The sequence below is a fragment of the Pinus tabuliformis genome, chromosome J, assembly GCF_031772625.1.
Source record: "Pinus tabuliformis cultivar Carrire ecotype Pingquan chromosome J, CPIR1, whole genome shotgun sequence".
Lineage (NCBI taxonomy): Eukaryota > Viridiplantae > Streptophyta > Pinopsida > Pinales > Pinaceae > Pinus > Pinus tabuliformis.
In genome coordinates this window covers 1,319,447,918-1,319,520,006 of record NC_142295.1, presented here as the reverse complement: position 1 = coordinate 1,319,520,006, position 72,089 = coordinate 1,319,447,918, and the positions used below count along the sequence as shown (strand labels likewise).

General features: G+C 37.9%; 1 protein-coding gene across 1 annotated transcript; it reads right to left on the bottom strand.

Moving 5' to 3' along the window:
- Positions 1 to 30,804: 30,804 nt before the first annotated feature.
- LOC149232122 (eukaryotic translation initiation factor-like protein) lies at positions 30,805 to 69,673 on the bottom strand. Its single transcript, XM_089379360.1, has 6 exons — positions 69,418 to 69,673; positions 67,419 to 69,147; positions 67,089 to 67,318; positions 32,196 to 32,232; positions 32,000 to 32,067; positions 30,805 to 31,821 (listed from the first exon to the last, which is right to left on the bottom strand). Exons 1-6 carry the CDS (start codon positions 69,519 to 69,521, stop codon positions 31,191 to 31,193), a joined length of 2,799 nt encoding a protein of 932 aa, XP_089235486.1. The 5' UTR covers positions 69,522 to 69,673; the 3' UTR covers positions 30,805 to 31,190.
- Positions 69,674 to 72,089: the final 2,416 nt, after the last annotated feature.

Sequence of the window (72,089 nt, the reverse complement as noted above, 5' to 3'; positions counted from 1 at the left end):
CGACTTTCTATTTAGAATTTTTGGTTTCAAGAAGTTGTTTTAATCATGTTATTAGGTGTCGTAGAACTTTAGGATGATGTAGTTATGCACTATTGTGGAAATGAATGCTTTGATGATGTATCAAGTTAAGATTTGTAGTAGGTAATTAGTTCCTATTTTTCAACAAAGTAGGTGAAAATTCGATATATCTAGCTGATGATTAGTTTTACTTTGAAAATTTTGACCCTGCTAGGTGGAAGTCGAATATTTTGATGTATACAACATGTAAATATCATAGTGCAAAGGGTTGGTCTCTGTGTGAAGAGAGAGAGACTTGTTTTTGTGCATTTTGAATATTTTCAGTGAATAACAGAAGGCTGAAGGACTTGTTACATGAATTCTCATGTTAGTTTACAAAAGATTTTTCGGCGAAGATCACATGAAATATCATATGTCGACGCGTTTCGAACCAACCAGTGTGGTTCATCTTCAGGACAAGTTGAAGAAACAAATCCAGCTTAGCATGTTAAATAGACTGAGCAGAGCCTCCAACGGCTAACTTGACCAACAGCTAATTTTGACTATTGGACCGGGATCAAAACTTTTTTAATAATATAAGGGAGATAAGTTATATAGGTGACCAATCCCTTAATAAATAAAAATATATAAATAAAAATAATTTAAATTAGTGATAATAGTTAGTTAAAAGGTATTAATAAATAATTAAAAATTATAGGTTAATTAGTATTTAAAAGGAAATTAGTTGTAAAGGACCTCTCCTATATGAATAAATTATATGTGTACACAAGTTAGTTAAAAAATAAATAAATAAATGTTAAAAAGTAAATACATAAATAAGAAAGAGATGGATAAAAATAAAAATAAATAAATAAATAAAATAAAAATAAAAATAAATGAATAAATAATAAAAATAACGAGAATAATATAAGTCAAAAAAATAAAAATAAATAAATAAAATTATATATATATATATATATATATATATAAATATATAAAATAAATAAATAAAAAGAGATAAAAAAAATAAATAAATATAAATATAAATAAATAAATAAATAGATAAGAATAAATAAAACTAGAAACTAACATTAAGCTAACCTAAATAATAATAATAATAATAATAATCTAATAAAATAAATAAATAAATAATAATAATTAGTTAAAAACGGTTATTTAAAAAAATAAAAGGAGGAAGGGGGTGGAAAAAATGACTAGGAAGAGAGTGTTGGGACCCAACACCTACTGATTTTCCAGCCATCTTCTCTATTGAGATTGCTCGGCCTCTTTTCAATCTCAAGCGCTTCCCTAAATTTCCGATGATGGAAGTGCGAAACCTTAGCAATAACACTAGCCTCCTCAATACAAAGGTATTATCCAAACCTTTAGGCAGACTTCCAAAAAGAAGCAGAGATATTTAAGACCCTTCGCACAAACCTTAAGAGGGAAGAGGAGTACTATAGATTAAAATCTAGAAATAATTGGATGAATGTTGGGGATAGGAACACAATTTTTTTCCATAAACAAGCCAAGTTCAGGGAATCAAAAGACAATATAACTTAGATCAGATTAATCATGGGGGGGGGGAGGGGGGGGGAACTATCAAGAATTTTGAAGAGATTAAGAGAGCAGCGACAAATCATTATAAAAACCTTCTCATTGTCCTTGATCCTCACCCTCGCCTTCCTCCCACGCACGACCAATGAAATTTTAAGCAGAAGGATCAAATGTTTCTCCCGCTCTCCCATTAACTTTCCATCTCCTATGCTGGAACACCAACCTTTGAAACAAATTCTATGCCATGGGGGTTGGGCTCTTACACTATGAGACCTCCCAAAGCCAAGTGTAGTACAATCATGAAGGACGCAGACATGTTGATGTAGCGAGCTGAGATAACCATTGCCACGAGGCACAAGGACATGCTGGGCCAAGCAAAGGTCGATGCGATAGGGGCCAAGAAGTGGGAGGCTGACAGAAAAGGAGAAGGGATCCATAACGAAATGGAGAGAAGGAGGAACAATAAGGATGGGAGGGTTAATGGGATCAGATGGATAAGGGTGACGAGGGTTAGGGAGAAGAGGGGAGGGGAAGGAAGGGAAAAGTGGGGGGAATAGGGAGAGAATGAATCGAAGGGAGGGTAAGGAAATATAATTTGTGACTAACCTTTAAATATCCAATTTGTTATTCCTTTCTAACCTCTTGGATGAGCCAAGAATTCCATCCTCATACCAATAATTGAAACCCATGACTAATATTAGGGAATGCATATCGTTTCCTTTGCCTCATTCACTATACTTATTTTTGCATTCACCTGACAAGCCAAGTTTTCTTGTTTATTTGCTTCTTGGTTATTCCCTCTTAGGATATGAAAAAATGACACAAAATCAAAGAAGGGAATCATCCCTTGGGATCTCTTAATAATTTGATTTAGGTTCATGTTTTTTGTTGATGAATTATAATTCATATGCTTTATGATCAACATTGAGTCTCCTAAGACCTGGATCTTTTTGATGCCCTTTTTTGTGCCAAGGATAGACCGAGAAACAAACCATAAGCTTCAGCTTGATTGTTTGTCTTCCTACCTAGGCCCCAAGCATATCTGTCTTTGATGTTTCCTTCGAGATTAATGAGAATCCCTCCCCCTCCTGCCACCCCAGGATTACATTTTGATGCTCCATCAAATTGGAGGGTCCATTGATTCGAGGATCTTATCCATTCCACCAGCCCCTCAGAAGACAGTCTTAGAATCCACTAGGCCTAAGAGGGGTTTCCTTTAGTCGAGTGCTGAGTAGCAAGGGTGTCAACCCATGGCGTCATCCAAGTGGATTCAATCTCATCTAGGGAGGGGTCCTATTATTTAATTCGACAGAAGGATGTGTTTTTTTTAATATTACTTTGTTCCTCGTTAGCCAAATTTTCCAACATACATAATTAGGAAGAGCAGAACAAATATCTTTGAAATTACTTTTGACCTAAAGGGATCCCAAATAGAATTTGGGCCAAGAGCTGAAAAACATCAGGAGGTCAGATGATGATGTAGTCCTACAGTATAAAAGGTCGAGGACCACTGACCAAACTTCCTTATCCACCTGACAGTGGAGAAAGAGATAGGGAATAGATTCCTCCGAAGATTCACATAGCAGACATCTTGAGGGACCAATATGTCCCTGCTTCTGAAGGTTCTTTGTTGTGAGAATTTTTTTATCCAATAGCAACCAGCAAAAAAGGTTGACCCTTGGAATAACATTCGTTTTCTAGATTTTATTCTGAATGGAGGATTTAGGTATTACATAGGAATTAAAGAGCAAGTGTGAATACCCTTCTTTGACAGTATAGATGGAATTTTTCCATCCCCATTTATCTGCAACCGTGAGAGCTATGGGGGCACAACCTCTTAATGTCTTTATTATTTTATCTCTTTGATGGAGTAGGGCCTCAGAGATGTTGTCTATCTTCCATCCCTTCCATCCTCCTTGCTGATCCAAATCTGATATATGGTCCAAATTTTCCACCCCTCCTTGACTCAAGAAAGATCTTAGATCTTCCAAGGAAATATCTGAACCCAGGGGTTGAAGGCCCAGGATTGAATCTGTGACAATTTTGATGGAGGCGTCATTCCCCATAAATTTGCTTAAATTTTTATTGATGGTGCCCATGGAGGAATTGATCAACTTCCAGATGGGGGAGCCCAAGCCTGGGGCCTCTCTTCCCTCTCATTCATTTTTCTAAATTAAATACTTGGCCCTGATCACCTGAGTCCACCATTGATTCAGATTCATGATCATATTCCAATACAATTTTGCTCCCATTGTCAGATTTGCTAACCCTGGGTCCCTTATTCCCAATCCACCATGTTGTTTTGGGGCTCTAACTGTTTTCCAATTTACCAAATGATACTTCTTGGTTTATGTTCTTCCTCCCTCACATAGAAATTTCCTTATATACATCCCCATTTTATGTAAAACACACTTAGGGGCTTGCAGGGCAGAAAACTAATACAAGGGGATTACCGACAGGACTGACTTCACTAGAATTTCCCTACCCACATGATTGAGCCATATCCCTCCCCAATTTACTATTTTTGTTTTCATTTTATCTTGCACTTTTTGCTAAGCATTTGGAGCAGCTCTTCTTAGGAATATAGGAACCCCTAAATAATTAAAATCTTTCCAATCTTTGACTGCTTTAAACCCCATAATTTCTTTGATTTTCTTCTCTTTTTGAATGGATATATTCCAGCTATAGATGTGGCTCTTACTATCATTAGTGGCTCCCCCTGACGCATTGAGGAATCTGTCTAAGGTTCTTTTGAAGCACTGAGAAATTATTATCGAGGCTTCGCCTATCAAAATTGTATCATCCATGAACTGCCCGTGAATTATACTTCTGATACCTTCTTTATACCTTATGCTCGGAAGGTTGACAATTACTCTTTCATGTTCCAATTTCCTGCTTAGGGAATCCACCATGATGATGTATAAGAAGGGGGAGAGGGGACATCCTTGACAAAGGCCCCTCGAAGATTTAAATAAGCCTATCACCCGGCGATTAACTAATGGAGAAATCCATGGGGAATCAATACATAGGTTGATCCATCTAATGAATGTATCATCTAGCCCCATTTTCTTGAGGACTTTTATCATGAACTCATGCCTAACTCAATCAAAAGCGTTTTCCATGTCTAGCTTTATGATCATCCCTTCATCACCCCTGTGCTAGATCGAATCAAGTGCTTCTTGGATAAGGATAATATTGTCAAATATTTTCCTATCTGGTACAAACCCCCCTGATTATTAGATATCAAAGGATGCAAGAGAGGTTTAAGTCGTGAGGCCAACAGCTTCGAGAAGATTTTGTATGAGACATTACCGAGGGATATTGGATGAAATCTAAAGAAGGAGGAGGGGTTCGATTCTTTGGGGATCAGAGCCAGGAAGGAAGAGTTTATGCCACCCCCCATGGTGAAGCATTTGAAAGAATAACCCACCAATATACATAGGTCCTTCTTTATAACTTCCCAAAAGGATTGATAGAATCTAGCTGAGAATCCATCCGGACCGGGAGCCTTAACAGGGGGGAGGAAAAGTCAATCCTCCTAATTTCCTCAACCACAAGGGGGGATATCAGAGTTCTATTTATTTCCTTTGACACCATCATTGGGATACATTCTAGGAAGAATTCTTCACTGTCTAGATCCCTTGTAGGGTCTCTTGTATAAATATTTTCATAATGATTTGTCGCTGCTCTCTTAATCTCTTCAAAATTCTTGATAGTTCCCCCCCCCCCCCCCTCCACGATTAATCTGATCTGAGTTATATTGTATTTTGATTCCCTGAACTTGGCTTGTTTATGGAAAAAAATTGTGTTCCTATCCCCAACCTTCAGCCAATTATTTCTAGATTTTAATCTATAGTACTCCTCTTCCCTCTTAAGGTTTGTGCAAAGGGTCTTAAATATCTCTGCTTCTTTTTGGAAGTCTGTTATTATCCATGTGACCTTTAGGCCCCTGAATACCATTCGTATGTCCCTCAAATCAGTGAAGGATCCTATCGATCCTAAAGATATGAAAGGTGTGTATATGATCCCCTGTTCCTGTGGGACCCCCTATATTGGGGGGACTAGTCGCTCCATTAATCAAAGGATTAGTGAGCATGCAGCGGACCTTAAGCATAGGCGAACTAAGTCTTCCGCTTTAGCTGAGCATGCTGAGAAAACCAATCATCATGTTTGTATTGAGGAGGCTAGTGTTATTGCTAAGGTTTCGCACTTCCATCATCGAAAATTTAGGGAAGCGCTTGAGATTGAAAAGAGGCCGAGAAATCTCAATAAAGAAGATGGCTGGAAAATTAGAAGGTGTTGGGTCCCAGCACTCTCTTCCTAGTCATTTTTTCCACCCCCTTCCTCCTTTTTTTTTTTTTAATAACCGTTTTTAAATAATTATTATTTATTTATTTATTTATTTATTTATTTTATTAGATATTATTATTATTATTATTATTTTTTATTTTTTATTTTTTATTATTATTATTATTTTTTAGGTTAGCTTAATGTTAGTTTCTAGTTTTATTTATTCTTATCTATTTTTTATTTTTATTTTTTTTTATCTCTTTTCATTTATTTATTTATTTTATTTTATTTTATTATATATATATATATATATATATATATATATATATATATATTTATTATTTATTTATTTATTTTTTATTTTTTTTTTTATTATTATTATTATTTATTCATTTATTTTATTTTTTTATTTTTATTTTTATTTTATTTTTTATTTATTTTTTAACTAACTTGTATACACATAATTTATTCATATAGGAGAGGTCCTTTATAACTAATTTCCTTTTAAATACTAATTAACCTATAATTTTTAATTATTTATTAATACCTTTTAACTAACTATTATCACTAATTTAAATTATTTTTATTTATATATTTTTATTTATTAAGGGATTGGTCACCTATATAACTTATCTCCCTTATATTATTAAAAAAGTTTTGATCCCGGTCCAATAGTCAAAATTAGTTGTTGGTCAAGTTAGCCGTTGGAGGCTCTGCTCAGTCTATTTAACATGCTAAGCTGGATCTGTTTCTTCAACTTGTCTTGACGATGAACCACACTGGTTGGTTCGAAACGCGTCGACAAATGATATTTCATGTGATCTTCGCCAAAAAAATCTTTTATAAACTTGATATGGATCATAGAAGCCTCAGCTCTACAAATGAATCTATCTTGTTGCTAAAAATGTTTGTTTTGTGTGATAACCTAGGTCTACATGTCTACCTTATAATTAAAAGTTTTTCAATCATCCCCATAAGTCCAATTTTAAAAACAAGACCTATTTCATGCCCATGATGCTACAAAAGAGGGAAAAGGTTTGTGTTGCTAAAGCTTGACCCATATTGTCTTTTAGCACTTTCTTGCCTCTTTGAACTGCCTACAATTCGGGTATACCACACAATCTTCCTAATTTTATCATGTTTTTCATCGCAAGTGGTGGGTTTAAGTGTCACATTTTGGGGATGAGAGAGGAGAAATCAAGAATAAGGAAATTCCATATTGAATTCTACACAGTTGAAGTGTCACATTTAATCCATCCTTCACACACGAAATGTTTATCATTCACGAGACTTCTATTGTACATAACAAAATTCAGGCCTCATTCCAGTGTGTGGTTATGTTGGAATGGATTTTACAAATAGCACACCTACGCTGTGATTGCTGAAATAAAGCAATCTTTACACAAATCTATGGGAAGTGTTACTTCTCATTTTGCATGAGGTTTCACTTGTGATTTGGATTACGAACACTCTTAAGGCAAGTTTACAAGTTGATTGAGCTTTGGATGTAAGTTAACTTGATGATTTTGATGCCTTGGTTGATAGTTTGATGATGACTTAATGGTGTTTTTCTTGGTATATGTGCTTATCACAAAGAAAACATTGCATCTGGTCATGTAATGTTGTAGCTTTCATTTTTGTTGGATGATTATTTAACTCACTTGTTGGAGGGCCCTAATACTTTTGAGTTAGTTTGGTAGTGCATCAACATCTTCATTTTGTTTGCATCATAATGGCATAGAGCACTTGACACCTCCCCTTGCTTTCTGTTTTGGGGTGATTTGACCTTGTTTAGCATTGTTGGAGCCTTTATCCTTGGTGTTAAAATGTCCTTGCTTGTGTGGAGACATTGTGCACTTATATAGTGTCTTGGTACCATGAATTATTATTCATTGTAGAGTGCTAATATTGTGGACATATGTGGAGAGGATTTTAGCATTTCCAATTAATAGTTTGACCACACTTTGACCCAGTTGAATGCTTAGTACTTGAATACCATAACTTATGTGAGGGATTTTGAGACTTGGATTTATGTTGAGGTGGATTGTTATTATAGGTGGAGCAATTTCCTTCTTCATGATGACTTGGCACATATGTGGAGGCATACACACATCTAACTCACTTTTGTAGAAATTCCTTGTAGGTTCAAACTACTAATTCTAATATGCTAAAATAATTGACTTGAATTTACTCTACTCATCAGATGGAACAATAATTAATCGATGAAATCACTAAGCATACAAGAGAAGGAATTCAATCAACACATTACCCAATGATTTCCTAGGGAAAACCACAGCTAAAAACCCCTGATATATGTATATTGCATTAGTCAAAGAATCCGGATGAATACAATATGCTTTGCTCAACCTGCACAAGTATTTTCTATCCTCTGCCTGACTGGCTGCCTTTGGCCAATACTTAGCCAAATTTCCAAGCCTCTAAGCTCCTAATTCCTTGCTCGCACAAGCTCCACACATAAACTTCTGCTTCCTATTGTTTGGTCTCACCAACTCGTGGTCACCAAAACAATAAATAAAATTGTGCCTTCATTCTTCCTTTTAAACGAAATTCGAATGGTTAAAATTAGTGTTTTCTAATTAAGGAATGATTTATTTTAGGCCTTCTTATGATTGCATGTATCGTCTGTTTAATTTAGATGATTTTTTACAATTGATAGTACATTGTCCATGAACTCCAATCTCAACTGGGTCTTTCTTTGATCTGAGATTCATGAGTTAATTTTGAGTGAATCTTTAGTTTACTAGTTGATCATCGCAGGCAGCACCCCATTGTTTGACAGGTAACGCCCCACTACTGCTAATTTTCCAAGCCTCCAAGATCCTAATTCCTTGCTCTCACAGGCTCCATGCACAAACTTGTGCTTCCTATTGTTTGGTATCACCAACTCGTGCTCACCAAAACAATGAATAAACTTGTGCCTCCATTCGTCCTTTTAAAGGCAATTCAAATGGTTAAAATTAGTGAGTTTTCTAATTAAGGAATGATTTATTTTAGGCCTTCTTCAGATTTCATGCACCATCTGTTTAATTTAGATGATTTTACAATTGATAGTACATTGTCCCTAAAATCCAATCTCAATTGGATCTTTCTCTAATCTAACGTGCATGAGTTAATTATGAGTGAATCTTCAATTTACTGGTTGATCACTGCAGGCAGCACCCCATTGTTAAACAGGAAACATCCCACTACTGCCAAATTTCCAAGCCTCCAAGCTCCTAATTCCTTTCGCTCACAAGCTCCGTGCGCAAACTTGTGCTTCATATTATTTGGTCTCACCAACTCGTGTTCACCAAAACATTGAATAAACTTGTGCCTTCATTCCTCCTTTTAAAGGCAATTCAAATGGTTAAAATTAGTGAGTTTTCTAATTAAGGAATGATTTATTTTAGACCTTCTTCTGATTACATGCACCATCTGTTTAATTTAGATGATTTTACAATTGATAGTACATTGTCCCTAAACTCCAATCTCAACTGGGTCTTTCTCCGATCTTAGATGCATGAGTTAATTATGAGTGAATCTTCAATTTTCTAGTTGATCACTATAGGCAGCACCTCACTGTTCGACAAGCAGCACCCCACTACTGCAGGTTGCACCCCACTACTGGACCTCCCACTAATTCCTCCATCAGTTGGAATTAGTTTAACTGACTTTAACTCAGTTACTCTGCATTAAATAATTACAACTCAAAATAAACTCAACTAGCGCTCCTAATTGTAGAAGACACTCTACATGACTCTATTTAGACCCTCAACTTGAATTAATTGAGCCAACTAAGTCAAACTAACTTAGTTAACTATTACAAATTGTCATGAGATGTGAAATTACAATTTTATTCCCAATTTAATTCAAGGAAAAAAATAAATTAGTATTTTTCTTGATGTTATTTTTAACATTTCTTGTTATTTTCAACAACTTTTGCTTAAGGGTGTTTCCCTTCTTAATGAATCGGTTGATCACTTGGATGAATTTTCATATGGTTGATGATGATACATGGCTTGCTTGAGATATTCTTCCATGGATCTAGTATTTTGCACATATATTAAGTTTGCATAAAGTGCTCCCTTTCTTCTTGATAATTTATTACATGTTTTCAGAGGTGTTTCGGAGTAACCCCCTATTCATGGGTCTAATTGATTGTACAATTGTAAAGTGTTGTTACACTTTGGAGCTTGAGCTTGGAGGACTTATTCCACACTTTTCCATCTCTTATAGCTTGTTTAGACCCTTTCTCCTGATTATGAGGAGGAAATCTAGTTGAGGAGGTTAATTTGCACACATTTCCATCATATTATTGGTGAGAGTACCCACTTATGGTAGTACACTACACACTCTTCCATGATTTATTAATGAGATGTTTCACTTGGAGATCTCACATTTTCTATCTTTGGATTGTTGGCATATTTTAGGCCCTATCTTAAAGATAAAACTTTGAGGAGGTTGCTTGCACCCTTTTAAATGCCAATGATGAGGATTTTTTCACATTGGAGTAGATCTAGGAGGTTCCAAACCCTAGACTTAGAGTTTCATTGCATATTTCGAGGAGCTTATTATGGGAGCACCACAAGTGCATACTTTGGGAGGCTAGACATTGGAGTATGCACTATATTGGTGACATCTTCCCTTCATGGAGCATTCTTTATTGGATATTTTTACATGTGGCTTGACCGCCATTATTTTAGGTATTTTGTGATAAAATTGAAGGATATTGTTTCTTTACCCCTCCCTAAGATAGATCTAGGGTTTTTGCAGTAGATATTATAGTTTTATTGTATATGTAGAAGGAGCTTAAAACTATATAACTATTTTCTCTCTTCGTTATTTCCCATGGTTTGACTTTTGAGGAGTTCCCTTCCTTGGAGCTTAATGGATATATATTTTTCCCATGGTTTGAATTTGGAGGAGTTCCCTTCATTAGAGCTTAATGGATATATCTTTCTTGGGACACAAGTTTAATGATTTTCTCCTATCAAAGTGTGAGTTTCTTTATTAATTATTGTTTATGAATTAAAGTAGATATTACTAGAACTTGCTTTGTAGGACAAAAAGAGGGGAATTTTCACCCCATTGGAAGGGTTTTATGTGAGGAGTATCTACCTCCTGAATCCTTTGTTGTCTTTTATGTGGTAATATTCTCTTGCATTTAACATATTCTTGAGTGGTTGTGAGAGTAACACTTTATTGTGAGAGTATAGGTTGATTATGTGACAATGGTAACCATCCTAGTACTTCCCTCTTAGGTTGCACCTTATGGATTATGGATTATATCATTAAGTGTTGGTTATGGAGGTAACAAGAAGTATCCCTAATATTTAAGTTAGTGTACTGCAGATGTTGAATGAGAAGATTCAAGCTTACCATTTCCAATAATAATCATTGTTGGATTCCTATAGATATCATTTATGTATAATAACTTTATAACAACCCTAGGGAACAAAGTAAAACTATGAAGAAATACTTGCAAATTCAAGTCATGTTTTTTTAAATGATACACTAACTACAAAAAAAAGCTACAAAATAACCATAAAACCAATGAACATTTTAAATATTAAGTAATCTCCAAATCAATTTAGCATAACATTTAGGTCATAGTTTCTCGTGGCATGTACTACTTCCCATTTACTTCTTATAATGTTTTTATAAACAATATTTTATACAAAAATAAATGGCATGTGAATTTCTTTGGCAAAGAATAATAATACTAAACAACGATTCCTTTACTTGGAATTCAAAATTTACTTCTACACAAAACATAGAAATTACATTAAAATGAAGCCTAGTGTTACCCTACACATTATCATCTAACAAACAACAAAATCATTTACAATGAGAATGAAATTCTCTAGTAGACATTTTGTAAGGCATTGCTCAACTTTCAAAGTTTCAGAATAAGGAGTGCTTTGATTTTGGAAAGACATTTCTTCGTAGTTATAATTCATGTAAAAAGAAATCATTTTAAAAAATATCCCAACCACAGAAGTATCAAATATGGCAATTTATAATATTCCAATTTAGCAATCTTTTAGTAAAAGTAGCAAGAATACATTTTGTCGAGATTGTATTTTCATCTATTTTAGCATATGCATATTTCTAAGCCAAAATGTTGCAATATATCAAAAGAAATAAGACAAAGGGAATATTTGATCCAATAGGAATTCCATTATGCAAAACTGTTTTTTTTCACACCATGAAGTTGGTTCCAAAAACTTTATAAACAAATAATAAAACCTATTACTCCTAAAATCTACACTTCAAAATATAATTCCAATCATTAGGTACATATCCTGGGGCAACTTGCTAACATTACCTATTGTCACCTCAATTATTGTTCTCCTCACTTCATATTAGCTTTGTTGCAACACAAGGGGGGCTCCTTTAGATTCAATCACTATTATGTCCATTAATATAGATTTGAAAATTCAGAATAGTGACTTAGATTGTTTAAGATTGTGCAATGTAAATTTAGTGAAATTGAAGAGGTCAAGTGCCTTATCCTTATGGGCTATCGAGTTGGACCAGAGAGATGACAAATAAGCCTTGAATGCGTTGGACACCTAATCTATTAGGGTTGGTGTGGAGGAATTCCAATAGTCAGAGAAGTCCAAGAGACCTCTTGGAATATGAAACCAAGGACTAGGACAAATGTATTTATATGTACACCTTGCGACTAATATGTAATCATACGAGAAGCCCATGGGGTTTTGGATTGACGGTGAATGGGTGCACTGTTAAGGCACTCCTTGTGATAGGTCACTATTTCAAATCCCCCGTGGGTGCTTACCTACCAAAAAAAAAGAAATTTATCCCCCAATCGGGGTGACAGAGTGGGTAATCAAAATAATTATAGATTTCAGAGGCCAGGAGGCGAAAGAATTGCCTACCACTACCCACACGATTATACCGCAGGGCGTGGTGGAGTCTCGCATGTCTACAGCGATGTCAGAAGGGAGAAGTGGCGTTTGGTATGTAGGTAAGAGGAGAGGTGGTAAGGACAACTGCGTAAGATGGATGGGATGGCAAGTAGGTAAGGCAGAGTATGAGAGGGAGCGTAGAGAAGGGAGGATGGCTAGATTGCAGGGTAGCAGGAGAACGAGAGCGGAGGACCAGCCATACTCGCATTCAGCAAGTAGGCATAGCAACCACGGGTACGTTAACTATTTTCTTTCTGTAATTCGTGAAGGAAAGTCCAGTATGCCGGGTGGGGGAAGGAATTTGTGCCAGGTTGGGAAGGAAATACCACGGGGAGAGGTTATGCTGTGCAGAAAGAGCAAAAGAAGTGAGGAAGAGTGGCCTTGTAGCTTTGCGTCGATGCTGGCCAGGCTTGAGGGCATAGAAGCTAATAGGGAGTGGCGCATTTTGCTCAGGGCTAAGGCTAGTGAGGCTAGAGAGGATTTTATCCAGGTGGAATGGAGGACTGAGGGTCCAGAGAAGTTCCTCAGGCTGAATTTCTGGGTAGATAGGGGGAGTTATGGCAGTAAAGAAGAGCAAGCCTAGGAGGGGAAGTTGGGCAGGAAGCTAAGCAAGGAATGGGTGACATGCAGAGGAGGTAGCGCTGCAAGGGGAGGGAGTAGCGTTGGTAAGTAGGGCAGGGGAGGGAGGAGAGTCCCAGTGTGAAGCTCCCTTCATTTTCTCTACTGGGGTCGCACAGGGAATGGGTTAGCCTGAGGGACCTCAATGCGGGAGGAAGGGACAGTGGAGGAGAGACAGAGACTATGGGTCTGACCGAGAGGCAGGTCGAGGTGAGCAGGGAGAAGGTGAAAACCACCCCTGGTTCACTTGAATGCCTGGGAGCAACGGAGTGTAGGCAGAGGGGAGGCAGTGACGGAGAACAGAAACCCCACGAGGCAATTGGCATTTGGATGGGTAATGGTTGTTTTATCCTGACATTGAATTGTGATCACTGTGAACAGGTAGCAGACACCGGCGACATGGTGCGTCCAGCTAGAGGAAGAGGTCACGGAGGACGAGGAAAATCTAGTCCTTGTTCAAAGGACATGGGAACCTCGGAACAGAGGAAAGGAAGAAGACCCATGGACGAGACTGTCAGGGAGGCAACAAAAGCATATAAGGAAGGAACGGATGCAGGGATCCAAAAAATTATAGAAGAAATGGAGGAAAGAATTATGGAAGAGGACTCCGAGGACGAAATGGAGGAATGGAAAGACCACATTCCAGATCCTGGGAACACCAGAGGGAGACTATCCCAATTCAAACAGACCTTGCATCTGTACTGGCTCATGAAAAGACTGGTAGGAAAAGCAATGGAACAAGTGTCCATGGGGATGGCTCTGATCATCAGAGACATGCCAGACTATAAAAAGGACCTGCAAACTATCCAGTTCCAGCTCTGCAAGCAGGACATAAGATTGGACCGTATACAGCGACACATTCCATGTATTATTGAAATGACACCAGCACCTGGAGATTCAGCTGAAGATCCAGCGACAGTTGAGTCAAAACCGGAAGACCTCAAAGAATAGTTGAGCACAATGACCTCAGGTTTTTGTTTTTTAGCGGCTAGCTTTCTTTTACATGCATGCTTATGGGATCTAAGACTATAGACTGGTTTTTAAATAGTTATGTATATATCACTTGGGTAGAAAGACTGATAACTTATCATTTTTTGATGGCTTACAATATGCATAGGTGGCCAACAGACTTGGTTTCCCAATGGGAAAGTTGAGGCCACCTATTAACTATATGTGGTTTTAGTTTGATTTTATATAAATAGAAAAAGAGGCTCTACTTAAGCTTACAAAAAAAAATATGTAATCATACGAGTTTATCCAAATAGTTAATCACACAATCTTATCTAATATGTTAATATCTAAATACAAAATCCACAAGGTCTGGGAAGGTAGAATTTATGAAGTTAGATCCAACAAACAACCCAAAAAATAAAAGAGAGTCAATCTAGGATGCCAAGCACCTTTCTTACTTTGATCCCGAGAAACGTCTTTCTCCCCAACCATATTTGGCTTAGTGCAGTCTAACTCTTCTATGTTTTGGACTTTTTTTTGTTGGGATCTTACAATAAAATTTTCGATGAAATCATGGTTTCATGTTGTTTAAAATGTGTTTTGAAAGCATAAATGGATTCAACAACTTGAAAACCCATATGGAACTTGGATTATACAAATTTCATAGCCCAAACTTGTGATACGAACAATCCCTGTCGGATTTTGGGAAAAATGACTAGAAAATATTATTGAAAAGGGGCCAGAACATAGAAGATTTAGACTAGGCTTTCACCCCACATTGTCTTCCTTCCATCCCCATGGTTGTCTGACAGAGAACCCTAGACTCAATCAACTGACATAAGATCTTGGGCACGTGGACAATGAGTCAATGCAATGTAGCAGGGTAGTGATAAGGCGTGGTAGTCTATATTTAATACAGTTACCTTACCCATCTATTCGAAACATGGAAGCTGTCAAGCCAGGAAGTAACTCCATAAGGCAGAAATAATTTGACTGTCTTATTCCATCAGGTAGGTCCTCATTATATACATGAAGGAGAGATTGTTCAGTTCGTCTCCCAATGACTGTTCATATTTCCTATTTATCTATTTACAATAATTCACCCAATCACAAGGATTAGGTGTCAACATTCCCCCCCTTAATCTGAAGGGATGTTGGTGAGTCCAAGCATCATTCTGAATCGTTCAAGCTTTTCCCTTCTAAGCGCTTTGGTGAAGATGTCTGCAATTTGCTCATTTGTGGAACAATGACGGAGATGGATTGTTTTGGCCTCAACATGATGTCGAATCAGATGATATTTAGTATTGATGTGCTTCATTCGATCATGGAACTTTGGGTTCTTGGCCAACTTTATTGCAGAGGTATTGTCAATCATGAGTGGAGTTGATTGTACTTGTTTTACCTGCAAATCTTCAAGAATTTTCCTGAGCCACACAATTTCTTTTGTTGCTTCCGCTGCTGCCACGTATTCTACTTCTGTTGTGGAATCTGCTGGAACTGATTGTTTGCGTGATCTCCAGGAGACAACTCTTAATCCAAGACTCATAGCATATCATGAAGTTGATACCCCAGTTTCTTTGTCTCCATCGAAGTCTGAATCAAAGTATCCAATCAAACTGAAGTCATCCTCCTGTGTATACTTGATTCCAAAGTCTTGAGTTCTCTTCAAGTACCTTAGAACTCTTTTTGCAGTAGACCAATGTCCCTCACAAGGCTTTTGCATAAACCTGGAGAGGATTCCAATAGCAAACGAAATGTCTGGTCTAATAGTAGTTAGGTAGTTGAGACTTCCTACAAGCTGTCTATACTTTGTTACATCCTCAAATTCTTTTCCTTCAATAGATGTGAGCTTTAAGTTTTGTTACATTGGAGTAGCAAGAGGATTGCACTCTGTCATGCCAAACCTGTTCAACAGATCTCCAATGTATTTCTTTTGAGAAAGAAATATGGACTTTGGATGTTGGGTTACTTCAATGCCAAGATAGTAATGAACATAGCCCAAATCAGTCATTTGAAAACTTTTCCCCAATCCCTTCTTTATGGATGCAATGTAGCTTTCATTGTTCCCTGTCATCAAAAGATCATCTACATATACCACAAGATATACAACTGTTTTGCCAACTTTCTTGACAAATAAAGTTGCATCATCAAGATCAAAATGTTTGAAATTGAGTTTCAGAAGATGCTCAGTTAGTTTTTCATACCAAACTCGCGGTGCTTGTTTAAGGCCATACAAGGACTTCACAAGTTTGCATACTTTATGTTCATGTCCTTTCACAGCAAATCCTTCAGGCTGGGACATAAAAACATTCTCTTTCAGATCTCCATTCAAGAAAGCAGTTTTTACATCCATTTGATGGACTTTCCAACCGTTCTGAGCTGCTAGTGCAAAGAGTGTCCGGATGGTAGCCCATTTTGCTATGGGGGCAAAAGTCTCCTCATAATCGACCCCTTCCTTCTGTGCAAAACCTTTTGCCACAAGCCTAGCTTTGTGCTTGTCAAATGAACCATCAGCTTTATATTTGTTCTTGTAGACACACTTGCAGCCAATTGGTTTGGTTCCAAATGGAGGATAAACCAGCTTCCAAGTGTCGTTCTTTATGAGGGCATCATACTCCTTTTGCATCGCTTCTTTCCATTCATCATGAGAAGCAAATTCTTTGAAGGAAGTTGGTTCAAAATCTGTAGACAATTTCAATTCACAATCATAAGAAACATCCATATCAACAGGTGAATTAGAGTCATCTACATCACCTCCATTTTTCCGTTTGAATTTCTGGTTCCTGTCTTTCCAACTTCATCAAGATGAACACTTTCAAGTGTCTTTGTCAACCACTTTGGGGGACCTTTCTCAGATGGTCCAGGCTGCTCCGTTGATTGAGTTGGGACTGAATCAAGATTGAGTCTCCCAATTCTATCAATTACATCACTTAAAGCATCATCTGTTGTTGGAGTTTCATGTGGGGGAGAGTGTTCTTCAGAAGAAGATTCCACATGTTGATCTAGTATAGGAATCCCCCTTCAAGATGTGGAATCTGATTATCAAATTCTTGAAATGATTTTGCTTTTGCGAATCTATCCAAGCGATCAAGTTGCCGCTCAACAACATTGTCAGTTTTGGATGATTCAAGGAAAATTACATTTCTAAATACAACAAACTTCTTATTTACTTCATCATAGAGACTGTATGCTTTGGAGGTGTTTGAATATCCCAGAAATATACACTTACGACTTCTAGCACCAAGTTTGTTTCTATGTACCTTTGGTATCAAGGCATAACAGGTGGAACCAAAGACCTTGAGATGCTTTACCGAAGGAACATGTCCATACCACATTTCATAAGGAGTCTTGTTTCTAATAGCATTAGATGGACATCTATTCTTTATATATGCAGCACATAGAACAGCATCAGCCCAAAACATTATCTTTACATTCTTGAAAAAGAGCATGGATCGTACCATATTTAAGATTGTCCTATTCATTCTTTCAGCTACACCATTCTGTTGGGGATTATAAGGCACAGTTGTTTGATGTTTGATCCCATGTTGGCGAAGATAGTTTTCAAATTCATTTGATGTGTATTCTTTTCCATTATCAGTGCGAATAGACCCAATATGAGATTGTGCATCATTTTCAATCCATTTATGAAAATTCTTGAATGTTTGAAAAGCATCAGATTTGTTCTTCAATAAATAAACCCAACACATTCTGGTGTAGTCATCAATAAATGTCATGATATATTTATTTCCATTTGCAGAAGGAACAGGCATTGGACCACATAAATCTGAATGAATGAGTTCAAGTTTTCTATGTGCTCTTGAATGTGAATCATGAAAAGACTGTTTGCTATGCTTTCCTAGAATGCAAGCATCGCATTGCTTAAGTTTCCTAGGAATTGTAAGCAAACCAACAACACCATTTTTCTTCAACAAGCGGAGACTGTCATAATTCAAATGTCCAAATCTAGCATGCCATAATAAACTTGATGGAAGTGTACCTTCTTCATGATGAGAATTGTATGAGAAATGTTGTGCATGAGCAGAGGTTCCTTGTAGCTTGATAAGCCTTTCTTCTTCTATTCCCCTCATGACAAGTGAATGGTCAGATGCTTTTCTTACCTCAAGCTTGCCATCAAACATATGAATGGAGTGACCTTGCTGGCGGATGTGGACCAAGGACAGCAAGTTTCTTTTGAGTTGTGGGAGATATAGAACATAATGCAGAAGAAAGTCTGGAAGACCAGGCAGTTTAAGCCTGATTGTGCCAAGCCCTGATGGCTTATTTTTTATTGATCTACAAAGTATACTGCTCCATCAACATTGTCAGTGAAATATTAAAAAAAATCTTCTCTATGAGTCATGTGGCAGGTTGCTCCTGAATGAAGCAACCAATCATTTTTCCAAGAAGCAAGTGAAGCATTAAATAAATCTTCATTTACTCCAGTGTTACATTGTGCCACAACATAGTGAGCGGATTCAGGTGCTTTACCTTTGTCTGTATCATCAGTTTTACCTTTTTGTTGGTTTCTTTTCTGCTCAATTTTGTCCCATGGTAGCTTGCATGTAGAGGCATCATGTGATCCATTTCTTTTGCAGCGTATGCAGTGAAAATCTGCCTTTTCTCCTTGAGAATGTCTGCCCCCCCTGCCTCTGAAATATCTTCCTCTTCCTCTTCGACCACCTCTTCCTCTTGTAGAATCTTGAGCAGGATGCTTTTCTTTATGAGCAAGGCACACAACCTCTTCATAAGATTCAGGGCTTGTCTTCTTTCCAAAAGCTTTCTCTCTTTCAGCAAACTTTTTCACAAGAGAGTCAAAGGTTATATCTTTGAGATTTCCATTTGCTTGCAATGACTCAAGATAATTGAAGTAGGATAAAGTGCCTTAAGAAAAGCAATAAGAGGAATATCCAATTCAACCTTAGTGGATTTGATATCATGCATTATAGACTTTACTTCAGATGCAAGAGCAAGAGGATCATTATTTTGCAGTTCAAGAGTAAAGAGTTTAATCATGAGTTGAACAACTTCAAGTGCAGAATGTGAGTCATAGAGTTCTTTCAGCTTTTGTAAGGTTTCAAAGGCAGTTGAATATGACGAAATATGGTGACTCACCTCTTCATTTACAGATGCAGCGATTAATGCATAAGCTTTGATGTTCTTGTTTTCCCAAATGACGAGCTCTTTGTCTGAGGTAGGTTGTACTGGTTCATTGTCTCCTTCTCCAACACACACTCCTTTCCACAACTCATTGAAAATGAGGGTGTGTTTTATCATCCGGAACCATTCGGGATAGTTCTCCTTGCCAGTGAGAACTATTCCCACCATGGATATGATTGAATGCATTTTGTAAAAAAATATTTTTGCTGATAGAAAAATACTTCTGCCAATATACAGTAAAATTGTACTCAAAAGGGCATTCTCAAAAAATTTCAAATCCACCATGTGACCCATATAAATCCATCATTATATAAATCCATCTCATATAAACCTCATATAAACTTCATATAAATCCACCATATAAATGTATATTGCATACGTCCCCTTTATATAAAAAACTCAATTACCATACGTCCCTTTGTATATGTAATCTTTTCACCATTTAAAAATGCCATTCGGTCTTCATAAAATGGATTACAAAAAACATTATTTAACGGCTTCCTCGAGTTCGTTACACTTGCAGATTCTACCTTGAAAATCAAATGTGTGCCAAGAAATTACCAAAGAACATGCAGCTATTGTAAGGTCCAGCAACGCCCTCCATGCTTTTGAGTCGATTCTGCTCAGAATTTCTAGACAAAAACTTGTTCCAAAGCATTCCACGGATGCTTCATCTCTCAGGCAACGCCAATTTGTAATTATCATATATTGTGTCACAACTCTATCATTAAACTTATTTTCAAATAGACAGAGATATCAACAAAGATCAATGGCCGGCACACAAAAAATAATGGTCAAATCCCAAATCCAGCGAAAACCCACAGATAAATTAATCGTATGCAAAACACATCATGTACCAACCAATCGAATAGCGCACGTTAAATGAATGAGAGATTAAACTGTAGGATACTTTTAGCCACAGCCACAAGTTGAACACGGTCGGGCGGACAAAACAAATCCACTCGACGAATCGAACATAGCTTGTATCAGTGTTCTTTTAACGGTTGCCTTATGCTCGCCAGGATCGATATTGACGGTGTGCACAGCATCGATGTTCCGCAGAACTCTCTTGACAATTCCCAGTCAAATTGGGAGGAATCACAGAATACGAAGATTTCAACCGTCCTACAATCCAGTCAAGATGCATAAAGAAGACAATGAACAACAATGGCGTTCAAACGCAAGTGTGAAAACTGTAGCGAGAATAACTGTGGAGAGGACGCTTTCTGAGCAAAACACTGTGGATTGACAACGCTAAAATTACTATGTCAGGACAGCGCCTTTTTTTTATGAAACCATGTCAGAACAGCAAACATTTATGGACAGTGGCCTTATGGCAGACAGAGAGCGCAGGTAAAGGAATATGGCAGACAGAGGAGTTACAAGGAGCATAATGTAGGAATTTACAGGGTAAGTTCCTCAGACAGAACACCAAAGGACACCGCTCACAAACAGATCACAGATCAATACACCAGTATTTTGACGTGGTTAAAACCCTCAAAGAGGGAAACAGTCCACAGCCTGAGCCAACGCGGCCACTTCAGGCAATTTATTAATAAAAGAATGAAAATTTACATATGCTTCTCTCATAGACGGATTACCCTACAAATGACCCTCCATGCTCTTTAAATAGAAATCATGGACCAATCGGGTGTTAAGCCAAGGATCAAGTGTTGGTAATACCGAGGAGAGAATGAACCGTCGGATCACTACATATCGTGACCATCGGATTGTAAGTTACAAAATGTACATAGTAAAGAAACACACTTTACCTAACTCTATACTAGACCAAGTTGTACTTAACTATTTCATATGTGTCGGAATATCCTAACATCCCCCCTTAAGAACAACTTGGGATAGGATTGAAGGATTTACAAATATGACACAATAGGAGAAGGAAGGAGGCACTAGAGCCTATCCCCCCTTAGTGACAACTTCCTGAACTCCAACCATAAATCGAAGTTTAGTGAACTTCTCCTCTGTGAGAGGCTTTGTAAAGATGTCTGCAACTTGATCATCTATTGAACAATATTGCACTTCAAGAACATGGTCGTGAATGAGCTTTCTAATGAAATGCATGTGTAGTTCAATGTGTTTGTTGCGCTGATGTTGGACTGGATCTTTGCATAGCTGAATGGCACTTTGATTATCACACCAAAGTGTAGTCGGATGCTGCTGCTGAAAGCCAAACTCTGACAGGATCTGACGAAGCCACAAGGCTTCCTTACTAGCTTCTACGGCACCACGATATTCTGCTTCTGCTGAAGAAAGAGAAATGGCACCTTGTTTCTTGCAAGCCCATGTAATAGGTCCTGAACCAAGAGTGAACACATAACCTGCAGTAGACTTCTGATCATCAGGGTCACCAGCCCAATTGGAATCAGTGAAACCAACCAATAGAGGAGATGCTTCGGCACTGTAATGAATCCCAAACTGAACTGTACCTCGAACATAACGAAGTATTCTTTTAGCTGCTTTCCAATGACTTTCACGTGGGTTTTGCATAAACCGAGCAACAAGGCCAACAGCAAAGGAAAGGTCAGGACAAGTATGGGTTAGATACAAAAGTTTTCCTACAAGTTGACGGTATAAGGTAGCATCAACTTCAGGAGAAGTACAAGTGACTGAAAGTTTGACTCCAGACTGAAAGGGAGAAGGGGCTGGCTTACAGTCTTCCATGTGAAAGTGGCGTAGAATATCACAGGCATACTTGGGCTGAGAAAGGGAAATACCTTCCTTGGATTGCAAGACTTGAAGACCGAGAAAATAATGTAAGTGTCCTAAGTCTGTCATTTCAAACTTCCTTTTAAGGCTAGACTTCACATGGTTTATAAGGTTGGGATCACTACCAGTCAGGATAAGATCATCAACATAAAGAACAAGAATGATAAGAGACTTGCCCACTTTCTTGGTGTAGACAGTATTGTCAGAATGACACCTAGAGAAGCCAGATTCTAAAAGAAAGTTATCCATTTTGGCATACCAAGCTCGAGGAGCTTGCTTGAGACCATAAAGGGATTTCTTAAGCCGACATACAAGGCTGGAGTCTGTTTGTATAAAGCTAATAGGTTGTTCCATATAGATTTCTTCATGCAAGTCCCCATGCAAGAAGGCGGATTTAACATCCATCTGATGGACTTCCCATTTGAAAGAGGCAGCAAGGGAAAGAACAAGGCGGATAGAGTTCATTTTTGCAACAGGGGAGAAGGTTTCAGTATAGTCAATGCCTTCAACTTGTGAAAAACCCTTAGCAACAAGACGAGCTTTATGTTTATCAACTTTCCCATCTAGTCCATACTTGGTTCTGTAAACCCATTTGCATCTAACAAGTTTTCGTCCCTTTGGTAGAGGAACAAGATCCCATGTATCATTTGCCAATAATGAATGATATTCTTTATTCATAGCTGCTTCCCAATCTGGATGGCCTGAAGCTTCTGCAAAGGTGTCAGGATCATAATTCACTGAAGCTTGAGCCAGTAAAGAAGAGGCTCTCTCGAACTGAGAATGTGTACGTCGCTGATCTGTAGGATCACCGGCAAGATCACCTGTTGCATCCCGAGTAGCACGGACCCATTTTGGAAGTTGAGGAGTTGAAGGAGGATCCTGAGAAGGTGGGGGAGGATTTTCATCCTCGCTTTCATCATCTGAAGAAGAAATATTTTCAAAAGTAGAAGAGATAGGGAGAGGTGGCACATCCGTCGAACTAGGCTCGCAGGCCGATATATTTTCGTCAAACTTTACATCTCTTCTAATGATAACATTTTTGGACTTAAGTGGAATAAGTCTATATCCTTTGACATCTTCAGAATATCCAACAAAAATACATTTTTCACTCTTTGGTTCTAAAGCTTTATGTTTCTCATCTGGAATATGGGCCCATGCTTCACTTCCAAAAACACGAAAGTGACTTACATCTGGTTTGTTTGAGCTCCATGCTTCTTCTGGAGTGATATTCTTTAAAACCTTAGTAGGAGTGCGATTTATTATGTAATTTTCACAGTTAATTGCTTCTGCCCAATAATTAAGACTAAGTCCTTTAGATTGAAGCATACAATTAGCCATTTCCTTTAAGGTGTGATTCTTCCTTTCAGCTACACCATTTTGTTGTGGAGTATATGGAACAGTATGTTGCATTTGAATTCCATTCTCAGTGCAAAAGTTGATGAATGTGTTTTTAACATATTCTCCACCATTATCAGATCTTAGCTTAAGAATTTGATGTCCAGATTGTTTTTCAACAAAGGCCTTAAAGGCCAAGAACATGTTAAATACTTCACTCTTGAGTTTTAAGAAGTATACCCAAGTGCGTCTGGAGAAATCATCAATGAAAGTTAAGAAATACTTGTAGCCAGAGAATGAAGCAACTGGAAGTAGACCACATAAATCACTATGCACGAGCTGTAAAGGGGCTGAGGCGTGCCAAGAGGCACGTTTTTCAAAACTGTCCCGATGATGTTTTCCGAGTACACATCCGGAACAAACACCATCTCTGCAAGATACCATTGGAAGACCTGTCACCATATTTTCTTTACATAGATTCTGAAGAGAGCGATAGTTTTAGTGACCAAATCGCTCATGCCAAAGTTTGCTCACTTCATCATTATGAGCAACAAATATTGAGGGAAGATTTGATGACCCAAAGTTGTGAAACTTATATAACCTTGTAGAATCATCAGCAATGTCAGTAGCTAAAATCTGTCTAGGATCTCTTAGGTCCTTAATTACAACATCGTGCAGTGAAAATTCAACGATTTTACCTTCACCTGAATGGGTTATCTGATATACAGATAGAAGGTTGCAGGATAAGGTTGGAACACATAATACATCATTAAACTGACCATTGTCTAGATGAACAATTCCAGTCCCTACAACGCTAAGAGATCTATCATCACCAACATATATATTTTTGGTGTTACAATCATTTAAAGAAGAAAACATGGCTTTGTTTTTGGCCACGTGATAAGAAGCTCCAGAATCAATGAGCCACTCATGAGAATGAGAAGAAAAAGATACATTTAGTGCATAGCTAGACCGAGATGCTTGACAACCACATGCAGAAAGTGCCATTCCTGAGATGAAGTTGAAGTTGAAGATTGCTCCAAATGGATGTTATGCTTCTTCATTGCTGCTTCCAAGGCTTCCATCTTCTTAAAGCATTTGGATTCTAAGTAGCCATCTCGATTACAAAAGTTGTAATGTCTATCAGCCTTCTTCCCTTTGTTTTTATTTGTCTTATCATTTTGTTGAAATGATTTTTCATTTTGAGGCTAAAATTGCTTAGGACCCTTGTTTGGTTTAGGACCATTCTTTTTAAGATACAACTTCTTAGGATTCTTTGGATTTGGTTGCTGTTGGGCGGCTAATTCTTTCTTAGAAGAGTTTCCAAGATGAAGAAGACCAAGGTGTAAGAGTTTTTCTTGTTCTCTTATTAAAGAATCACAAAAGGAATCAAAGGAAGGGGACTTGTAGGTTTGTCCTTGAGAAATGAAGGCTTCTCTTGTAGAATGGAAGGTGGAAACAAACACAGAATAGGTTGGTCCCAACTTAGTAAGAATGGAGTAGATAAGACTACTATCTTCTTTCTTAACCTTAACACCTTCCAAGAGAAGTCTAAGGGTCTTGAACTTGGACAAAAAATCTTCAATGCAAGAAAAATTATTGGGGTCCAATGTAAGCAATTCATTTTCAAGTTAATGGGCTTTAAGTTCATTTTTAATTCCAAAGGCTTTAGTAATTTGTTGCAGTGTTTCATCAGGAGTATCAAGTTCTGCAATATGGAATCTAAGATCTGGAGAAATAGACATCCCTATCAACCCACGTGCTTGGTCTTGCCTATTTTCCCATTTAGCTGCCTTATCTTCATCTTTCGGTTTGGTCTCTTGGCATGACTTGGCATAGACTTTCCATTTTTAACAGAAACTGAAGCTGTAGATGCTGAAACTAAGTGTACCAATGGAAAGATCTCGAAAAATTAGGTGTTTCAAAAAAACGGTTCTGAAAACGGCTTCCGGATAAAGAAGTTATGGCTTTTTGAAAAAAAATTGACGAAGTCGCCGACGAAGTGCGGGAATGTGCGGAAATGAAAAAATCCACCCCCACAAAATGGAGACTTGAATCCAAGACCTCTACTCTCGTAAATTAACTTTGCACCAAGTGAGCTATACAAAAAGTTTGAGAGAGAGAGGGGGGTTGATGCTTTGGGTTGCGTGCTTGCTTTGAGAAAGCTCTTTTTCCCTACAAAACAAAAAACACAAAACCCAACACGGACATACAAAAAAAACGAACCTTGTGGCTCGAAGTTAGCTTTAGCCGGAAACTAAATATTTTCGAAAATGAACCTTGTGGCTCGAAGTTAAGCTGGAAACTAAATATTTTCCTCAATGTTTCTGATTTTCCGAGATCACACTAAGGCGCAGCGAAAAAGAGCATACGCATGAGAAAAATCCTTCCTTTCTGTTTCTGATTTGCCCAGATCGCACAGAGTCGCAGGGAAAAGAGCATACGCAGAAATGAAAGGTATAGATCCGGTAATAAAAAAGCTAAATAAACCGAAACCGAAATAAACAGAGAGAAAATAACTGTAAACTGCAAATAAACACTGTATACCTCTAGATCTTAAAAATGACGCAGCTAGGGCTACCGGAAACCTTTTCACGTGAAACGAAAGGGGTTCCTCACTGGAACAGATGCTCCCAACACAACAGAGCAGTCCTCTCGGCCCGAAAGCAGTCAGAAATAGTAGATCTAAGAAACGGCAGTCGAATGCAGTTCTATCGGCTTCAGATTTGGATCACCAACGGACGCGGCCCTCAAATAGCTCTGATACCATGTAGGAATTTACAGGGTAAGTTCCTCAAACAGAACACCAAAGGACACCGCTCACAAACAGATCATAGATCAATACACCAGTATTTTGATGTGGTTAAAACCCTCAAAGAGGGAAACAGTCCACGGTCTGAGCCAACGCGGCCACTTCAGGCAATTTATTAATAAAAGAATGAAAATTTACATATGCTTCTCTCATAGACGGATTACCCTACAAATGAGCCTCTTATGTGTTAGGATATTCCTATGTGTCGGAATATCCTAACACATAAGAGCTAAAAAAGGAGTTGGCTCTGATACCATGTCAGGCCAGGCAGTAACTCCATAAGGCAGAAATAATTTGACTGTCTTATTCCATCAGGTAGGTCCTCATTATATACATGAGGAAGAGACTGTTCAGTTCGTCTCCCGATGACTGTTCATATTTCCTATTTATCTATTTACAATAATTCACCCAATCACAAGGATTAGGTGTCAACAGAAGCACTTAACGACATAACAAAACCATGTGGAAATTATCTCAGTACGACTAAACCATAAACAATATGTATGATTATATTAGACTCTAACACTAATTTACAAAGTAGAGTGGCCTACCCTCCTGTCTCGATAATTCACAAAGATATATATTCTGTTAACTACAATTACGTGAAATTTTTAACACCTTCAAAATAAATTACTAAGAGGTTTCCTATGTAAAGATGATTGCTTACTAGGCTTGAGGTGTAAGGACTCTTCGTGCTAGGTCGTAGATCTAACATTTAGCTTAATCCAAGGAGCTCTTGGTCAAATATGCCAGATAATAGATACAATTTGGTTGACATGTTAAGGCATTGACTCTATTTGAACTTTTAGCTCATCAAACCTCCCTCCAACAATAGCCCTAAGTTCCACAAAATAGGAAAGATTGCCTTCTTCTCTTTTTCCATCAATGATATCCTTATAGACATCCAACAACTTGCCCAACTACATCCACCACTTATATCTTGGTAATGAGATATGTGCATGGTATCGAATATGCCTACCATGTGGACCAACAACCCCTAGCTACTAGATCTTTTGCTAATGACTTCTCCTCCCTCTCCTGCCTCAGTTGCTCTCTCGTTTGTTCTTTCCTTTCTAGCATGAGTGTATTTAATAATTGTCCAAAGGGGAGGGCACATGATTGTTTTTTGTACATGAAAGTTTGGAATTGCCCAAAGTCTTTCTTGACATCAAAAGTGTAATGCATGCAGATATTTCTAAAATTATCATTGATTGCAATATTGGGCCATGTCTAGTTTAGTTTATTAATGAACATTTCATTATCTTATTTAAAGGCCAAATACAATTTCTTAGTTTTATTATACACTATCTTACCTTTCATTCATTTCATTTTATTATAGTGCTCAAAATGTTTTAATAATAATGTGAAAATCCCTATGATGGTTGAAATTAACAAAGGCCACTTAGTTTTGTCCTTATTCAAGGATTAATTTTAAATTTAAAATAAACAAATACACGACCAATCTTATTTCTCAAATCTCCATACCAAATTACGTTGAGATTACAATGTGAAAGAATTAAGGAGAAACAATGTTTTAAAGCTTTTTAAACATTGAAAGAACCATTGAAAAATGTTCTCATTGGAGATATGGACGTTAAGATTTATGGTATTTTCCAAGTCTTTTGAAGAAGAAACTACTCTTCTTAAAGGTAAACGATTGCCAATTTTTTCATAGTGAAAATATTTGTGAACTATCAATTCAACTAGTATGACTGGTGCTTTGGTTCAATGTGAGACGCACCGAGTGTTGATAACAGCAAAAGCCGATCAGGAATGGATGCCTTCGAATCAAGATTAATACAAACTTTCTGCCCTACGCAACAATTATTATTTAAAAAAAACAACGATGTGACCAATCTTTTGTCTCAAATTTTCATAAGAAATTGCATTGGAATCACAAAGTTGAAATACCGAAAGGAGAAACATGGTTTTAGAGGTTTCTAAACGTTTGCCACGAAAAGTCTTTTTAAGCTATATTGCCATTACAGGGATAGAATATTGTATATAAGCAAGATTGTCGGGGGTAAACGATGGCGCTTTCTCCATGACGAAAAAATTTGGGAAGTGAGCCATTCAACCAACGTGTTCAGATTCCTCAATGTCTGTCCATGTCCATCCGATCAAGGTTGTCATAATCGGGGCCGTAACACCACAGATTTCACCAAGTAATTAAAACAAATGCTGTTTTGAATCATGTGTAGAAGCTGGGTAGGCAGCGAGGTGTCTCATTTTTACCTCAACCAGGCAGTAACACCATAGGTTTCACCAAGTAATTAAAACAAATACAGTATACAGTATTGCACTATTGAATCATGTGCAGAAGCTCTGTTGGCAGCAACCAGGCAGTAACACCATAGGTTTCACCAAGTAATTAAAACAAATACAGTATACAGTATTGAATCATGTGCAGAAGCTCTGTTGGCAGCAATGTCTCAAATTTGGCAGCAAGGTATAAATTTGAGGGGCATTCTTACCTATCAAATAATTTTTTAAGACATTTTTTTAAATTCCCTTTGACAAGATGTTTTATTTTTATTTTTATCTTTTCACACGATGTTCGATTTTTATTTTTATCTATCATTTAAATTAAATATGATGTATTTTTGTTATTTTTTGTTGTAAATATGAAAATATTTTTTTGTTAATATAAACATTTTGTTTTGTCTTAGTATTTTTTTAAATTCTAGCTTAATCATAAAATACACTTTAACAAAGCAATAAATATATATATATATATATATATATATATTCCTTATTTATAGAGAGCAAAATTACATTTTGTAAATATACATATACATTTAAAAAATTTAAAAAGTGTGTTCATACAAGATCTACCCAGTGTGTTCATAACTTCATACAAGATCTGCTCATGCCGTGGCCACAAAAATAACCAGGTCTCCCACGAGAAGAGAGACATTATGCATCCAACATTGTTGATATTTTGAAAGGACATAACGCATGTAACTTTCACCCCAATATAGGATTCATTTTGGATGATGCATTATGCTTCCAACATTATTGTTAAAAGAAAATTCAATTATGGTTAAGAGAGAATTTATTTGAATAAACAAAAGGTGAAGAATAATAATTATCTCATTGCAAGTCTAAACATAATTAATTATAATTCCGTCATGTATATCTAAAAGACACTTCATTCCTGTTAATAATTTCAAAGATATACCAATTAAATATTATTTTGTTACATAATCTACTAGAATTCAGTGTCATTAACAGATTAGGTACCACTACAAGTAAATGCATGAGTGAGATCTATTTTGACTTTGACCCTAGAAGAACTTTTACTGTTTATATCGAAAAAAAACTGTAAATCCACAATCAAAGAAAATTTATCTAACAAATCCAGTGATGCAAAATGTCCTCAAGTAAACTCTAAGATATGTGATAGAAGTGTCATTCAAATTATCATGGAAAATTTAATCTAACAAATCTAGTGATTCAAAATGTAAGTAAACGACTATTAAATGTATGTCATTATTGGTGTGCCAAAAGATAATCTTGGGCTCTTTGGTTGAAAAGCTCAAACAAAAACACCAGTCTGTACACCACCATTAGCGCATTGTTAAGTAAAACGTCAGTCCACCATTAATGTTTTGTCAAGTAAAATGCTATGAGAAAAAATGCCTCAAAAGGTAAAAAGAATGTAAATTAACCAATTGAGTCAAGTTCAAGTGCAGTTGTTATGCTTCCCTCTTGGTTCAAAACCAATTTGTGACATGTTTGCTCCTAGCAAGTTGATATTTGCGACATGCTTGCTCCTGGCAAGTTGATTGTTGATTTGAGCTCTTGGTGAGCTAGCAAGCTGATTGTTGATTTGAGCTCTTGGTGAGCTAACTGTTGATTGGAATGGGCGAAGCACCAGAAATCTCATTCTCAGCTACGGACTGAAGGGTGAGAACATGACAACATCATAAAAAGGAGCGTGGGAAAATAATAAAAATCCAACGTGTACACCACCCATCATTGAAAGAATCAACTTTCATATGGGTTATTCATCTAAAACAGATGACATGCAAAAATTATCTGAATGTCACATTCAATTATAAGATGCCAAGCAGTCAACAAGCATCTTTTTTCGCATATCTTGAATTGAAGAAGAGATTCTACTAGCAAACTATAAAGGCAAAGTCGAAAAAAGTTGATTTCCGATAAATTATTCAAAAAAGTACCATGCAATCAGTTCAGTTCTTTTTGAAGATCCATAAAAATGCACTTATTATGGATGATGGTGATCACAAAAATACAGTTCTGAATCTTTTTTAAACAGTAAACAAAGTAAACACATCTGAACGGTTTCCATACAAGATCATATTTTTGCAATTTAAAAGATGGTAATGGGCTTGTCAGGCGATAATTAAATTGTAGTCCGCCGCTAAAACAACTAAACAGAAAACTTCAGGCAAGCAAACAACATGACAATAAATACTTAATTAATTTATAAGAAATCAATATATCAAAATTTATGCCACACGCATGATAAAATCGGAAGATAACGTAGGAGATGATAAAAGTTACGGCTGGATCCTGAGTTCAGCACCTGTACACAAGATGGTGGTACTAAACCTATGTCATTTGCCTGAGAACCCTGTTGTTCTTCGGCACAAACAAGGAGTTGGAACAAACTATAGACTATATATGTAAAGCCCAAATCTAATGAGACTTTTCCCAAAGACGGAGCAAGTCAAGCCTGTAATATGCCTGCTTTACTTCCCGTTCAATGTGTCTTTACCATGCAGGTCCTATGTGATCCAAGGCAGAGCCATAGTCTTTGCTGATATTCAACAGCACATGCAAGCATGTCAATACCCATTGATTCGCCTTTGAACAGAGCTGGAACGAATCTCTTTTGCCACAGATGAGTCTGTAAGACGAGAAAATGGCACAGCCTTTGGAAGAGGGGATCCTTGGCTTGAGAATCTCTGTCCATTGACTATGTGAGATGCTGATCTGGAGAATGCTTGAGCAAGCTCCACAGCTGATGCAGCTCGGCCCTGTCCGTACTTAACAGGTACATGAGAGGAATTTTCTAATACAGATGAAGATAAACTTCTCTGTGCTCCACCATTAAAACTTGCGGAATCAGTTGACTTGCGCCAGCTATCCTGTTTATCCAGGTCCTGCCGCCGTTCCAGCTTGTAGTTATCCTTACCATGCGGATTGCGCCAATTCTCAGTTCTCCTAAAATTTCTTTGGAGTTCTTGTTTCTCCATATCTACCCAGTAATCCTTCTTTTCTGGGTCAGTCCACTCAGAACGACTCGAGTCTGGTCTCTCCAAAGGTCTATTACTTGTCTTCCTATCAAAGACAATGTTTTCAACCCTGTCATCTTGCCTAATATTGTTTCCACTGCCAGAAGACTCAACGTTCACTTCAACCTCTTTATCATCCAAGGGTTCTGCATCCTTGGAAATCATTGCATTTCCCTTTGCACTACATTAAGCAGTCCGATTAAGTAAGCATAGCAAATTTATGATTTTTGCAACGAAATATACTCGATGTGCATATATGAAAGTTAACCATTAACATTAATTTATAGCATGAATGCCCAGAATACACGGTTTTGTCTTCTAGATGTCCCTAATAAAATGCTACAAAAGAACTTGTATACCTAATCACCACAACAGCTGGATCCACACTACTAATTACCACGTCATCCACACCACGCTCCTTTAATACCTGTATATCATTGCTATTCTTAATGTGAATATCCCAATGCACATGAATTCATATAGACATAACCAATTGAGCAGAAAGTAAAAGATATAAGCTAGGATTCGTTATCAGCAGAAACAAAATGAACTTACAAATTCTCGTGGTCGTGCCCCACCAAACAGAGATTTCCTAAAGCAACATCCAAAACATAAGCATTTACCACATGTAAAGGTGAAAGAAAATCTTATCTTATAATAGAAAAAACAGATGAAGGAAAATATCTCGATCTTATCTTAACCATCAAAGCATTCAATCATCAATGTATATCTTGAACAAATATCAAAATGGCGATAGTTGATGAGGAATTATTAAATCGATGATTAATTTCAGCAGTTAATACAAATGAAGCCATGGGGCTGCAACATACTAGAAGTTCCATCCTGCTGTCAGATTCACCGGAAAACTATTTTGAACATAATCTAACAGTGTGGAAACAGCACACACATACAATGTGGTATAAAAGGGGCAAATTATTAGGAGTTTTTATTGATACTCTACCAGTGTAAATATATTCATCAGTGTCCTAACAGCTCATGGAATTTCAAGACCTAGGTGACTAATGTTCTTGTCATCTCAATCAAACAAATAAATTGCTGAATTAACACTGAAATTAAATTTCAGACCATAGCACCAATCACACAATAGCTAGAAATTAAATGGTGGAAGCATAAACATAAAACAGACACACCAGTGATTACTCGTTCAAATCAGCTTTTCATTCCTCCGAAAAGCTTACAAGGAAACCTCCAGACACTGCCTAAAAAATAGCACTGCACAGTTATCAAAAATCACCATGAACTTGAGCTTTCCCATGTTGTTTGAGAGTTACAGCTGCTGAAAAACACAACAACAGCAATTCTCTTTTGTTCAGCACTGTTGTAAAAAATGTACTGCACTGTTTATAGAATCAGTACATCTGTACAGATCCATACGGTGTTGTCAGTATGAGTTATGAATGTTCGTACAAGACTGCACGAAACAACTTTCCTCACTGCCCTCTCTCTCACCATCTCTGTCACTCAACTTGCTCAACTGTTCAAGTGTGTGAGAAAGCCTCTACCTTGCCCTGAATTTTAGACTCAACTGCTAAATATAAAGCTTCCACTTTTTTATTAAAGCGGATACAAACTAGAATTACTTTCCAAAAAAACAATTACTTTTCAAAAATTAAAATATCTCTTTTTTTTCTTTTTAAAAAACATCTTGAACTACTTCTCGCATGTTCAAATTGAACATGTGCAAAAATTCTGATCTGAAATATAATTATCAACACTCCCTTTTAACAAGGAAATTTACACCAATCCTAGTTTGTCTCTCAATGCCTCAAACTTCCATGTTGCAAAGGGCTTGGTCCGAATATCAACCACCTCTTGATCTGTGGGAATATGTTGGAGCTTCAATGCTCCCTTTTGAACCCTGTCTCATTTGACATAATATCTTATCTCAGTATGCCTGGACCTATCATGAAACATTGGGTTCTCAAAGAGTTTGATACAACTGTAATTATCAAAGTAAAAGACTATAGGGTCTAACTCATAATCAAACAATCCTACAAGTAACATGTGAAGCCAGATAACCTCACAACTAGTAAGTACTAGCTGCCATGTATTCTACCACTGTTGAACTAAATGCCAACTCATAATCAAACAATCCTACAACTAACTCAATCAAATACCTTGCCCTGAATTTTACACTGAACCACTAAATATAAAGCTTCCACTTTTTTATTAAAGCGGATACAAACTAGAATTACTTTCCCAAAAAAGAAAATTACTTTTCAAAAAATAAAATATATCTCTTTTTTTTCTCTTTTTAAAAAACATATTGAACTACTTCTCACATGTTCAAATTGAACATGTGCAAAAATTCCAATCTGAACTATAATTCTCAACACTCCCTTTTAATAAGGAAATTTACACCAATCCTAGTTTGTCTCTCAATGCCTCAAACTTCAATGTTGCAAAGGGCTTGGTCTGAATATCAACCACCTGTTGATCTGTGGGAATATGTTGGAGCTTCAATGCTCCCTTTTGAACTCTGTCTCATTTGACATGATATCTTATCTCGATATCCCTGGACCTATCATGAAACATTGGGTTCTCAAAGAGTTTGATATAACTGTAATTATCACAGTAAAATACTATAGGCTCCAACTCATAATCAAACAATCCTACAAGTAACATGTGAAGTCAGATAACCTCACAACTAGTAAGCAATAGCTGCCATGTATTCTACCACTGTTGAACTAAATGCCAACTCATAATCAAACAATCCTATATTTAACATGTGAAGCCTCTACCTTGCCCTGAATTTTAAACTCAAACGCTAAATGTAAAGCTTCCACCTTTTTTATTAGACCGGATACAAACTAAAATTACTTTCCTAAAACATAATTAATTTTCAAAAAATAAAATATATCTCTTTTTTTTCTTTTTAAAAACATCTTGAACTATTTCTCACATGTTCAAATTGAACATGTGCAAAAATTCCGATTTGAACTATAATTCTCAACATTCCCTTTTAACAAGGAAGTTTGTTTACACCAATCCTAGTTTGTCTCTCAATGCCTCAAACTTCCATGTTGCAAAGAGCTTGGTCCGAATATCAACCACCTGTTGTTCTGTGGGAATATGTTGGAGCTTCAATGCTCCCTTTTGAACCTTGTATCTTATCTCGATATGCCTGGACCTATCATGAAACATTGGGTTCTCAAAGAGTTTGATACAACTGTAATTATCACAGTAAAAGACTATAGGCTCTTCCTGTCCACTGCATTGTCTGCCTAAACTGTCAGTCTGAATAAGCCTGCAACTTCACTTCATCATCTCTATGATATCTCAAACAATACTCCATTGTACATTGTACCCCTCAAATACCTAAGCACATTGTACACCAATCCTAGTTTGTCTCTCAATGCCTCAAACTTCCCTGTTGCAAAGGGCTTGGTCCGAATATCAACCACCTGTTGATCTGTGGGAATAAGTTGGAGCTTCAATGCTCCCCTTTGAACCTTGTCTCATTTGACATGATATCTTATCATGATATGCCTGGACCTGTCATGAAACATCGGGTTCTCAAAGAGTTTGATACAACTGTAATTATCACAGTAAAACACTATAGGCTCCAACTCATAATCAAACAATCCTACAAATAACATGTGAAGCCAGATAACATCACAACTAGTAAGTACTAGCTGCCATGCATTCTACCACTGTTGAACTAAATGCCAACTCAAAATCAAACAATCCTGCAATTAACATGTGAGGCCAGATAACCTCACAACTAGCCATGTATTCTACCACTGTTGAACTAAATGACACAGAAGTCTACTTCCCGCTGAACCACAATAATCCCAAAGTTAAAGCAACGCCTAGAGGCGCTCTTCCTGTCCACAGCATTGTATGCCTAAACTGTCTGTCTGACTAACCCTGCAACTTCACTTCATCATCTCTAAGATATTTCAAACAATACTCCATTGTACCCCTCAAATACCTGAGCACATGTTTTGTTGCTACCCAATGCTTTTGCCTTGGCTTCAACATTAACTAACTCAAGGTGTTCACTATATATATATATATATATATATATATATATATATATATATATATATATATATGTTCTAAAATTTGGCCAAATGAAATCGTAATCAGCCGAGCCAACCGAACCGGACTCCTAGTCGGGCCGGCTCGGTACAAAAACCAGTTCGGTGGCCAGTCTCTTACCGAACCGGCCGATTCGGTAACAGACCAGCCAGCTCGATCAAGTCCTACTTAAACTGGCCGAGCTGGTCAAACACTGTCAGTGGCGCTTTTTGGAGGGAATGTGAACCCCAAACTCATATATTTTTTGGTTTTAGGTTCTCTTTGCCCATCTAACCTCTCCCAAGCCTATAAGATCTTCATCTACCCAACCCCTCACATTTCCTCACAACTATCTCATTGCATTTGTGTGAGAATTTGTGAGGAGTTTGTGAAGAGTTGTGGAGTTGGTTTTTAGGGCAGCAGTGAAGAGTCTTAGATAATCATTGGAGCAACAGTGAGGAGCTTCTTGGGCAGCCATTAGAGCAACATTGAGGAGTTAGTTTGTTGGAGCAATGTTGAGGAAGCTAGAGCCTAGAGGTAAATTTTTTTCACTTCTAAAATCTGTCTTTGCTTGTGTTTTTTTTTTTTTTTTCAAATCTGGAAATTGAAAAGAGTAATTTTTGTAAAATAAATGAACATTTAAGAGTTTTTTTTTTCATTTTCATATTTGTTTCCTTTCATTTCCAAGTCCAAATATCAGAAAATGGCTCCTGGAATCAAAGATGTTGCTTGGGCATATGCTAAGATGATTGATAATCAAATGCATTGCAAATTTTGTCATAGAAAAATTAAGGGAGGTGGAGGGGCATTCGTAGGTTGAAACAACACTTGTATGGTATTAGAGGCCAAACTGCTCCATGTGCAACTCCATCAAAACAAATTGGGGAGATTAAGGAGTTGATAGAAAAATTTGATGGAGTTGATAGAAAATTTGAGAAGTTTGAGGAAGAAAAAAAGCTAGGCAAAAAGAAATAGATGGCTACCAAGCCCAATTCTGATTATGAGGGCTCTTCATCTATCCCTTGCACTGATGCATCCAACCCCTTTCACTATGTTCCTCCTTCTTTGGAGCCTATTCAAGAAAAGGGTAAGGGTAAAATGAAAAAAAAAAAGGTGATATCAAAAGTTATTTCACACCCTCCTCTCCCTCTAATAGTGCACATGGTCCTCAAGCTAATAGAGGTCAAATGCAACCCACTTTAGATGACCATTGGAAGAAAGAATTGAGAGAAATTGCTTGTGATTACATAGCTAGATGGTGGTATGATGTTGATATCCCCTTCAATGCTTCTTGTTCACCATATTATGAACCTATGTTTGATGCCATATTTGCTGTTGGAAAGGGCTTCAAAGGCCCTACTATGCATGAGTTAAGGGGATCTCTTTTGCAAAAAGAGGTTTTGTCCATTGATGAATATTTGAAAGATTTCAAAAGCTCATGGGCAAAAATTGGATGTACCATCATGTCAGATGGATGGACTGATCAAAGGAACTGTACCATCATAAACTTTCTTATCTTTTGCCCACAGGGAACCATGTTTCTAAAATCATTTTATGCATTTAATAGGGTGAAAGATGCACTCTTTTTGTTTCAGCTTTTGGATGAGGTTGTTGAAGAGGTGGGGGTGGCTAATGTTGAGCAAATCATCACAAATAATGTTAGAGGAAAAACAAAAAACCATCTTTTGGACCCCATGTGCTGCACGTTGCATAGACCTCATGCTTGAGAATACTGATAAAATAGATTGGGTCAAGAACATTGTAGAGCATGCCAAAAGCATAACAAAATATATCTACAATCACTCATGGATTTTGAACCTGATGAAGAAACACAAAGGGGGCAGGGACATTATTAGGCCTGTTGTCACTAGATTTGCAACTCATTTTTTGACATTGCAATCTATGCTTTCCCAACATAGAAACTTGCAAAGGGTGTTTTTCAGTGATGAATGGAATGAATGTCAATGGTCTCGCAAACAGGATGGCAAAGATGTGAGAAAGAAAGTTAATGAAGAAATATTTTGGAAAAAGGCAGCAGATATTGTGAAGGTTGTTGAGCCACTGGTTAAGGTGTTGTGGTTGGTGGATGGGGAAAGATTGGCTATGGGCTTCATTTATGAGGCTATGGATCAAGCAAAAGAGCAAATAAAGGCAACATACAAGGATAGAGTGGCTAAGTATGGGCCCATTTGGGAAATCATTGATCAAAGATGGAACAATCAACTCCAGGGAAAATTTTAAGAACCCTGCCTAAATTTACATGTATAATAAATGGGCGAATCTCCATGGTATATAGGAAAAATGGAAGGCGATTTTATCAATAATATGATATGTATATATAATTTTTTGGCGAATCTCTCACCAGGCATGGCGAATATTTTACTCAATTATAAAATCTTGTGTTTATTGAATACACAAATGAAATCATTGCATTTCTTTAAAATATCGTTTGAAATCAAAATTACCGAAATTACATATCGATAACCTAGTGGGTGTAGGATAAAATTCACCCGTGCCATTCACAGAAAGCATGAGAAAAAACCTAATACTATATATAAAACCAAGAAACATTCAAACTCATCACTTCTAGGGACCTCGTAACCACCCTGCCAATACACAAGTATGTTCCTGTTTGCAAAAATTACCCAAATTACAATCTGTTTACTCCACTTCTAAGGACCTCATAACCACCCTGCCAATACACAAGGTATGTTCCCGTTTGCAATTAGAAAAATTACCCAAATTACAATATGTTTACTCCAGCATATGTTGGAAAGGATGACTAGTGCAATCAATCCATTCCTTTTAGCCCTGGATTTGTTTCAGTTTAAAGCAGAAGTATACAAATATACTTGTCCAATGTCTATGCTTTAACCATTCACCTTAAAATGTTTTTACAATATAATTTCCTAAGTCTATTTAATATCTTCATTATCATAAAAACCAACCTATATCCATCTTAACTCCACATCTACCACTCTTAGGGGGATGAAATCTATTTATCCCTCTGAGCACTTGGTAGACCCAGAATTAAGATGGATCTAAGATAGAATTTCCCCTTTAAATAGTCTATGCTCACATGAATACCATGGGTCAATACCATGGGTTATCATAAACCTGGAGCTTAAAAATTACTATTAGTAATTTATAAAAATTAATAAAATTAATAGTTGATTTTTATTTTATTTTTATTTTAACCAAGCTAAAATGTTTAACATACATTAAATTACAACATCCATTTTTACTCTTGATCGGATCAAATATTTTTTTCACTCTATGCTAGTTTGCATATCACGATATTTGATACCTCTCGGGGGTTAGTAGATCCAGAGTAAAGATGGATCTATGCTGGTTTAATTCCCCCATTTAAATAGGCTACATTCCAAGTGAATACCATGGGTCAATACCATGTGCCATTTTGGTGAATACCATAGGTCAACACCATGTGCCATTTTTATTTTTATTAATACTAATATTAGGGTTAATAATGTTTTTTTGCATGGTATTAATAACAATCTAGTCCATGGTATTTGTCCCATAGTATAAATATAAGGTGACTTATGGAGTAAATATAAAAAAATGTTTTATTTGTTTACCATACCTCTCGTTTATTTATATTTTTATTAATTTACCATACCATTCATAGATACAAGGTGACTTATGGAGTAAATATAAAAAAATGTTTTATTTGTTTACCATGCCTCTCGCTTATTTATATTTTTATTAATTTACCATACCTCTTTTACAAATATGGTATTTGGTCCATAGGATTCACTTAAATAAATTATAAAACCTCTTTCTTGAGCCTTCATAAATAGAACGAGGGTTATGGACTAAATATAAAAAGAGGTTTTATTTATTTACCATGCGTCTAGTTTATTTATATTTTTATTTATTTACCATACCTTTTGAGTAAGTATAAAAAGACGTTTTATTTATTTACCATACCTCCACTTTACTTATATTTTTATTTGTTTACACCCTTGCATGTATATTTTTTTTCCAAAAGAAAAAAAACGAACTTTTTTATAAATGATAAAAAAGCTACAAGCAGATGAGTAAACATTCAGAAAAATCTGTAGTGTTGAGACCTACAGCAGTCTCAAAAAGAGAAAACCGTCTCCTCTGTACACCACCAACAGGCAAAATAACCAGAAAAACATTGTTCGCCAAAAACCGGCACAGAACATTACCTATCTGGTTTGTTTCAACCAGATCAGCCTAGTCATAATAATCACATGTCAATTCCAATTCGTGGGTCTCCTTTCAAAGGAAAACAACCCACAGGAAAAAACCAAAGTCTCCATATGCCCTTGTCCAAGTAAAACAAAAACAGAACAGTAAGCATCTACATTTTATAAACTGCCATCTACAGATGAGGAGAAATATCAAAAAATACTCTAAGCCAGCTGATAATATAAGGTTAAGTGTACGGTGGGAGATCCGACACACGGATCTGATCCTGGATATGTTCAGTTATTCTCCACGAGCCCATAGCTTGCTGCAGACCTTCTTTAGAAAGCCTGTCTGCTGTTTCATTCCGGTCCCTGTAGATATGATCAATAGTAAACACATTAAAATAGAGCTTTAAATTGTGGATCTCTTCTAAAAGCGGTCTCAGCAAGTAGTTCTAACATCTATGTTTTCCATTGACCCAGTTAACTACATTCAATGAGTCCCCAAAGATCTGAACTGTGAAGATATTCCTGTGAATAAGCCAACATAGGAGTTTTAAAGCAGAAAGTTTGGCATAATTGTTTGTTCCGGTTCCAAGACCCACTGATGCTTTTAATGAATGAGAAGTATTTAGATGGATGATCATCCCTGCTCCAGCTGTGTTGTTTTGAGCTGCCCCGTCAAAATAGGCCCAAGGAATCCCATTTCTGATCTGTTCTTCTCTGCTCTGGGTTGTTTTTCCGAGGTTCTTCAGGCTCCGAGATACTAGACAAGATGGCTGAGCTTTGGATAGCAATTGCTTCAGCTGGGGTGGATCTGTCTCTAAAGATGCTTCTATTCCTTGCTATCCATATGCCCCAGCATATAATGGGAGGGAGATTCCTCAAATTCCCCTCTGAGTTGTGGTTCCACCAATTTTCCCAAGCTGCTAAAATGTTCTCCCCCTCCCATCTTACCTGCTTCTTTAGTAATTTTTGCACCTCTTCCCATACCTTTCTTGCGAATGGACAAGCTAAAAACAAATGCGAAATGGATTCGGAATCTGATATGCACAAGGGGCATCTGCCTGGACCCTGTTTGAATCTAGATTGAAGAATATCCCATGTTGGTATTCTTTTTTTAACACACACCAAAAAAACAATCTAGCTTTTTTAGGGCATTTTAGTTTCAGCAAAGGTTTTGCCCACCATTTGGGTCTTCCCACCCCTTTTTCTTCATTAAGAACTTATACCCAGCCTTTGGGGAGTAGGTTCCCGATTCAGCATGAGCCCATACCAATAGATCTGGACTATCCTTTATTCTAACATTGGATCTTGTGAGTTCCTGGAGGAACACCTGCCACTCGATTCTCCAGAGGGGACTTATATCTAGTTCTTCTCCCGATTTCCAAGCTTGCCCCCATATGGAAGATTGCCCTACGTTCGCTATCTAATTTAGATATGAAATTCCTTTTGATTCCAAATGATCGATCAGACCAGGGGACAAAGCAAAATATTCATTGCATCCCACCCAAGGGTCCCTGCGTATCCGCAGATTTTCGCCATTTCCTACCTGCCATGCCAAACCTTGTTCTATGATTTTAAAAGCCTCTGTAGTGGCTTTCCAAATCACTGAAACATTTCTTCCTTTTTTATTTGGGTTCCAAATCCAATCTTCTAGAGGAACAAGGTCAATATATTTGCGCTTTACAACTCTGGTCCATAGATTCACCCTTGCATGTATATAAGGTGACCTATGGAGTAAATATCAAAAAATGCTTTATTTATTTACCATACCTCTCATTTATTTATATTTTTATTAATTTACCATACCTCTTTTATAAATATGGTATTTGGGCCTTTGGCCCATAGGATTCACTTAAATAAAACCTATTCTTCAAAATGGGCGAATGGAAGGTTGTAACTCCTAATTTCAAGGGCTAAATTTACTTTTTTTACCCTCTCCCTTAAAATAAGGTGGGTTATTTGAGGTGATTTGTAAAAATGTACTATGATACAAAATATTCGCCCACTAAAAATTTAAACCCCTTAATTTCGCCAAAGGGCGAACATTCGCCCCTAAAATCACCCCTAATCAACTCCATCGCCCTATACATGCAACTGGGTTTTTTCTGAACCCAAGGTATCAATATTAAGCTTTGGAGGCAGAAGCTTTAACTAGGGAGGTTAGAGATGTATTGACTCACTACATTGACCGCATGGTCCCTAAGAAGAGTGACCAGCTGGAGATACACCAACAAATCACTTGTTTCAGAAAAGCCACAAGTACCTTGGGAAAGAACCTAGGAAAGATTGCAAGGGAAGCAAAGATGAGCCAGGTAGACAAACAATTTCAATTTTTAAATTCTTATTTTTGTTAAATTGTTTATAATTTGAAAGTTCGATATAATTTGTTGAGCCAACTCATTACACATCTATGTTTTTTGCAGCACAATGGTGGGAGGCATTTGGTAGCCATTGTCCTCAATTGCAAAAGTTTGCAATCCGTATTTTGAGTCAAAATTGCAATGCTACTGGGTGTGAGTACAATTGGTCTATCTTTGAGAGGATTCACACAAAGAAGAGAAACCGTTTGGAACCAAAACGATTAAATGATCTAGTCTATGTCCAATACAACCTCCGCCTAAGACGCAACCAACTGTTGAACAAAAGACCTGATACAAATCCCATTATGTTAGAAGATATTGATACAACATCAGATTGGGTAGCGGAGAGTCATCCAACAGAGTTTGATTCTAATGAGGATACTGGTCTTGATTTGGATTTACAGATGGAGGCATTAGTTGAACATAATGTTCAGTTGAATGCAGATCCACTAGTACCAAACCCAGCCCCATGTCCTCCAGTTGCAAGCACTTCCTCTACTCAGCCACAATGGAAGTGCATATCTCGTCTATCTAAACGTGCAGTTGATGCACCTGCTAGTGCTACTACTTCTACAGTTGCAGTTGGAGTGGTGATGAGGAGGAGTCATGGGTTTCCGTGTCTGACTCTGATTTAGAGTTTGAGCCAAATGATGTTGGTTTCTCTAGCAATAGCCAGTAGTACTAGCAACTAGTGATGTTTTACTTTTGTTGTAGAGGGCCATAGGCCATTTAGAGCCTCCTTGATTATGTGTTTTTGTTCTGATCTCTATATCATGTGTGCATTTGACAGTGTAGTGGGTGCCATTTTGATATAATGGACATATCATTGAGCCTACTTTGATCATATGTTGTCTTATCTCTATTTCTAATGCGTTGTGTTTGGAAACATGAATGAAAATCTTTAAAATTATGTTTTTTCATATAAAAAATTAATGTATTTTTTACAATGACCGAGTCATTGAAATCAAACCGGCCGAGTTGATACCGAGCCAGAGTTGGAGTCGGAGTCGACCCTCAGCCGGTTCCGAACCCGGGTCAGAGTTTTAAAACATTAATATATATATATATAGCCTAGTACTTGACCAAATACATCAAGGAACCCATCAATTGTTTATACATTCATGGGATCCACTTAACTCTAAAGTTGAACTTGTCACCTTCTTCAAAGTAGTGATTATGGGTTTGGCTATAGGTTTGCAATCCTCTATCTAAATCCTCTTCAAGATTTGAACAACATGCTTACCCTTCCCAAAAAAATCTCCATTGGTCTCTGCCAAACCTCCAACCCCAAAAAGTAATGCATTAAAAGGAAGCCAGTGGGGGAAGAGGATGACGTCCATAAAATAATGTATGTACAATTATACATGGGTCCTCAATGAGGAAATATAAACACAAAATTTGTTTGCTCTACCATAACTAGGCTTGCAACAAATTTTCTATTTTTGCAGTCCATTTGTGCCCAAATATGCATCTTAAGAGAATGTTCATTAGTTATGATTGGGCATAATCAAACGGCAGCAATAAAATTGATGGCATGGAGCTTGTTTCACTTGTATGTAACAATGTTTTATGGAGGGGAGCAAATGAGGTGATTGCCATATCAAGGTTACTAGTTAAGATATTCTAGCTGGTTGATGAGCGAAAGTGCCCTATAGGATACATACATGAGTCATCTACAGAACCAAAAATACAATTCGATCCACATTTGACAACGAAGGAGGAGAAGCACATGCCATTCTAGGAAATCATTATTTCAACGGGCAACATCAGCTTCACTTATCGTTGCATGTTTTTGGGTACTATCTCAAACCCAGTTTCCTATGATCAGACATTCAATGCCAATAGTGAGAATATGTCTTTCCCTCTGCATATAGAGGATGTTCCCTGATAATCCAACTCTAGAGACTATCCAATACCAAGTATAAATATACAAGAGAGCTGACAAGCTATTGGTGGTTCAGTTGACATAGACAGTGTTACCAAGCAAATTTCTAGATTTTCTCCATATCCATTTTTAGAACTTTCCATGCATTTTACCTTAGTATGCTTTGAATACATACATACATACATTTACTAAGACTATCATGCTTTGAACTCATGCCCATGCTCTGATACCAAACTTGATCTAAATGGGAAAGTTAAAACAAAGTGTTTGATGATTATGAGGTAAATTGCAAGTTAACCATGAGTTTTTCTGTCTTTATATGTAATTCATGAGCTTACAACATGAATTAAAACATTGAACAACATCATAACAACAAACAAAACATCACCATAACAGTAATACACTCAGCAATTGATGAAGGAGTTCACCCCTCCTGGGCTACATCTCCTTGGTCCAACTTCCAATGGCTTGACCCAATCTCATTATGCTCAAAAGACTTCAATGATAAAGAGTACATAAAGTGTGCTGACATAAAGAGTGGCTAGTTTCCCCTTCAAGGAAACATTCTCCTGCAAAGAACTCTCACTCTAAAAACATGACAACCTACAATCAATCATGAAACAATCAACAAGAAAAGGGATCTCAAATCAAGACCCCATACTCCATCTGACTATGAGCAAAACAAGTACCCTCCTGGGCTACGTCTCCTTCGTCCAAATTCCAATGGCTTGACCCAATCTCATTCTGCTCAAAATACTTCAATGATAAAGAGTACATAAAGTGTGCTAACATAAAGAGTGGCTAGTTTCCCCTTCAAGGAAACATTCTGCTGCAAAAAACTCTCACTCTAAAAACATGAGAACCTACAATCAGTCATGAAACAATCAACAAGAAAAGAGCTCTCAAATCAAGACCCCATACTCCATCTGACTATGACCAAAACAAGTACAACAATTCACTTTAAGTACTAAAAGAGAACTTTCCTCAACAAGACATAATGAGAAAAGATAAACATGAGCTACAAAATAGTTGTCACAGCTGCTGCAGAAAACATATGAAGGCTAGAAAACCCCTACAAGCTCCTCTCCATTTTCATATGCCTTCAAAAATTGATTCAACCCACTAATTGATCCTAGCACCCATAGACTCAAAGCTGCAAAAAGTCTCTTCAAAAGTGCTCCAATCGTTGTAAAACCTGTTCCATTAGCTTCAGAAGACCCAAAAGTGCTTATCTAGCCTCTTCCTGCTCCTGAAAAGACCAAAGAGTAGCTAGTTTCCCCTTCAAGGAAACATTCTCCTGCAAAGAACTCTCACTCTAAAAACATGAGAACTTACAGCCAGTCATGAAAGAATCAACAAGAAAAGGGCTCTCAAATTAAGACCCCATACTCTATCTGACTAAGAGAAAAACAAATACAACAATTCACTTGAAGTACTAACAGAGAACTTTCCTCAACAAAACATAATGAGAAAAGATAAGCATGAGCTACACAATAGATGTCACAGCTGCTACAGAAAACATATAAAGGCTAGAAAACCCCTACAAGGTCCTCTCCATTTTCAAAAGCCTTCAAAAATTGATTCAACCCACTAATTGATCCTAGCACCCATAGACTCAAACCTGCAAAAAGTCTCTTCAAAAGTGCTCCAATTGCTGTAAAACCTGTTCCATTAGCTTCAGAAGACCCAAAAATGCCTGTCTAGCCTCTTCCTGCTCCTGAAAAGACCAAAAACTGAAGATATGAGCTTCCCTAGCCTTTTTGCTAGTCGCTCTACAATTTCCCCAAAATCTGGCATTGGTCCTACAATTTCGCCCCAAAATCCACTAACTGAGCGCCGATTCCGCCAAACTCTAGGGGAAATTGTTGGAGCATTTAAATGGCCTCTAAGGCCTTAACTCCGAAAATTGTGGTCACATGGGGGGCCATGGGGGGGCCAAGTACCCGAGAATTAGGAAGCCAAATTTATTCCATATTGTAATATGCATTTCCATTTGTCGACATTTTAGTAAGCATCCTAAATTTTGGGATGAGTAGTTACATCATATTTAGTATGTTACAATTGTGTCAAGCACTCATTTACACAAGTATTTCCATGTGAAGCTTGTTTGGGTTATTTGCCAAAGTCTTTTTTGATTTAATCCTTGGTAAAGATTTTGAGAAAGATCGCCATTGGATTTCATTTTTGGGAAGGATGTTGCTATTGATGGCCATAGCAACATAGACAAAGCAAGTTCATTGAGCAAATCCAATTGGTACATCAAAGAGTTCAAGATCAGATTGAAAAGAGCCAAGGCAAGTACAAGTCAAGGCACGACAAGCATCGGGTAGATTACAAGTTCCAAGTCGGTGATGAAGTTCGGGTTCACATTAGCAAAGAGAGGCTCCAAGGAGAAGGTAAAAAGTTGAAACCAATTCGATATGTCCATTCAGAATTCTAGAAAAGATTAGTGACAATGCCTTCAGGTTGGATTTGCCTTCATATATGCAAATTTATGTTGTTGTTAATGTGGAAAATTTAAGATTGTATGAGACTCCTTTGATTGAAGATCAAGGAGAGAATGCTCAAATTCCTTCCATTGAGGATTTCTCTCCTGAGTACCTTGAAGAACTACTGGAAGACACCATTCTTGACAGAAGAACAAGGACTTCAAAATGAGTGAGTGTGGACTACCGTCATGTGGGGCTCAAAGGAACCAATACAAATAAGGCCAAAAGGATCGAGATTGGAAAGGTGAGGCAACTATACCCCCATCTGTTGAACAACTGAAAGTGATCTTGTGGGGTCCAAAAGCTTCCAATGGGGAGGAGTGATCAGGTGCTCAAAATTCAAAGCTGTCAGATCAGTGTGGAACCTGAACGACAGTGTAGTACTCATTGTTCTTAATCCAGCGCAATTCGTTTCACGCAAAACGGACTCCGTATGCTCCCAAAAACACGTTCTGTATGTTTTCTCAAATAGGCAAATTTGGCGGAAAAAATTCACCACTGCACAATAAGTAGCATGTATTGCTAACATGGCAGGTTGACTGGACTGCCTACATGGCAGGCTGACGCGGCAAGGTGACTGGGCATATGATTGGACTCTATCGAATTACGTGTTGACACATGGCAGCTGACTTAGTGTGTTTTTATTGATTTTTGGGTGACAATAACAGGCTTCCACGTGGCACAGCCAGGGGCCACCACGTGGCAGCCCAAGGGCCACCAAAATTATGTTGAGGTCCAAGTAGCAGTGGGCGGGGTCGAACCCGCGACCTCCAACACCAAGTCCAAAGCCTTCACCAACATGCCAACCATTAGTTCTTAACATATATGGTCTTCGGCATGTATTTAAACACTTTGACAATTTTTCTCGGAGTTTGGTGGAAGCGGGGCTCCGTTAGCAGACTTTGGGGCAAAATTGTAGGACTGGTGCCGTATTTTGGGGCAAAATTGTAGGACCGATGCCGGATTTTATGGCGAAATTGTAGGAAATGTACCAGATTTTGGGGAAATTGTAGAGCGACTAGCAAAAAGGCTAGGGAAGCTCATATCTTCCTCAGTTTTTGGTATTTTCAGGAGTAGTAAGAGGCTAGACCGACATTTTTGGCTCTTCTGAAGCTAATGGAACAAGTTTTACAGCCATTGGAACACTTCTGAAAAGACTTTATGTCAGCACACTTTATGTCCTATTTATCATTGAAGTCTTTTGAGCATAATGAGATTGGGTCAAGCCATTGGAAGCTGGACCAAGGAGACGTAGCCCAGGAGGGGTGAACTCCTTCATCAATTGCTGAGTGTATTACTGTTATGGTGATGTTTTCTCTGTTGTTATGTTGTTGTTCAGTGTTTTAATTCATGTTTTAAGCTCATGAATTACATATAAAGACATAAAAACTCATGGTTAACTTGCAATTTACCTCATAATCCTCAAGCACTTTATTTATATTCTGAATTCGAATTTAGCACAACAAACACTAACTTTCCCACACACACAGAGATAGATGTCTACATATATGTATGTATAAACATGTATCATAGATATGTATATATATAATAAACATGTGTGTATAAACACACACATTATATACATCTATTTGTGTGTACTCTTTGTTAAATTTCCAATACCAGTCCAAATTTATTTATACCTCAACAATTTGTATTCCCAAAAAATTATTAATTGAAATTATGATTTTTGGTGAAAATAGAATATCTTATATTTAACTTTTGAAATAAAATATTTGGAGCAGAAAAACAAAATCAAAGAGATCAATCACATTACAACAATAAGTATACACCCATAACAATTTTCCTTTGTTAAAATCCTCGGGAAAAGTTGGGCCTAGACCCACATATGAGAAAAAATACACAAAAAATGCACCGCTAGAACTTGTAACTTAGCCCCCAGTGGAAAAACTCAGCCCAAGGAATTTGGCCCACCAAAAAATCAACCTCCTGAAGAATTCGGCCCTGGAGAAACTCAAAACCTAGCACCAGCAAATTGCCCCTCCTTTCCTCCTTGTATAACCCCTGCACACTCAAGAAAATTGGCCCACTAAATAAACCGACCCCTCCCCAACTCGGCATCTTTGCACTTCAACTATTCGGCCTCTCAATTTCCTAAACTTGGCCTCCTGGAAATACTCCCGAAATTTCCTTGCACTCTTCCTCCCTTCTCTTCAGTCTAGCTAAGCCTCTCACTCTAGAGAAAATCGTTTCCTCCACTTGTATGTCTTCACCTCTCCCTTAGGCTTATTTTATAACTTCATTAAACCAAATACCTAACCCTAATCTCCTAAGTGATTGATGGTCGAGTTTAAATCATGCCTCACTTGAGAGCAATAGTTGAGATCATATCTAAGTCATTTAAATAAATTTATTATTTATCCTTAGTACTTTGGCTTAGTAGTCCACAAAAATTAATTGACTTTATTTATTGTACTTTTCCTAAGTTAGACTTAGGAATGTTATGAATATAATATATACAAATAATAGAAATAATCATAATAATGATTAATGAAATAATAATTAGTTATTGAAGAGACATGTCCCAAAGGACATCAATAATCGTGACGGGGCACCTTGCCTAATATATAAGCAAGACCCTCATCTGTAAATATATCATATCATTACTCTTGTACACTCAAATATTCTATATAAATATTTCTTGTCCTATAATGGATACTTATATACTCCAAATATTCTGAATATTTATGTTGTGTATATGACCCATGTTTGTTACACTGGTATCAGTGTCGCATTCTCTAATCCAAGCCTTTGGCCTTCAAGTCTTTGTTGAATTCGTTATTATTGCGAATTGGGGCTTTTAACCACAAAAAGTTGTTTGAAGATTCTCCATTTTGTCACTAGACCTTCAGCCATTTAAAAAAATTATAAATAAATAGAGATATATAAAGGGTCATTTAAAAAAGGAAAAAAACAATATATATATATATATATATATATCTATATATCTATAAAGATACAAAAAATTAAAAATGTTATATATATATAATGATTAAAAACATTAAAAGAAAAGAATAAAATAATTTTAAAAGGGGGCAAAAAAGCAAGTACGCAACTGTCGATGGGCTTCCCAACACACACTACCACCATTGACCAACGTTGCCACCCTGTTCATCAACTGCATCAATCAGCACTACCATCGGCCAGTCTACCACTCGACAGAGCCCCGCCACCATGTTCGTTAGTCGCATCGATCAATGCTACCATCAACTTGTTTGCCACTTCACAAACCCCCACCACTCTACCAGTTATTGCTACCATTGTAAATGCCCCCATTATCAAACCTTAGTACCTTAATCTTCTTCCCGATTTAGTTCTCCACAAGAGCTTTGAACTCTTGAAACCGACCGAAAACGTTACCCCTGGTCTTGAGGAAGTAGATCCAAGTCTTCCTACCATAGTCATCTATGAATGTCACAAAGTACCCAGACCTTGTGATTGATTCCCCTAACATAGGACCACATATATTTGAATGCGCCAAGTCTAAGATCCCCTTGGACTTGGTCTCACTGTGAGGAAGCATTGCCATGGCATGCTTGCCAAGAGCATACCCTTTGCATACTCCCCCTTCTTCCACCTTGATCTCCGAGAAAATTGTAACCATCCTCTATAACATAGGAAGAGCACTGTAGTGTAGGTGTCCCATCCTCCGGTGCTAAAGCTCAATATGGCTATCACTCTCATGTATAAGGGCCTTCACTGGTTGTCCTCTCCACAAATATACATTATTCTCCCTACTCCCAATTACTCGCCTCTTGTTGGGATCAACTCCTTTCGACGTAACAACTACTTCACCTCTCCTAAAGTTGACCTCTAATCCTCCGTCCTCCATGGCCGAAGTTGAAAGGAGATTATTTTCCAACCCTGGTATAAACATCACTTGGTTCACCTCCATGATACTCCTTGAACTCATTTGAAACTCAATGCTACCAATACCCTCTACTACATACTCGGTGTTGTCTCCAAGCTCCACATGTAGGCCTCTAGACTCTTTGGCCATGTTGGTGAAAATATCTCGAGATCTCGTCATGCGACGAGATCCTCCATTGTCCACAAACCACACCCATCTCGTAATGGTGCTAGAAAGGCATGACACCAAGGCAAAGTTCCTCTCAAACTTCTCGACCAACTCATACATCTATGATGTGGTTGTCATAGATGTCTTTTCCTTGCCCTTCTTCATGTTTGGACATTGTCCCACAAAGTTACCAAACTTACGACATGGAAAGCATTTTACTTTGCTCATGTCCTTCTCCTTTTCACATTGTGAAGATCCTCCTCCAACCCGATTTTGCTTTTCATTCCCTTTGCCCTTCTTCGCTTGCACATCAAGAGCAAGTTCTCATCCCTACCACCACTCCTACACTATCCACCAATTGTTGAACTCTCCTAGATTTCTTTGTGGATGAAATCATCCCACAACCACCTCCAATTCGGAAGTTGTTGTCTAGCAAAGATCCCCTCCACAAAGGTGGTCCATTGCTTAGTGCATCCCTTTAAAGCTACCTTCACTAGCTCCAAATCACTCACAACTTCTACCACAGCCAACAACTCATCACAAGCCTACTAGATCCTAGTGAGATATGATGTTATGGTCTCTGATCTGTTCACTTGAATGTTATTCAACTTCTCCCGCAACACCATTATCCTATTCTCATTTTTACTCAGATAAAGACTAGTTAAGGTTGCCCACATCTTACGCATTGTTCCCTTCCCTATTATGTGAGTAATTATATGATACCTCACACCATCCAAGATAATACCCATTGCTTTCACATCTTTCAAATTGTGTCCAACTGCTTGGATAGGGCCAAAGGAAACCTGGATCTCTATGTTTGCAAAATCCCACATACCATTCATTTTCAAAACAATCGTGATTTTCTCCTTCCATGGACTAAAACTAACAACGCTTATGCTACTTGCTTATGCTTAAGTTTACATGTGCAAACTAACTCATAACTTGAAGGGACCTTTTGGAAAACTTGTTTTGTTTTAATACCCATTTTTCCTTGCAAAGCATTGGAGAACGATCCCTGATTTTAGGAAGAGGAAATTGACCTCCCCCACCATTTTCAGATCAATTGGTATCAAAGCCTCATCTTACCAAGTTGCAAGAATTGGCAAGAAGAGTCTCCAAGAGCTAGAGGAGATGAATTTGGCTCTTTGTATGGAGAACATTGAGTTGAGAAGAATGCTAGAAATGGCTAAAGAGGAGAATAAGCATATGTGCCTTCAGTTGCAGCATGTGCTTGAGAAACAAGTTGGTGAAAGTTCCACTGATGTAACAACAAAAGACACCTCCAAAATGAAACCAATATGTGGGCATGGTTCACACAATAGTTATGGACCATATGAGGAAAATGATACATGTGCATTTTGCAAGCATCTCCAAGATTCTCACCATATGCCAGTTGGTAAAAGTAGGTTGGCTAGAGTCATCTGCAATGTCGTCATCATCATCAGAATCTGAAAAGAGGAATGGCAAGTTCAAGGAGGTAATAAGCATTTCAAGTACAATTCCTTCTGTTTATGTTCATAACACCTCTTTTACAGCATTTGAGCAACATACCAAAGGCATTGGTATGAAGCTGCTTTCTAAAATGGGTTATGAAGGAGGAGGCCTTGGCATCAATGGCCAAGGGATCACCAATCCAATCATGGTACAAGAGAGACCAAAGTATCAAGGATTGGGATATGGTCAAAGGGAGTTTGGAGAATGCTCTAAACAGTTTGAGGCACAACAATCATCTGAGGATGATATGTCACACCAAGATGGTGGTGACAATGTTCATTTGTCTCTCAAGCGAGATGAATGCTTGAAGGGACCTTGCATGTCATCGTCCACCCACATCGTCAAAGTTGCAACCCAAGGGACAGGCATAAATCTCATGGGTGTTTTCCAAATGCTAGTAATTTTGACTATTTGTGGAATATGTATCCTTGTACTTTCTATGATGCATTTGACCATTATGTGGTTGTTTGTGAGCAACGCATGGTAATGGTTAAAAGGATGGATCAGATTCTAGGCATCAAGCATGATGAATCTCCTTCGCATGAGAGGAATTCCTTGTCGGCAAGCAAGAGAAAGTTCTTTTGTACCCATTGCAAGATGCATGGGCATGGAAATGAACGATGTTGGAAATTACATCCAAAGCTTCGTTCCAAGAAGGGAAAAGAGATTGTGCAACCTAATGCAAGGGAAGCAAGAGGTGGCAAAGAGGACTCATAGAAATCCTAAAGCAACCTTCAAGGCAAAGTTGATGCAAAAAGAGAACCCATAAGCCTAGGAGAGGCAAAGATTGGGTAGACTATTTGTAAAGTTGCTTTGTAAATTTGTAATTACTTCTTGTTGTTTACCTGTTTGGGTACTTTTGTAAAGTGAACAATAATAGTCACTATGTGCAACAAGTATGTTTCATTGACGTCCATATGTGTAAGGACTTTTGGAATGTACAAGTTGTCATCCAAGTTTGTCTACAAGTTTGTCATGTACTCACCAATGCAAGTATTCAAGGTGAAACTTTTTGTGAATAGAGTCTTTGTTTAATATTGTACAAGATGACTATGTTTTTGTAGGCAAATCCAATTATGTCATTGAATTTTTGCAGCAGTGTACTTTTGTGTACAAGCTCAGTTTTGGGACAGTAAAGCAAGTTTATATTGTTTCTAATTTCCAAGATGGAGTCAAGTTAGTCTTCAATAGTTGGACTTCAAAATGAAGTTGTTTTGAGTCGTGCAAAGATGAGATTAAAGAGAATGTTCAAATTCCACTCATCGGTGTTTTTGTTCCTGCATCAGTGATAACAATTTTTGGCTCGATTATTAACAAGAAAGTGGGTCTTCACGAAGAAGATAGGTGAAGTGCCTTGATTGGAGCTTGAATGGCACCAATTGAAAATATATCATATGGATTGAATTTTCGGGTAATTTTGAGTTTCAACCTCATTTTATTTGCTAGGAGAAGTAAACTTTTGGAGCCCAAAAGTTCCTAGTGGGGAGGTGTGATCAAGTGATCAAATTTTAGCTCAAAAATCCCTTCCTTGCATTACCGGGAGGGGAAAGCAAATACAGATATTCGGGGAGACTCTACTAATAAACAACCTTAGTTCAGAGGTGCCCATCCTTCATCAAAAGATGATACCTCTCCTTGCCCCCGGAGGGACAAGCGGCTTTGCACCTTCAGGGGATGCTCTTTTTTTATGACGTATGTTTACCTGGAAGGCCTGATCGAAGTGCCCAGAAAGTCTTGAAACCGATGTGAAGTCGAAGTGTTCGTCGTTCTGAATCCAACGACGTTCGTTTCACTTGAATCCAACATTGTATGCTCAAGTTATCGCATTCTAATCGTTTGGCCCAACAGCTAAAAAATGAGTTGGGTTGTTGACTGGGCAGCGGACTATGCTACCGTACCACTGGCATCATCAAGCCATTGTGCAGGTACGGACCAATGAGGTTCTGCCTTGTGGCCGCCTCGTATTGGTCGAATTAGCTCATTTTTTATTGGTTCATGTTTTTGTGTGGTGGACCAATTAGGGTGTGCCACATGGCCCAACCAGAGGCCGCCATGTGGCACCCCACAATTGGCCAAAATTTGGTTAATGTTCAGAAGTGATCATCTGCGCTTCAACTACTCGACCTCCTAGAAATACTTCCCAAATTTCCCTACACTCTTCCCCACTTCTCTTCAATCTAGTTAAGCCTCTCGCTCTAAAGAAAATCGCTTCATCCACTTATATGTCTTTGTCTCTCCCTTACGCTTATTTTATAACTTCATTAAGCCAAATCCCTAACTCGAATCTCCTAAGTGATTGACAATCAAGATTAAATCTCTCCTCACTTGAGATCAACAATTGAGATCATATCAAAGCCACTTAAATAATTTAATCATTTATCCATAGTAATTTGGCTTAATAGTCCACAGTAATTAATTCACTTTAATTATTGTACTTCTCCTAAGTTAGACTTAGATAAGAAGTCATAAATCACCTACTCCACCAAGCAAGCACCTAAAGAGGCAATACACAAATCTGAGTAATTTGTATTTTCTCAGTTGGGCCATTATCCCAGGAGGAGAGACCAAGTAGGTTCTGAATCATTGTTAATGATGAACTAATTTGATTGGTTAGAATCTGTGTCATTGTGATTGAGATCGTCATTAATGCTTCCACTAAATCTTATTGTGTTGGGAACCTAGTTATGTTTTTAATCAGTGGACCAATTTTCTACTAGGAATTAAACACCGGGAGCTAGATGGTATCAAAGCATAAACTTTGAACTGACTTGGACCGTCAAGGGTGTCGCAATCATACAAATGGGAGACAATTTTTTAGAGCCACAGGAATTGGCAATCGTTGAGTTTAAAATTGCTTTCATGATCAAACAAGCATGGGGGTGAATTTTTAAATTGTTCTTGCGATCGAACAAGCATGAGGGTGATTTTATTTTAGATTAATAAAAAAAGGAAAAGCAAGGACCTGACTAGTGGCCAACAAGCTTGATGGCCCACCCAACCATCAACAAAAAGTGGATGCACGAAGCTACCAGGGCCACTGACTTGAGGAACAGTGACTCCGGAGTAGCCAAAACTCTAGCCACTTAGGCCAACCAGCCATAAAAGAAGGTAGAGAAGTGATGCAAGGATCTTGTGAGACTGTCGCAAAAGCAAGGAGCAAACGGTGGCTCAAGGCATTAGTTGAGCCAAGAAACAAGCAGCAGTTTGGGTGACAAACGACACAAAGGACAAGCAACAAAGACAACTAGTTGAGAGAGTTGATATCAAACTGCAAAGAGTAGAGGTAGTCGTGGATAGAACAAGGATGAGGCAGCAATTGTTTGAGCATTCAAGCAAGTGAAGGAGGTAGCGACAAGGACCAAGCCACAAATCAATCACTGATCAAGGGGCAGATCAATAACAAGGACAAATAGCAGTTGACACATAAATCTAGCAGTTGGGAGTGAATCGAGGCACGTTGTGAACAAAGATGACTAACGTAGAGACTTTCGTCATAGCGCAAGAGTGTAAGTGATGAACCTTGAGGGAGGCGTCTCGACGGTGAGGTAGGTCGACCAGTGGTAGAAGTTCTTGTGGACGTGGGCGATAGAATTCCACTATAAAGAAACATCAAGTTGATCATTGACGTAGCATAAGTAGCAGCTAGTTCTAATCAAAATAGCTATAGGAGGTGACAGGGGCAGCAAAGTGGGGGCTCTAAGGTAGTTGACAATCACACAGGGCAGATGCCAAACTGGTCGACACAAGAGCGACATCGAACAGGAAAGGGCCATGCCACAAATATTGCAAACATCGACATTGAGATAAAATCAACAAGGGTCCAAAAAACCAAAAAATCGTAAAAACAAACAATCATCAGCAAAATTAAGATACCAACAAAATATTGGTAAAAATCATCAAACATTAGTTAGGCCAAAAAATCACCATTTCATAATTTTTCCATGATAAAATCCGGATGTTTGTAACATTGGATCTTGTAGGAAGGCTAGACGTTAGCGGCAACCAAAAGCACAGGAGGGAAAAGATTACAACAATGGGGCCGCAACCATTGAGGATGTAGACGAGACGTGTGCCAAACCACCGAGCATAGCAAGGAGCACAATTACATGCAATGGCAAAGCTGGAAATATCGAAAGTGATCACATACCATCAAGGTCAAAGCTCGAGCAAGTGAAAATTGTTCAGAGATATGACAGGGTCAACATTGGTAGAAGCCAGCCAGTCCAGATCAAGGAGAATGGGAAGCCAGAGCCAACCAAAGCAAGCAAAGGAGCTCAAACAACAATCCAAGTTGTGTGTGCAATAACTAAGCAAAGAAGGATAATGTTGCATGTAGAATATTGTGTTAGGCTTGATCAAATAACTGCGAGATGCAATGGACAATAGAAGTCGCGACACATGGTTAGAATTATATGTTGGGCTTGATCAAATAACTGTGGGATGCAATGGCCAGCAAAAGCCGAGGCAGACAGTGGAATTCCAAGTGGAACATTTAGACACAATTGAACGTGCTCTTATGCCAAATGTTGTTGAAGGCAGCTAGAAACCAGCCCCACTGTTGTCTCATTACCTCAACCAACCTAATCCACTGCTCTTCACCCCCTCGTTGCCTTAGGAAATTAGGTTCCAATCCTTGTTGTCTCATAAAACTAAGTTCCAACATTCGTTGCCTCAAGAAATTAGGTTGTTGCTTCAGAAAGATAGCTTCTCAATCCCTAGTTGCCTCAAAAAAATAGGTCCCAGAGTCTCGCTACCTCAAAAAGAAGATATATTTGAACCTTTTGCTACCTCATAAAAATAGACTTCAACCTTTGTTGCCTCAGAAAAATATATTCTAGCTAGAATTCGGTCACCTATAGCAAGAGAAAGTGTAAAGATTGGCTAGGGTGGAATCTTTCACCACTTAAACAAATTAGAGAAAGGGGTCTTAAAACCCTCCAAAAGCCTTAGCCTAAATTTAAAAAAAAAAACAATCCATGATGATCATAATGACTCACATCCCTTAGATAGTTTATGTTTGAATCTTTTTGCTCCTAAATTCAAATTTGAGTGACTCGCAAGCTTCCCTCAATTTGCCCCAATTTAATTTTTATTATTTAATGTTACCTAAGTAACATTAAATAATAATTGCCCGCAGAGGTTTGGTCTCGTGGCCAACAGACGATCTGCTAAGTCATCCGTGCCGCTGTGCAGGTCACGAGTTTGAGTCTCGTCTTAACCGAGTGCCGTCCTTGCGGGCTGGGCGGTTCCTCCTAGAGGTTATAATGGCAGCCGGTGGGATTCGACCCCGTGTAACGCGAGTATGGTACCACCGCCATTGTCGATACCGCTAGTCAACAATAACAAGAAAACAAAAAACTAAACAAAACAATAAACCAACCAAAAAAAAAAACTTTAAATAATAACTCCCCCTTTTGAGATGACTAAAGCCTACAGGGTAAGATACGCTACTACGTCCTTCCTTGAGCAATTAATTCAAAGAGGACATCACATTAGTCACCTAGATTTGCAATTTTTACTTGGTATCATAGCTAGCTTCTCTAATTTAGATTCTCAAGGATTTGCAGCAGTAAATCAACTATCAGAAAGAAGGACCAATAATTAGAGGGTTTTAATGTTTTATTTTCAAATTTGGGAGTTTGTGCAATAGATCTTATAGAGGTGGCATCAACAAGCCTCGCGGTTGAGGACAAATTGGACAGTTCCTTGATTTTCTTATCAAGGAAGGTAAGAGTCACACTCTTACTAGAGTAGAACAATTTCTAGAATATCACCAAAGATATTATGCCTTTGGTCCCTTCACCTACAAATCTGTAATAATTGGTAGCTCTAAAGAAGAGGGAAGTGGAGGTCATTTGAATGATTTTGGATACAATAAAGGATCATTCAATCCCTCGTATTTCCAAGAAGAAGCCAACGAAGGAAATGCTTGATGCCATGGTAATTCTCTACCAAAATGAGAACATAAAAAGGAAGATGATCTTGTGAAACAAACTCAGAGCCATAGAGATGACCAAATCAAACTCAAGTCACCAATTACTTTATGAAGATCATAAAGACTCGTGATGAACTTGTGGCAATGGGGGAGAAGGAAGCAAATGTAGAGCTAGTGAACATGGCATTGAATGATTCCCACCTGCATGGGAACCATTTGTCAAAGGTTGTGCTAATGAGAACCTTAACTTTAAGAGGTTGTAAGATGATTGTATCCAAGAGGAGACTCTAAATGAATCAAATGACAACAAGAAGGCAGTGTCAAGAAGCTACTGCTATTTAATCAAACAAATAAGCGCAGAAGTAAAGGACCCAACAAGAATGATGAAAAGAGTGAGAGGTCAACCTCACAACTAGGATAGAAAGACTTGAGTAAAACCAAATGCTTCATTTGTCATAAGCACAATCATTATGCATCACATAGTACAAATAAGAAGTATAAATAAAAGCACTAGTAGAAACAGGTGGAAACCTCTATAGAAACTTAGGTGAATGATTTTTTTGTATCCCAAAGGAACCCAGCAGCCCGCCTAACTACTAGTAAACCTCTGGGGTTCTACGGTTTGTCCTCCTCTCAGTAAACCAACTCACAACTAGGGGGTTTGAACCTTGGATCTCTCAATTTTCACAGATTTCACATTACTTCGATCACCAACTAAGCTGCCCCCTGGGACCTTAAGTAAATGATTTTACTGCCAAGTTTGAAAAGGATTTCTCAATGGTATAGTGCTTGTCTACCAACATTGTTTCTAGGAAATTGTGGCATGGGACAATGGGTCATCTCATCATATGACATCATCCCAACAATTATTTTCTATTCTAATAAAGCAGAACTCAAGAGTATAGGTTGAGATTGGTGATGATGCCAAGCACCTTATAGCAAAAGTTTGTACCATTCCCTTCCAACTTGAGTCAAGTAATTCTTTAGATTTTGACAATGTCTTATTTGTTCTAGATCTTAGAAAGAACTTGCATTCAATTGTAATTATGGGGGATAAGCGCTTTGTCGTTGAGTTCAAGAATATAGCCCATACACAACTCAAGTAATAGGGTTTAGATAAGGTAATTTATACAAGATGCAAGGTGAACAAATTTGAGAGATTACATCATAGTGACGGCATGTGTGAGTTGTAGCACGAGATCATGTGGCACCTACATCACAAGGCATTACCTATTTTGAGGGCAATAGTCATAGGTCTTTGAAAGTTCAGTATTGAGCAACATGGTCTATGCAAAGGGTGCATGCTTGACAAGCATTCCAAGGTTGCTTTCCCAAGCAAGAAACGTAGGTCTAATGGGATTCTAGGCCTAGAAACATACAAATGTTTGTGGACTGATGTTAGTTGCATCATTACAAAAAGAATGTACAATGTTTCCTTCATTGATAACTTATCTCGCAAGATTTCGATCTACTTCCTAAAGACCGAGGACGAAGTCTTTAGTAGGTTTCAAGAGTTCAAAGCACTAGCTGAAAACTAGAGAAGAAAGAAGATCAAAGTTTTGAGATCAACCAATGGGGGAGAGTATACCTCCAAGAAGTTTGAAGTTTTTTGCAAGGAGGCAAGAATCAAAAGGGAATTGATTGTTTCATACATCCCACAACAAAATGGGGTTGTCGAATGGAAAAATCGATCAATCAAGAAGAAGGTGATCCTCCTGATCCTAGTGTACCACTTGATGCTCCTGAAACCTATGGTGTGGCCCTTGCTGAGGAGCATGTTGCTCTACCTGATCAACCTCCCAAGACCTCCTCAACGCCCTCTCCTCCTCAAATCTCACATCCTGCCTCTGGACAACTTTCCTATGTGCAAGAATGTATATGTGGTAGGCCCTGTTGGTCTCACTGTAACCCATTAGGATACCCTTCTCTACAGTGGGTTCCAGCTTCATCCTCTTCTCCTCAGGGACGTGAGGATATGCAAGGCACCCAAAGATCCTAATTTGCCCAACCTCCGGCTTCTTGGTAAACACCTCCCCGAGAGTCTTGCTCCCCAAGACACTGTGTGGGCTCATGTTCTACAAATACATTGCAGTGTTACACGCCTAGACACACAAGAAGAAAGGTAATTTGTCGTCATGCAACATAGCTCTAGTTGCACCCACAATGGCCCTATTCTTGCTCTCTACCATGCCATTCTACTAGGACTTATAAGGCACTGTGTACTCCCTCTTAATGCCCGCACTCCTACAAAACTCCATCTCCATGGAGGTATACTCGCCCCCATTATCTGATCTCAGTACCTTGATCTTCTTCCCTGTCTAGTTCTCCACAAGAGCCTTAAACTCTTGGAACCTTTTGAAGACCTCATTTTTGGTCTTCAAAAAGAAAATCCAGGTCTTCCTATAGTGGCCATCATTGAAGGTCACATAGTACTCACATCTAGCCAATGATACATGAGACATAAGACCACAAACATCAAAGTGTACCAAGTCAAGGACACCTACAACTTTGTTGTCACTACTCGAGAAAGGTGTCTTGGTGTACTTTCCTAAAGCGCACCCCTTGCACACATCATGATGATCAGTGTTGAACTTCGGTAATCCCATAACCATCTCCCTCAACATCTTAAAAGCTCCATGGTGCAAGTGGGCCATCCTCCTGTGTCATAGCTCACACAACTCACCGTTGCTAGTTTGTGCCACCAAGGCTCTAATAGGCTGAAACATGAACCTATATGTAGCCTCTCACTCCGGACTCCAATAGGGTCTAGCATGCTCGAGAAAGGTGTCTTGGTGTACTTTCCTAAAGCGCACCCCTTGCACACATCATGATGATCAGTGTTGAACTTCGGTAATCCCATAACCATCTCCCTCAACATCTTAAAAGCTCCATGGTGCAAGTGGGCCATCCTCCTGTGTCATAGCTCACACAACTCACCGTTGCTAGTTTGTGCCACCAAGGCTCTAATAGGCTGAAACATGAACCTATATGTAGCCTCTCACTCCGGACTCCAATAGGGACACCTACAACTTTGTTGTCACTACTCGAGAAAGGTGTCTTGGTGTACTTTCCTAAAGCGCACCCCTTGCACACATCATGATGATCAGTGTTGAACTTCGGTAATCCCATAACCATCTCCCTCAACATCTTAAAAGCTCCATGGTGCAAGTGGGCCATCCTCCTGTGTCATAGCTCACACAACTCACCGTTGCTAGTTTGTGCCACCAAGGCTCTAATAGGCTGAAACATGAACCTATATGTAGCCTCTCACTCCGGACTCCAATAGGGTCTAGCATGCTCAACACTAGATCCCCTGGGATATATGAACACATGTCCTCTACGGAACACAACCTCATTGGAACTCTAGTGTAATGTGACCAAGGACTCCCACATCTAGTAGGCAATTCTCATCTCGGACACATGAGAGAATAAATGGTCCTTCATGGCATCTAGAAGGATCCTCTTCGCCTTCACAATTTTCTTGTTGAAGTCCGCTAACTAAGCTAGATCAGTAGGTGTTAAAATTGGCAACTAGGGCCAAACTCCATGTGGGTCATCTTATTTATGGCAGCTGATATTTTTCCTTGATTCCTCTCATCAAGAGGTGTAGGATTGATCTAAAGATCATCCGATTCCGACAAGTATTTATGGAGATATGAATTTATTTCTAATTACTTGACAAATTGTCAAGGTCGGCCAACAGCTAAGTGTGTGGCACACATGCCCAGCGTTTCATATAAATAGAAGAGAGGTTGAGTCATTATAGCATCTCATCTCATCTTGTCTTCTTCTCTCTCACTCTCCTTTCTTGTTTGGGTTAACAAAGGAGCAGCTAACGTGGGAGAAGAAGGACGCAGCTAGAAGGCAAGGAGGAGGCAGCAAGGAGAAGAACGCAGGTCTATTCTGCGTTGACCTAGGGTGCAGCAAGCTAAGGAGGACTGCGTTGACCAGTGAAGGAGCCTCTTTGACTGCAGCCTAGTGTGGGGAGTCTCCCTCAAGAAAGCCGCAATCTGATCTGCTGTTTGTGGAGCTGATTTGACCCATGAAGTGACCAGCGCTGACTGGTTAGGGCTGACCGCAGGGCTGCCTATACATTGACCAGTTTTGACCATATTCTTTGGGCTGTTTCGGGCTGTCCTTCATTGCTGTTGAAGGCTGAGTTGACTAAGGTTGACTCTAGGCTATTTGTGAATCATTTGATCCACTTTGCAAGTGCTGGTTAGGGCATCTTTTACTGCTGTCATAAAAATTACAGATCTGTACTATTGTACTATTTCTCTCTCTGCTGAACTATTGAAGATTAAAGAAGAATTGATCAAAGGGTTTCCCCGCATTGGGGTTTGTCCCTGGCTAGCCGCCACATCTGGTGTCTCTTGTCTTGGCTTGTTTTCTGTCAATCTATTAATGTTCTATCTGCACTTTACTTTATGTTTATGTGATTGCTAAACAGTGGCTAATAAGAAAAATTGAAGTAAACTGCTCTAAGCATAGAACATACCATAAATTAACAGTGGGTGGTTGCACAAGAGCTTCTACAATGTCCCACACCTTAACTTCCTCCAATAAAAGCATCATTAACTCCTTCCAAGGGCCAAAATTATCAGCCCCTGCCAATCTGTCCTCTACTCTCAACCCTGTTGCCATGACACCCACACCAACAAAATGGAGCAAATCTGATAGTAGGCAGTCTCTTCCCTCTTAACCAACAACAATTTGGGTTTCTTACTGAGGTTTAATGACTGGTGTCACTAAATATGCAGAAGTTTGTGCATGCTGGTCTTTGTATAAACTGATGCAAAATCTCTGATCTGACTTCTCTTTGGCTCTGATACCATGTAGAATATTATAGGATGCTGTAGCCCAACCCAGTTTTCATGTTTTGCATGGTTTAATGCCCAAACCCATCATAAAACATATGACCGATATTTTATATCAGATTAACATTTACATGAAAACAAAGAGCTACTCTACCATTTCTTTTTAACCACTGATACAAGAGAAAAAATTGCAAGCACACACACAAGTTTGACACACTTATTTTTGGTCAACTTGACCCTGGAAAAACACCACAGTGGGGAAAACCAGTGCTGGAGAAGAATTTTATTTTGTAGAAATTTTTTTACAACAAAAAATACATAAGAGATTCTACTTATCTCTCCCTTGAAGAAGCTTTTCTGAAGTCCCCTTTTCCACTTAAATTTTGGACTGATATATTCCTTCACAAGGTCCTCTCCTTCCAGCAAAAAACTTGGCCTCTAGGCTGATTCTTCAGATCTGGAAATTACACCACTGAACAGTCTTCCTCTACCCTGAAACTTGAGTTAAATTCAGCTGCACATATGCTCACCATACGCTGCCATCTCCATTCAGAAACCACGGACAGAATCCTTGTCTGATTATAGCCCCGTGAAGCTAGCTGAACACACACAGACTAGGCCCGAAATTCATACTAGACTGACCCAAAATTTGCGCTCTATCAAACCCGAGAAGCTCGGGATTGAATATGGTTGACTCAGGAGAGTTTCCATCAGCCCTCATGCTGGTTTAGGTGAGTAACAGACCTGAAACAACACTTGACCTGTGAGCAAATTTAAATTCTCAACTCTTATCCTTGAGTTTCAATCTCTGTCCTTGCCTCTTACTCAGCCTCCAAAAGATTTGATCCCTGTTTTGGCTTATTAGTTCTCTGCAGTAAGGTTTCTCCAAGCTCCTTCCTCCTTTTTCCTTGCTCCTCTCCTCAATCTTCTCATGAGAATAATGAGCTAAACTCCCCTTTTCCATCTTTTGCCTTCTCAATAAGATGAGAACCCTAACCCTTAGATCTAATGGATGAGATTAGATCTCAGCTCATTAGATCAAGGGTGGGGATCATTTCCTCTTGACCACCTTTTTAATGTGGTCCCCCTTTCTATTAATGAGCATCCCTAGCACTTTTTAATGTTTTAGTACTATGGTCACTGTTTCCTCATAAAATAACTTTTAAAATATGAAAGTCACTTTAATTATATAAAATGTACTTTAGTACTTTACATATAAAATCACTTTTAGACATGTGATTTTAATAACTTAAAGTACTTAGTACATCTTCACATAAAAAGTACTTTAACCCCCCTTGATATTAACAAATTCATAATATCACTTAGACAAAAGATGATTAATGTGTCCTCCTAGGCCAAAAGGAGAAATGCCTAGGGAACACCTCCTTGACACCCTGAATTTCAACATTAAGGAGAATCCAGATGCACCTGCAGGTATCCCAAGAATAACCAACAAAGAAAATCAGCTTAACTATGTGGCACGTACAAATTGCCAGAATACTGGGGAGAAATTAGAGAAGAATCTGACAGATCTGGTTAGCAGCTGCACCAGAGTTCAAACTATTGGTGAATGGTTAAATGACAGGTGCAGATTACCCAAAATTGGAGAATGGTCAACCGAGAACAACAGTACAGATTCAAACAGAACTGGAAGCAACAATGCATTCTGGGAATATCTCCAGAAGAATGCCTCAAAGAGTGACCAAAGCTAAAGGAACATATAGTAGTGCCCTCCAAAGATCAAAACTTTATAAGCTCCTTTTTGCTCACAATAAAGAAAGACATGGGCATCTTGTCCTAAGACTCAGCTGTCTATGAAATTACATTAGGAAATATGGGTTTTAGGAAAAATACTAAGAGTCTCTTCTTACCATTAACTTCTTGCCGATTCAAGCTAATCTGTTCATTTGTGTGTTTATTATTTATAGTTGTTCTGCTTTTCTTTAATAGCTAACTGTTGTGGATGTGCAAGCAGAAATTCTGTGATTTATCTTCTATGTATTTACTATTTCCTTAGATTGTTCCTAGCTAAGATAGGTTAAAATTACTTTTGCTTTCTGTACTTAGATTAGTTCATATTGCATTATACGTCTTGCATTAGGTTAAAGTTACTTCTGCTTTCTGTACATAATTAGTTCATATTGCATTATACATCTTGCATTCAATCACCCCATACTCATTCATTTCTGTTAATGGCAACCAGTCCAAAATCCAGATGGGTCTACTATACCAAACAGTGTGAGGTCTAATCAGGACTTTGCATCAGAGTACCACCCCTATATGTTGAAGGGCACTTTGCCAATGCCATCACACCCCTATATATATTGATGTCTACCATATCAAAAAATGAATCAAGTATAAGTTCTTCTGCCATTCTTAGATTGAGACTTGGGTTATATCCTAATTAACAGACAAGATTGTACAAGACTTGTGGTATGGGATATTGTATCCCCTACATGTATTGACATCTTCCATATTGAATAATGAATCAACTATATGCTCTTCTCTCTTATATTGTGGTTCTGTATTTATTATCCATATATTTGTGTGATTTTCTTACACCATATAAGAGTTGTAAGAATTCGCAAAAGCATCAAACACACCACAATGATTGAACATGTTTTCATAGGCAATTCCAATCAAAACAGCGCCGCAATGCTTGAACATGATTCCATAGGCAATTCCAAATCAAAGCAGCAAGTCCTGTCACATGATTGGCTTGCTATGAGCATTGCTGGTTCAATAGAAAAATAAGGAAAACCTTCAACATGAAATATCTTTGTAGAAGATATTTATAGAAATTAAATACAGGGAACACACACAAAATTTATATAATGAAAAACATTCAACGTCTGCCAGAGGTGTCCCAATTTACAAGCTATAAAGTGCGCATTCAAGTTTTCACGTCATTTTAGAAGCTTGAATGAAATTCAGATTATTTTAAAAGCCATCCTTAATTTGTGCATGGCTGCATGGCACAAATTATTGATAGCAGATCAGGTTTCTGGGAAAACACATCTTGGCAAAGGAAATAAAGGATGGTATTGAGGAAATATGATCAGGATCACAGCAGAGTTTCATCATCTGCATGGCCCAATGGTCAGCTAAGCATTCAATAAGAACAACTACAAAGCTTCATGAGTTATTGAAATTTCTGGAGAATCAAACTGAAATAAGGGAAAAGTTGAAGGGTGACCGGAAAATACAAGACTTATAAGCTAAAACTGACATCATGGGCACAGAGGTCGGTTGGGAAATTTTAGGCAGTGAGGATTGTAAGAAAGAAGAAACAGGCATTAAGGCAAATAGTAATCCTTTTCAAATCAGTTCCTCAACCTAGAGATGGGATGCAGAATAGAACTTTCGGCTAAGAGGTTGGCAGCATGTGGGTGGTTAGGAGATACATTCCATGGGCAGCAGCTTGCTTTTAGGAAACCAGCTAGCCAATCTGCATGGCTTACCAAACAGCAGGCTTTATCCCTGTCTCTTTGATCGAACCATAAGCAGTTCACTTTCCCAATTTTTACATGAAACCCAAAAAGCCACCAGAAGAGAAATAGATATATTAGGCATCATTTATCAGTGCCTCTATCCAATCACGATAAATCTGTCAACATATCTATCATTATTGAGTGTTGAAAGGTTGAGAAAAGAATATCTAAGGTGGCTTGGCTTTAGTTAGGCTTATCAGTGTTTTGTAGTTTCAATGGTTCTCGCAGGTTTATCAGTGTTCTTTTATGGTTTCATTGCCAGTTGCAGTAGAAAGAGCACAGTACCTAAGGAGAAGTCATATGCTAAGTTCGGGTTTGAAAGAAAATCCCACCAATCTCTGCTGGCAGACTACTTTGGAGTTCAAAGCCTTGTTATGTAAAAAGTTTGTAAACATAAGATGAAAATGTTTTTTTCTATATGAAAAAAGGAATGATCCAGTACAGCATCGACCTTGAGGAAGGGACTATATTTACATCTTTCTAAATGCTGCATTTTCGCACAGGTTTGCACTAAAAAATAGTGTTAATCATATTCTTGCCTAAAATAACCTTCACCATGTCTATTATTGCAAGGATCTGCGGCTTTTTCTATATTTTCTTGATTACAAAAATCATCAATCCTCCAAAGACGCAAACTTTGACATAGATGAACACTCAATAGAATCAATCCCTTTGATTGGTATAAAGAATACTTGTAAAAGAAGGTAAAGGCTAACCTGTCCTTTTCATTACTTGCTTCAAGTTTCTCAACAGGCAGTGAGCGAGGCTTCAAATTTAATTTTGGACGCTCAGTAGATCTGTTCTCCTCCTCGAAGTCAGATGCCCCCGAGACTTTTACAGTTGCCTGAGTGTTGTTTCCTACACCTTCACTGGAAACCTCAACAGGCAATGAACCAGCAGCAGAGTGATATTCATATGACTTGCTCATCAACCCACCATGTGAATTCTGTCATTAAATGCCAGGGAATTGATAGATTGCAATAAAAAAAAATTTAAGAGCTTAACTTATGCATAATAACCATATAGAATACAAGATTTTGCAATACCTCTGTCACATCCATTACTGCAGTCGGAGAAGTAGCGTCCAATGGCTTAGTTCGCGGGAGAAGCTTTAACTTGGGCCGCACCATAACATCAGATTGCGCATGAACTGAAGTATCTATGACATTAGTTGCAGAAGCATGGTTATTTTCAACCAATGGTGGTTTGTGGCCATTAAGAGGGCTGGATACACGAACATCTTTTGCAAACCTGTTTCTGGTAGCTTCATAATCAGAACTGTGAGCAGCATTGCTCCCCACTTTAATGTCTGAATAAAATGTGCTCTTTGCATCATCAGACTTGAAAGAATCCCTAGAAGTGCCCAGATTCCATGATTCATGAGCACCTTTCGAATTACTGTGGGACCAAGCACCTTCACAACCATTGTCAACTTGATGCGACTGTAAGGCCCTCTCTTTGAGGTGATTGTTAACACGGTTACCGTCTTTAAGATCCATGACAGGAGACATTTGCCTTGGGACTGGGTTGCCAAGAGACGTTATCTGATCCTGATCCAGGTCTGCATGCCCTTCAACGTTAGTCCTACTAACATTTCCATAGCCAGAATATTCTACGTTAACACCAAGCTTTGTATGTCCAAATTCTCCAGAATTTGCTCTACTGGTTTCTGCAAAGACAGATCCACTGTCATCTTTATTTCTACGATAAGGTTCAGCTGCAATATTCCGTGCCAGTCCAGTTAGTAAATCTCTAGCAATATCTGCTGAAGTGTCTCTGTAATTATTTCTTCCGCAATCATCAAAACTATAATCATTTTCATTGTAGGTATTCTGCTCTACATTAGCTGGGGTTTTAGCTCGTCGGCCAGCGTTATTACCCTCACTAAGGCCATAGGTGAAATTTCCAGAATCCGGTCCAATTTTTCTAGTTTCGTGCAATGAATCTAAATGTTGATGGTAGTGGTTAAATTGCTCTGAATTATGTTCAGCACCTAAAGGTCGTCTAGACTGCCATCTGCCAGATGAAACTTTGTCAACTGCACTGGCCTGGGCGAATCTTGACGCCACTGTCTGCGCAAACAATGGTGGGGAGGATACATTATCATTTCCAATCACTTCATGTCTTAATGAATCTGTTTCTCGCCGAGTAGCCCAAGCATTCGGAGCTGCCGTTGCCGGGGCAAAGGCAGGCCCATCAGATCCACTACCTGCAGATTGAGCTACCACAGCCCATCCTGAATTTGGCAACTGCTTCACTGGCTGGTGCAATGGGGCAGCAAACTGGTGACCAAATGGTGTTTGGTGATAGGAAGGCGGGTTTGAACCGCGGTCCTGATTAGCAGCTAATCCAAGATCATGCTGCAAAGGAGGCGAATACTGAAGAGGCCGAGTAAGCGATGTGGTATTAACATGGGAAATTCCAACAGCGCCAGAGTCGGGCTTAACCTCAGAACGACTAGACACAACTTGTTCGCCAAACCGATCATGCCGAGATCGGCGATCCTCAAAAGTGTGATTATCATAATCACTCTCATTGACAGAACGACGCGAAAAACTGTCTAGCGGTTTGCGTTCGTCTTCGTCAAAATTGCGACCGATGTTTGCAGAGTTAGGGAGATAAGATACCTTGTCTTCAAAACCCCGCTGTAGATTAGTTGCAGAGCCCGGCCTGCCGCGATGATCGCCTGCGGCATAACCCCGGTTAATGGAACCGCCCCAGTTTGTTCCAGTGTTTTGCTTCTCGTGGACGCCTCTATCCGCAACCTTCAAAACTCTGCAAGCAAAGGAGCTATACACCGTTCAAACCAAACTCAAAAAACCCTAGGAAAAAAATAATAATACCAGTAACAACATCGCGAGATTTTGTTATCCCAGTGACGTGTATATAGATTCCCTTGTGAAACCATTGCCCTAAATTTTTACGCATGTCATCCAAGGAGTTTCTAACTATTGCTAGGCCAATAAATTTCACTGCAAATCGTCATTTCATATACCCTTGGAAAAATGAAACCCTGGCAAGGAAAGAACCAAAGAATGAACTTACCCGGTGCCGGGGGCCGAAGGCAAAGGAAGATCCGATGGAATGGAACCGCCATGGAAGTCCTTGAGAGTCATCGTAGATCCGCTGAAAGCCTTCTTCTTTGACATCTTTCGCTGTTTCAGATGCCAATGAAGAATTCTTTTACGGCGTGGGCAGTAGATAGCCCAGAGCACCTTCTAAACCCCCACGGACGCAGACACAGAAGACAAACCTCAAATGGGCTGCCCCCTTGTAAACATGATGCCTCTACTATTATTGGAATCCCCAGTACTGTTTTTGTAATTGTAATATTTAGAAAGACATTCCACGTGTACTTGGGACTGTGCCTTCCAAAACAAGTATGCTTTCGGTTTTTTTATTTACATTCATTTAGCGTTAGTTAGGGATTCACATTCTCACCGTTGTTTGGGAGGTTTATTTCTGTTGGTAAATTTCTCGTAGTGGGGCTATGGGAATTTAACATTATAAAATTTTAAGTGGGCTACGGGAATTTAACATTAGAAAATTTTATTAAAATTAAATATATAATATAAATATTCGTATGTTAAAAAAAGGTTGGTGATAATTATATAAGAGATAAATTAATCGATATTTTTTTAATTATCTAGTATGGTTTATTTTCACAATAAGATGCATAACTAGATCCTCGTTTCAAATTAAATAGATGTAAAGAGATGTTTTATAAGAGTGAGTTTTGATTAAAAAATTATTATTTATTAATAAATATTTTTTTAATATAAATAAAGTAATAATTGATAAATTGTTGTAAATAATGAATTAAATTAATTTTATTATTATAACTTGAATTTAAGCTTTTATCATCTATAATTTGAGTTTATAGAAATATTTTTGGAAAAATTACATCAGAAATTTTCTTGCTATAACTTTTGGAAACAAAGCAGAAATTTTCTGATATGATTTTTCCAAAAATATTTCTTTAAACTCACATTATTATAACTATTAATATTTTAATAAATAAATAAAAAACAACAACAAAAACAGATCATATAGAAATATCTAAAATTAAATAATAATATGATCAAAATAATAAAATAAATAACATTAAGAAAATAAATTAAAAATATAAGCCAATTTAAAAATAAATAAAAATAATAAATTAAATTAGTTTTATTATTATTATTAATAATATTTAAATCGAAAAGAAAATCTTATAAAAATAACTTAATTTTACCCCAACAATAAAACTAATAAATAAAATAATCACAAAGAAATAAAATAAAAATAATAATAATAATGGAGGATTTTTGTTTTTAATATTATTTCTTTATTCTTTAGTGTTATTTGAGGTAAGGAATGTTAAGCGGATTATTTAAGTTTATAGAAAGGTGGTTATTAATTAATAACTTGTGTAAGAGATAGGTCATAAATAAACAATTTAGAATATTCTATGATGTTTAATTATAGAAGTGCTTATTTATTATGTAGATAAAGGTAGAGTAATTTTAAATTTATGTTATATAAGGTATAGTATTGGTTAAGGTTCTATTGTTAGGTTAGTGATTTAAGTGGGTTTGATCATGAAGGAAAATGTATTTGAGCTAGAAGAATTTTTTTGATGGGTGACATTTTTTTATGAAGTTTAAGTTATTGGGTATAAGTTTTAGAGGTAATAATTGCTATTATATTGTTCATTTCACTAGTTTTAGTCATATTCCACACTTATGAGAACCACATAATACTATGAGTATTAAGTAAGTGGATTGTTCAAGCTCGTGAGCAGTTGGTCATTAGTGAATGATATAAACATGAGATGAGTCATAAATAAATAGCCTTGAATGTTGAATTGCCAAAGCCTTGTAAATGCTTAAATAAAGAAAGAGAACCTATAAATGAATCATTTACAAGGCATTGTGCTTTGTTTAGAATTTGTGAATGGGTAACAAGCTAAGTGGACTTTGACTATGAGGAAAAAAATATGGTCAAATCTGCATAGTTTGAGTGAGTCTTGTCATGGGTGACCTTCCTTTCAAGTCTTGATCAATTGGTGCAAAACCCAAAGGTGAGAATTGATTTTATGTGATTCATCTTTTTGGTTTTACTTCCACATCTTCATCCTTATAAGCATCACATATTGCATTAGATGCTAAGTGGACTATGTTATCACCCTAAAAATTTTGTTTCTAAGCTTTGGAAAGTTTGCCTTGTTTCTAGCATAGTCTTATAGGTTTTGAGTCATCTCATCTCAATAAGTGTCATTCTCTTTTCCAAACAAAAAAAAGTTTCACAGCCTCATTCCATGTCCTAAAAGCCTCACCATGTGTTTTGACATCACTAAGATTCCAAAGGATTGGTGTTAGTCTTGGTCTAGCCTTTCCATGGTCGCTTTAGTGTCTAAGATTTAGAAAAGAGTCTTGTTGGTATGGTCAAATAGGGTCAACACTTCGTTCTTGCCCATCATTGGCCCCACATCACACCTAAAATTCCATGTGTCAAACTTGTCTCAAGGTTTTCATGCACTACAAGCTGCCTAGGATTTTTTGTAGTGCAAAACCTAGAATTTGCACTGGCCGCGCTATGAAATCGTGGGTTTTGAACTAGGAGTTTTTGTAGCGTGCTACGAAACCCCTAAAAAAGCCTGTTTCAGCATAAAAAAACTATGTTTTCTACTTTTACTAGTCAACTTCTATAAGGGTTTCTGAGCAGTTGAGAACTCA

Bases quoted from the DNA above. Each gene is read 5' to 3' on its own strand.
- LOC149232122 (XM_089379360.1), bottom strand. From the start codon at position 69,521: ATGTCAAAGAAGAAGGCTTTCAGCGGATCTACGATGACTCTCAAGGAC. The intron at 69,148-69,417 runs GTAAGTTCATTC...CTTTGCTTGCAG, and splicing joins CCTTCGGCCCCCGGCACCGG to AGTTTTGAAGGTTGCGGATA. The intron at 31,822-31,999 runs GTATACAAGTTC...TGCTTAATGTAG, and splicing joins CCAGCTGTTGTGGTGATTAG to TGCAAAGGGAAATGCAATGA.